At 47.9% G+C, this 60,948-nt stretch overlaps 2 protein-coding genes across 6 annotated transcripts; one reads left to right on the top strand and one right to left on the bottom strand.

Annotated features, from left to right (window-relative positions):
• Positions 1–10,328: 10,328 nt before the first annotated feature.
• On the top strand, positions 10,329–11,306 carry LOC117999230 (olfactory receptor 10AC1-like). Its single transcript, XM_034988171.1, has one exon. The coding sequence runs from the start codon at positions 10,329–10,331 to the stop codon at positions 11,304–11,306; it is 978 nt and encodes a 325-aa protein (XP_034844062.1).
• Positions 11,307–16,765: 5,459 nt separating this feature from the next.
• LOC117999326 (zinc finger protein 300-like) lies at positions 16,766–35,229 on the bottom strand. 5 transcript variants are annotated; one of them, XM_034988322.1, is made up of 7 exons: positions 31,833–35,229; positions 31,047–31,113; positions 28,913–29,086; positions 27,825–27,867; positions 20,813–20,939; positions 20,434–20,529; positions 16,766–18,409 (listed from the first exon to the last, which is right to left on the bottom strand). In XM_034988322.1, exons 3-7 carry the CDS (start codon positions 29,023–29,025, stop codon positions 17,334–17,336), a joined length of 1,455 nt encoding a protein of 484 aa, XP_034844213.1. In that variant the 5' UTR covers positions 29,026–29,086; positions 31,047–31,113; positions 31,833–35,229; the 3' UTR covers positions 16,766–17,333. The 5 variants fall into 5 exon arrangements, with proteins under 5 accessions (XP_034844213.1, XP_034844211.1, XP_034844212.1 ...); XM_034988320.1 differs by lacking the exon at positions 31,047–31,113 and having other exon boundaries at positions 28,913–29,138; XM_034988321.1 differs by lacking the exon at positions 31,047–31,113.
• Between the last annotated feature and the right edge of the window lie 25,719 nt (positions 35,230–60,948).

The raw sequence follows: 60,948 nt of genomic DNA, 5'->3' as shown, positions 1-60,948 counted from the left end.
CCCAGCAGTTGGCAAACCCATGGCCCATTCAACAAATGCAGCCCACCACATGGTTTTGTACCACCTCTGACTTAAGAATGCCTTTGTGTTTTTAAATGGTTGAGAAAAATCAAAGGAAAAATAATATTTCGTGGCACATGAAAATTCTGCCAAGTTCAAATTTCAGTGTCCGTAAATAAAGTGTTACTGGAACGTAACCAGGATCGCTCACTCCCGTGTGGCTGCATCGGGAGTACAATGGCGGACTCAAGCAGGTGCAACAAAGATCAGTTGCAACAGACACGGTGTATATCCATTTTGTAAAAGAGGAAAAGTGACTTCAAACACTGTACTTTTAAGACCTGGTGGAGTGAAGATTATTTTGTTACCGACTTAGATGGCAAAGCATTGTGTTGGCCATAGCAAAACACAGCTTTGCTCGAGAGTGCAGTAGACATTGACCTTACCAGGCTAGACACTCGTCATCCTCTTCCCAGCTCACAGGAGAGCAACAATCAGAGACATTAGAAAGCTTGAAAGAGATGATCTTATCGCATCAGAATTTCTTCACAAAAATAATAATGAGGTTTGGGGCGCCTGGGTGTCTCAGTCAGATAAGCATCCAACTCTTGATTTCCACTCAGGTCATGATCTCAGAGTCCTGGGATCGAGCCCCATGTCGGGCTCCGAGCTCAGTGGGGAGTCTGCTTCAGGATTCTCTCTCTCCCTCTCCCTCTGTCCCTCCTCCTGATCTCTCTCTCTCTCAAATAAATAAATCTTTTTTTTTTTTTAATGAGGCTGAAATGAAACTGAGTTTTTCTGAGTGGCCCATTTATTAGCCAAGCAAGAAAAGCCACCTCCCTAATGGGTTAATTAAATCGTGACAGAGACAGCTGGAAAAAAAAATGTGTAAGAGAAGATAAACATATTCTGAGATGTTTGGCCTTTTGGTGAGAAGAAGAGTCAAGGACATTGAGAGCAACATCAGTAGTCAATTTCAAAACAAGGCAAGTGACTTTGAGTGGTTTACCTTGTCTCTCAGTGAGTTGACAGTTGTTACTGATACCTCGCAGGTTGTTCATTTTTTGAGACGCCAATGCCAAGCTTGAAGTGACTGAAGAATTAGCCTCGACGGATATCAAACAACTACAGGTGAGAATATTTTCAAAGATCAAGTTCAAAAGAGCAAATGAGGCTCACAGTTGACGCTACTGATCAATAACACATGACAGGTTGAAATAGCTTTCAAAAAGTACCTGCTAATAAAGAAGGCAGTTAATAACCACAGACTCTAAATACCTTCTATTTTCACAAGCTTTGTGCATTCGTGAAACGAGGTCTCCTTCTGTTCTACAGATATTTTCGCCAACATCAATGGCCACGCATCGTGGAAGATTCGCTGCTTGATGAATTCTTTCAGCTTTTGTACATTCAGAAATGTTTAAATGTCTCCTTTTTTGAAAGATACTTTCACTGGGTACAGACTTTTTTTCCTTTTTAGTCCTTTAAAGCTGTTCCTCCACCGTCTTCAGGCTTGCTGAAGCAAGAAGTTGGCAATCACTCCTACATCTATTCCTCTGTATAAAATGTGTCTTTTTTATTTAGATTTTTTTATGTTTTCTTTTTGCCCCTGATTTTAAGCTGTTTCATTGTTTTCTTCATGTTTCTTGTGCTCAGAGTTTGCAGAGCTTCTTGGATATATGGATTTGGTTTTCATTTGGGATTTCGGGGATCATTATTTCTTCAAATATTTTTCTCCATCCTCCTCTACTTTTCTCCTTTTCACATTCCAATTACACATTTATTACATTGCTTGACTTTGTCCCACAACTTGCTGATTCTTTTTTTTTTTTCCTATCTGTATTTAATTTTGGATTGTTTCCATTGCGATGTCTTCAAGTTCACCAATTTCTCCTGCATTGTCTCCACATGGTGCATGTTTCATTTGGACCCAGCTGTTCTCTTCTCTAGAAGTTTGACTGTCCCCCCTTTAAAATACTCCCCATCTCTCCTTGGCATGACCAATATTTCTTCTCGCTTCCAGAACATATGGAATACAGTTGTGATAACCCTCCCAGCGTCCTTGTCTACTAACTCTGTCATCTCTGGATTGGTTATGATTGATTTTTCACTTCACTATGGGTCATGTTTTCTTGCTTATATGCATTCCAGATAATTTTTTTATTTTTTATTTTTTAAAATTTTTTAAAGATTTTATTTATTTATTTGACAGAGCGAGACACAGCTAGAGAGGGAACACAAGCAGGGGGAGTGGGAGAGGGAGAAGCAGGCTTCTCGCTGAGCAGGGAGCCCGATGCGGGGCTCAATCCCAGGACCCTGGGATCATGACCCAAGCCAAAGGCAGACACTTGACAACTGAGCCATCCAGGCGCCCCTCCAGATAATTTTTTTAAATCACAGATCACATGTTACAGAAAGATAGTTTGTTATTCTCCATAGTTAATCTCTCAGGGTTTCCTGGTGAATCTACAAGTGAAATCATTTTCTCTGATACCATTCATCAGCCTGGGTAAAGACAGATTATTCTGACCCCCTTGCTGGTTCATAGCTAATCAGTGCCCCCCTCAAAATGTTCAAACAAGATTCACTGTTCCCAGACTATCTGCAGTGTTAATTCCTTTCCCTCTTTTTAAAATTTAAATCCCCCACCCCACCCCCCCTTTTTTTTGCTTATTTAGGACTCAGTCCATGGTTTTGATATCTACTATACACCAGTAAACAGCATGCTGATGGTTAACTATGTGTCTTTACATTTTTCTTTGACACCAGACACAGAAGAATATGTATTTTAGGGTTTGAAAACAAGGAAAACTATATAAGGTGCTAAAAAAATGTATTATTTTCCCTTAGGGAAGAGGGAAGACAACAGTGGGGCAGGGAATGAGGAGGGTCTCTGGAATTCTGGCAATGTTCTGTCTCTTCACTTTGTGAAAATTCAATTGTACCATTATTCTGTGTAGTTTTCTGTAAGTCTGTCGTATATCAATTATAATGCTTATTTTTTAAATGATGACTAACATCTGGTAAAAATAACATTGGATTCCTACCCCACATCTTACGGGGTAAATTGCATATCAATTAAGCACTTAATTGTGTTTTTTTTTTAAAGATTTTATTTATTTATTTGAGAGAGAGAGAGAATGAGAGACAGAGAGCATGAGAGGGAGGAGGGTCAGAGGAAGAAGCAGACTCCCTGCCGAGCAGGAAGCCCGATGCGGGACTCGATCCCGGGACTCCAGGATCATGACCTGAGCCGAAGGCAGTCGCTTAACCAACTGAGCCACCCAGGCGCCCCAAGTACTTAATTGTTAAAAAAGAATCAAACCACAAATGTTTGAGGAGAAAATGTGGAGAAATAATTTTTATTTTAAGAGTGTTTCAAGCATGATGTGCAACCCAGAAGCTACAAAAGAAAATATTGATGAATCTGACTACACTGAAATAAAACAATTCTCCGTGGCAAAACTCGCCATAAACAACATCAGAAGACACATAGTGAGCCAGGAAAAAGAGTTACAATTCCCACTACAGGCAGTTGAATTCCTTTAATATGTATATTAAAAATGGCTTATAATCAATAGAAGCTAAGAGCCACAGGCAAATAGAAAAAATGGGGAAGAAAAAGAATATGAACAAACAGTGCAAAAAATAGAAATGTCTTTTAAAATAGGAAAAGAAGGTCAACTTTACTCACAGAGAAGTACAAGTTAAAATTATGCTGAGACACTGCATTTCTACCAAATCGAGGACAATCTGACAGCACTGTGTTGGTGAAGATGTGGAGGACGAGCAGGTGTTTTAATTTATTCCAGACGGGAGCACTGAGTGCTAGAATAAAGATGCAAAGTAACATGTGAATAAGTAACAAAATAACTAAGACAATTTAAAATGCACAATCCCGGGGTGCCTGGGTGACTCAGTTAAGCATCTGCCTTTGGCTCAGGTCATGATCCCAGGGTTCTGGGATGGAGCCCCACATTGGGCTCCCTGCTGAGCTGGGAACCTGCTTCTCCCTCTCCCTCTGCATCTCCCCTGGCTCGTGCTCCCTCCCTCTCTCTCAAATAAATAAATAAAAAATCTTAAAAAAAAGAAAATAAAATGCACAAACCCATTGACCCTAATTACACACATGCCAAATACCATGTAGGTAAGGAAGGATATTTATTTCAGTATTGGTTGTAATGGCCAAAGATCAGAACCCATCTAAATGCCCTTCAACAGGGACTTGTCCAGTAAGTGATGGCGTCTAGCAGCACCTGGGTGGCTCAGTCAGTTAAGTGTCCGACTCTAGGTTTTGGCTTGGGTCATGATCTCAGTGTCCTGGAATTGAGCCCTGTGTCGGATTTCGCGCTCCGCAGAGAGTCTGCTTGAAGATTCTCTCTCTCCCTCTCCCTCTGTCCTCCCATCCTGCCCCACTCGAGCTCTCTCTCTAAAATAAATAAATAAATCTTTTTTTTAAGTAGCAAATAACACACACATGTGATGCTATCCCGTGTATACTTAGAATATCTCTGTAAGGAGAAATGGATCCGCTAAAGGCTGTTGCCTCTGGGTGGGTTTAGAGGCAGGGTTCTTGGGTCAGACTATTCTTTTACACCCTTTGAATTTTGAACCAGATATTTTTTTTTTAAGATTTTATTTATTTATTTGACAGAGAGAGACACAGCAAGAGAGGGAACACAAGCAGGGGGAATGGGAGAGGGAGAAGCAGGCTTCCCGCGGAGCAGGGAGCCCGATGCGGGGCTTGATCCCAGGACCCTGGGACCATGACCTGAGCCGAAGGCAGACGCTCAACGACTGAGCCACCCAGGCGCCCCGATATTTCATATTTTAAAATGTAAACAAAATTAATGCCTAAAATAGTTAAGAAGACTATGTAGCAAATGGAAAACAGGTGTCATTCAATGTTAAATGGGAACAGCAGGATACGGAATCGTCTGTCTCGAAGTGCTGTGGTCGTCTCTGCAATTGGGCAGTGAGAACTCGAGAAGTCTGTGTTGTTGCATTTTGTTGCTCAGCACTTTGGGGTATTTTCTAGTGATGGTGGTGGGGGGGGAGAAGGTGCCTACCCCCATCCCCTCCACCAATCACCCCATTCTGAGATCCAGGCTGCTGACCACCCCTTAGTTCAAACTTTGGGGAAATGTGGAGTGAGCAGGCATGTTCCCCATCCCAGTTTACCTCCGGCTCCTGCCGGTCCCTCCATCACTGCAGGAAGGTGGTGGCCTCCGTCCCCTTGGCCCAGAAGTTTCCAACTCTCCCAGGACACCCCAGTTCAGATTTCCCAAGTTGTCCTCCCCGCTCGTCCCTCAGCCCCCAGCCTTCTGAGACCGCCGTGCTCCTCAAGCTCCGCAGCTCTGGGCCAAGATCACTTAACAAGACCCTGGGGCTTTAGATGAAGCCAGACCCTTAAGTGGGCCCTGGGAAACCTATTAAGTCACTCTTTGCTTATGGTGAGCGTCCCTGGGAACAGGGGCGGAGATCACGGGAGAAGAGGGGGAACGATGTGGTGCAGCCAGGCTGCCCCCCATTTTCTACCAAGTCCTCCTATAGTCCGCTGCTACTTTATGATTTGTATCCACAGAGGAACTGCTATTTGATCTGGGCTAAGAGTGAGTAGCTTTCCAGGTGGGGAAGGACGCTCTGATGTGGAGAAGGTGTGCGCTGTCAGGGAGAGGTGGGAGACCGGTGGACGTGTGGTGCGGACTGCTGCGTGGCTTGTGCGGAAGGCATGGCCAGGAGATGGGGGGACTGAGAAGGCCCACAGGGTCTGTGTCACGATGGCCGGAACTTGCCCTTCCACCCAGGATTCAGGTCACCCACTCAGCCCAGACTGGATCTCTCCCCTCGCAGGCATCACTGGGGGACGCATATTCCCCCGTCCGGGATAGCAGGGTGAGCAAGGCACCCGGCCAGCCAAGATGCTGAGGATTTAATTCAGGCTGCCATTTAGGGTCTGGTAGCCCCAAGTCTGGCTTGAATGAATGAGTTTTCAGATTTTGGTCTTTTTTCTCCAAGGATGCCACGGAAGGTCAGGTGTGGGTGCCAAGGACTTAGTGCAAAGCCCCTGCTGGAATTCACCAGCTTTATTTATTTATTTTTTTAAGATTTTATTTATTTGACAGAGAGAGAGAGCGAGAGAGGGAACACAAGCAGGGGGAGCGCGAGAGGGAGAAGCAGGCTTCCCGCTGAGCAGGGAGCCCGAAGCAGGGCTCGATCCCAGGACCCTGGGATCATGGCCCAAGCCGAAGGCAGATGCTTCACCAACTGAGCCACCCAGGCGCCCCAGGAATTCACCAGCTTTAAACCCATGTTTTCAGGAGAGAGGAAATCCCACAAGGAGGGGAGTCTCAGGTCCAGAAGCCTGAGGGACATAGGAGACGGTCCTCCGCTATCTCTCTGTCTCTTGTCTGTCTCTCCGTCTCTGTTTCTCTGTCTCTGTCCCTCTCTTCCTTCCTGTCTTTCTCTTTCTCTTTCTCCCTCTCTGTCTCTCTCTGGGTCTCTGTTAGCCCAGAGCCTGATGAACCCCCTGGGGCGGGATGCTCTGCCAAAGGCTGCGTGTCTTCCCTCCCGCTCTGCCCTCAGCAGTTCCCTCTGCCTGTCCCTCGTCGTGTGCCTCATTCTGTTTCTGCACCTCAATCTGCTTCCTTCTCTCTCCTCCAGCCCCCTTTCCGTTTCCCCCTCGCCTGGGTGGGGAAGGACCCACAGACAAGGCAGACAGAAGAGCACGGACTTTGAAATCAGACTGACCTGGGGACCTCTAGCTTAGGGGAGATGCTCTGTGACTCCCCCAAGTCTCAGCTCCCGCATCTGTAAATTAACGGGAACGGTGACGTGCCTGCCTCACAGAGGACTCACAAAGATCCAATAATGCCGCGCATGGGGCACGTTTAGAGCTCGCCATCAGGGCTGGGCGCGTGGCAGTGACTGTCACAGGGGAGTCGTTGCGGTGGTTCGGCTCCCCTCCCCCCCCCCCCCCCCCCGCACCCCTCGGCGTTTGGAGGGAATACGGGGCTGTTGCCAACCAAGGGAAGTTGGAGGCGATATCTGTGTCCCTGGGGCAACTTTCCAGGAGGCCTTGGCGGAAGAGCTGCGGGGAGGCTTTGGAGAAGAGGAAGCGAGGCCAGGCACTTGCAGGCTTCAGGGTCTTGGCCTCAGGGCAGAGAGGCCAGGTGACACTGGTCAGCCCCCTGCCTCCGCCTCCCCGGGCCCCGCCCGTCCCTCTCCTCTCTGCCACTCGCTGTCTGATGTCTCCAGAGATCTTCAGCCAGGGCGGAATGTCACCCACACGCGGGGAGCAGGAAGCACAGGACAGGACGGAGCATGTGCTGATACGTTGGCGATCCGTTCCATACGGTTCCTGCACGTAGGCAGGGCTGTGCCAGGCTCTTTCCGGACTTGCTGCCGGCCCGTCATCACGACCGAGGCGGCTGCTGGTGCCTCAGGAGATTCGAACTCGGAGCTGTCTCTGCTGGTCGGTGAAACAGCTGAGACAGAACAGGTGTACGTGAACCCCAAGGCCCCGTTTGTGCCACTGGGCCGTTCTGGCTCCAAGAGACACAAAGGATGGGCTTCTGCTGGGGAGAGAACTATGACATTACATCCCGGGGCACTCCCGGGGCCCCCCACCGTGCCCTGCACACTGCAAATGGACACACGCACACGCACACAGTGGCAAGGCTGGAAAGAGCTGTTTTGATAGCTACGCTGGTCTGAGGCTCTCCAAAGATCCGTAAGTGGATGCCAACCGTTAGGCCTAGGTTAACGCCTCCCTTACTGATCCAGTGTTCCAGAGTCACCCGATGCCCGTCCAAGTCCCTCATAGGCTCTTGGAACATCAAGATGTCTTTAAAAAACGGCTTACCTTGGGCATGCGAGCATAACCACACACACACAACTTTCGGTAGAACTGTACGGTATCAGAACCTGAAGCAACTCTAAAGGTCGTCTGGTCCAAGTCCCCTCGCGGGGGAGGAACCAGACTGATACGTGGTGGCCCGCTCGCCGTCACACAGCAGATGGTGGGGGACGGGGTTCGCGGTTCACGGGCGGTGGCCAGCGGCGTGGGCTCTGTAGAAATGGCCTCGAGGCACCAGCAGCCTCCTGTGCGGAGAGGGAGCACCAGTTGAAGAGGAGGGAGCAGCTGGGGGGGGAGCTGCACAAGCTGCATCCGCACCAGCCTCAGGGCCGTCCACGCGTGCCTACGCGCGGAGCCCGGCAGGCAGCCGTTCGGCGTGGGCAGCTGAGGCTCCTGGGGAGGTGAGCTTGACTGAGGCTCCTGAGCGGTGCAGTTTTTTTTGTTTTGTTTTGTTTTTTTTTAATGTTTTTTTTTTTTTAATTTATTCATGAGAGTCAGAGAGAGAGAGAGAGGCAGAGGCAGAGGGAGAAGCAGGCTCCCCGCCTAGCAGGGAGCCCGATGCGGGACTCGATCCCAGGACCCCGGGATCATGACCTGAGCCGAAGGCAGACGCTTAACCATCTGAGCCACCCAGGCGCCCCTGAGCGGTGCAGTTTTAAGGCCTGGGGTATGTGAAGAGAACGACGAGGAGAATATGCCTCTTAGTAGAGTGAATGAAGGGGACGGCGGGACCTCTGACGGCGGGGCGGCCAGCCCAGCAGGACTCTGGTAGTCTGGGGGGGCACTGGCCCTGAAGATGACCGAGAGCATGGATCCCATCTCGGGATGAGACTGACACGTGCTGAGGAGCACTTTCGGGGAGGAACCAACAGAAGGTGGGGACAGCTGTCTGTCGCCAAGGGGTGAGGCCTCTCCAGGACCAGAAACTCAGGGACATACAGGGACACAGACAGGAGGCATACCTTTGGGAGAAATGGGGATTAATCCCCTCGCTTACAATAATTCAGCAAACAACAGACATGACTCAAACCTCCCGTTCCCAGAGCCTGAGTTTAGTGGCATTGTCATGACAACGGTGGGATGGGAGGATGACACCTGGGAGGCAGGGGTCGTCACCCACACGTAGCATGTGACGTCAGCCCAGCTCTTCCCTGTAGGGAATGTGGGGACTGCAGGGCGTCCCAGGAAGCCCCCTCCCCCGTGTGCAGGGACAGGTCTGCTCAGGACAGGGGAGTCACGCCCTCCACCTGGAGCCCGTGGTGCCAGCATGCAGGAGACAAAGCCGGAAGTCACACTGAAGGGGACTGGGGACATAACCCCAGGGCAAAGAAGGGAGAGTTGAGCCAAGAATTGTCAGCTGACGTTTGGAGGGTCATTCAGGTGAATGGTGCTGGAGGCAGGAGCGCGACTGGTGTCCGCTGTGATTGCTGGTGGGGGGTGGCGGGGGGAGGAAACTGGAGAGGTGAGAGAACAGGGAAGCACTCCCGGAGGTGGGCGGTGCACCTGCCCAGTCGTCCTGTGGGGTGCAGGAGGGGGGCTCCTCCACAGTGACTTCTGACTCTGGAAATGGGCCTGGGGCTAGCTCCATTCACAGAAGGTCGAGGAAGTTTCCTCGAGAAATGACGCCGTAGTTCGGGACAGGTTGCATTGGAAGTGTGGGCGGGGCGTGTGGGTGGCAGTGCTGAGGGTCTTCAGCTCCGAGAAGGGAGTGGGTCTGTGGGGGGCTGGGGCTGAACGTCGCAGCTTGGGCCTCGGGCGTGTCCACCATAACACGGGGCAGGTGCGCGTCTTCCCCGGGACAGAGCCAGAGAGAATGGGCAGGCCCAGGATGACCATGGGGGTGTCCTGAGTCCAGCTGATGGGAGCGGGAAAACATAAATAAGACAACAGCCAGGGCAGGTGAGGACAGGAGGGCGTGTGGTCTATCCGCAGAGAGCCCCAGGATGCGTGAGTGCAGGGGATAGGACGGGCCTCTGCGGACAGGAGACTCCGGTGCTGCTCCAGCCCCTCACCCGGGGCTTTGTCCCAGGAGCGACCATCTCCATACCCCAGAACCAGCCGCTCGGGCAAGAGCCTATCCCTTCAGAAATCTGACCCCTCAGGCCACTGTCCACTCAGGTGTCCATCCCCACCTTCCTCCCTGAAGGCTGGCCCCTCGGGTGCAGGGGCTGTGGGCTCAGAATGCTGGCCAAACCCGGGGGCTGCGTGGACAGGTGTGCAGAGACATCTGGGTGCCTGGAAGAGCATGGGGCATGGAGGCCAGAGGGAGAGCAGGGGGTGGCTCTAGACATCTGAATTCCTGGGGGACACTGGGCTGGGGGCAACGAGGGGCAGAGAGCGCTGGCTTGGGGAGAAAGCCTGGTGTCTCCGGTGGAAGGGGTGTGGGGACCATCCGTGTGTTTTCTGGGAGGGATGTGTCACCGCGACCTTCCTCTCTGGCCAGTGCGCCTGTCCTCCCACAGGTCCTGACATGAGCCCCTGGCCCGAGTCCAACTGGACCACCCCGCAGGAGTTCGTGATCCTGGGGTTCTCCGGGTGGCCCCAGGGGCTGCAGCAGCTGCTTTTCGCCTTCCTCCTGCCACTCTATCTGGCCACGCTGGCTGGAAACCTGCTCATCCTGGGCCTGGCTGTCGTGGACCCCGCCCTGCACACTCCCATGTACTTCTTTCTGGGGGCACTGTCCACTGTGGAGGTGGCCTACACGCTGGTGCTGACCCCGCGCATGCTCGCCGGCTTCCTGCTGCCGCCGGGGGGCCAGGCGGTGGCCCGATCCACCTGCGCTGCCCAGATGGGCCTCTTCGTGGCGCTGGGAGGCTCCGAGTGCCTGCTGCTGGCCGCTATGGCCCTGGACCGCTACCTGGCCATCTGCCGCCCCCTCCACTACCCCCAGCTCATGACCACGGGGCTCTGCTGGTGCCTTCTCGCCTCCTGCTGTGCTGGGGGCTCTATCCTGGCCTTGGGGCTCACCACGGCCATTTTCCAGCTGCCCTTCTGCCAGGGGGGCTCCATCAACCACGTCTTCTGTGACCTCCCGGCGGTGTTGGTGCTGGCCTGCGGGAACCACCAGCTGCAGGAGCGGGTCCTGCTGGCAGCTTGCCTGTTGCTGCTGGTGCTGCCCCTGGCCCTGATCCTGCTGTCCTACACCAGGGTGCTGGTGGTCATCCTGGGCGCTGGGGGGTGTGCAGGCCGCCGCAAGGCCTTCAACACCATGGCGTCGCACCTCACGGTGGCCGTGCTTCACTACGGCTGCGCCACGGCCATGTACGCCAGGCCCCTGAGTGGCCGCTCCCTCGAGGAGGACAAGCTGGTCTCGCTCATCTACATCAGCCTCACACCGCTGCTCTACCCCACCATCTACACGCTGCAGAATCGGGATGTGCAGCGCGCCCTGCAGCGGGTGGTCAGCGGCAGGATGGCAGGGACCGTCCCCCAGGCTGACGCCAACTAACGGTGTGAGCCAGGTGGTGTCTGTCCTGAAATCGCCCTCACTGAGGGGAACCTCACCATCCAGAGCCATCTGGGGGTCCCCGGGACGGGCTGGACAGAAACCTGAGTATGGTATACCAGGACTCCAAAATCGGACCTCAGCCTAGTTCTTCGGCGTCTGTGGACATTTCAAGCTGAACAGTTCTCGTTGGTGGCCATGCACTGTGGGATGTTCCGCGGCCCTTGTCTCTGCCCAGTAGATGCCAGTAACACACCACCGCTCCCCCGCAGTTGAGATGACCAAAACTGTCACCCGACATGGCCAAACGTCACCTGAGGGGCAAGGTCAGCCCTGGTGGAGAACAGCTGCGCTGAACTCTGGCCACACGGTATCTGCTGAAGAGAAACGAGTCCTCCTATACAAGAAGTTTACGGCTGCGTTATTGATAACAGACAAAAACTGGAAACGAGCCAAATGTTCATGGACATGGGCTAGACACAGAGATGGGGCGCCTGGGTGGCTCCGTTGGTTGGGCGTCTGACACTTGATCTCAGCTCAGTTCATGCCAAGATCGTGAGTTCAAGCCCCACATTGGGCTCCGTACTGGGTGTGGAGCCTGCTTTAAAAAAAGCAGGGGGGGCACCTCAGTGACTCCTTCAGTTAAGCATCCCACTCTTGATTTCGGCTCAGGTCACAGTCTCAGGGTCATGAGATCGAGCCCCCACGTCGGGCTGCACACTGGGTGTGGAGTCTGCTTAAGATTCTCTCCCTCCTGCTCTGCCCTTCCCCCACCCCACTCTCTTTCTCTTAAAAAAAAAAAAAAAAAAAGAATAGACACCAACAACCTGTGGCATATTCGTGTGCGGGAAGTATACACAGCAATGAGGAGGAGAGGTCTTCCTGTTGGCAGACGCAGACACAGACGTAATACTGAGTATGAGAAGCGAGACACCGAATGCCTCCCTCCTCGTAAGGGCAACGACAGGCTCATCTGTGGTGGTTGATACCGTAAGACGGGTCACCTGGGAGAAGGGTCTGTGTGGGCGCGGGCACTGGAGAAGTTCCGTATTCTGATCTGGTTGGGAATGACATGGGTATCCGTGTGTGCAAATCTTCATCCAGATGCTTGCCTTAGATCTGAGCACTTCGCTGTCCCTAAAATAAACCACAGCTGGTTCAACTGTTGCCAAGTAAGGCAGGCCGTCGGGATTGCCGTGCCCTTGCTCATGCTGCTTTATTTCCCTGGTACTCTCTTCCTCTCGTTCCACCTACGAAAACCCGCCTTCCTCCTCTCAATGACAATGGCTGCGACTCCAAAACATAATTTCAGCATCTGCTTCGCTTTCCGCTCACCTACCCACGCCCGCCATGCAACTATACGGTGAGCTCTTTAAAGCCAGACCTCAGACCCTGTTCTTCTAGTTCCAGATCCGTGAACTTGGTAGTTCTTAATAAGAATTTGATGGGAGGAACAAACCATAGACGAGCTCCTGGGTTCTCTGGGGGGTTCACATATGGGCTACAGGCCCAGGGCATAGCATAGCTCTGGAGTCCCACCAAGGGCAAGAATCTGTCAGACCGAGTCCTCCTCTGGGGTCTGTTCTCAGTGTCAGAGCGGGCTGACAACCTCAGCTGGCAAATTCTTGGGCCCAACTTACCAATCAATGCAAGGAGCCTCAGAAGCTGCAGGCTTGTAACTTGGCATCCTAACTGCATTCAGAAAACTCAGCAGACCTGATTGTACCAGGGCCCAAGTCCCAGATTGTGCGGGAGGGAACTCTTCCGAAAAACAGCCCCCCACCCCGTAGAGTCCCATTCAGACACCGGAATTCTGAGGGGCAGAATCAGTGCAGGTGGATCCTGCCCACCTGGCCCCTTGGTGGGGAAATGGCCCACCTACAGGGGCTGCCTCGGAGCCCAGGAAGAAGGGAATATGTGCAGGCCACGCACAGCTTCAAGAATGGGTCACCAGCTGCCTCAGACGACTCGTGACAGGGTCTCCGTCCTTCCAGCCACCCGCCCGCCTGCCCACGCCACCTGCCTTCTCACCTACTGTGTCTCCCTCAGGCCGGTGCTAGGAGGTGAACGGGACGTCCCGATGTGCACAGAAGTTCTGGCTGGAGGCCCTAGATGCGCCACCCCTCCCCGAATCCACCAGGTAGACAGTCTTGTATTCTGAAGGGGCACCCGGTGCTCAGCCGTCTGTGGTTGTGCGTGGGGCTGATTTTGTTCCAGCTGGGCTCTGGAGCTGGGGTTAGGCTCTGGAGGGGCGCCTCCACGAGCAATCCTGCGACGCAGGCTGCACCCCACTGGAGTGGGAGCCACAACCGAGGAGCCATCTGCATTTGACCAGCTCACTGGCCTCCCTGGGGCGAAGGCAGGGGTGTCTGTGGTTGATTTGGGGTCTGAGCTGTCACCGGTTCATCTCAGGCGGGGGCAGGCGCACCTGCATCTGCAGCAGTAGCCCTGGGTCCCTGGGTCCCCGTGAACGGTTAGGCATGGCAGGCCCCTGGCCACATCTCTGGGGGCGGGCAGCAGGTCAGAGCCGGCCGGCCCTCCTAACCACCCCCGTTGCACAAAGGCTTTGAGAACATGGCGAGTCTTGAGACGCATGAAGTTTCGAGTTTTGGGTTCTTTTTTCATTTATTTATTGAGATATAAGTGACACGTAACATGACATGGATTTCAGGTGTACAACACAACTCTATAGATGCGCATACTGTAAAATGATCGCAGGAAGTATAGTTAACGTCATCTCACATTTGCCACATTTCCCCCCTTGTGATGAGAACTTCAAAGATTGACTCTTAGCAGCTTTCAAACACGCGATAGTCTCCATTGTCAGATTCTCTACCATCCCCCATCTGACCCTACAGACTCTTACGGGAAAGATCTGTAGTGGATGTCCCCCCGTGGCCACTTCCCTCTCCGGGGTGTCCCAGTTGGCCTCCCCAGGATAGGAGTGACTTGCAGCAATGTGACAGTGACAGGCGGACCCCCAGGCCCCCAGGGCTGACGCGTCGGCACTCTGCAGGCTGACCAGCCCAGGGCCACGTCTGTGGGCTTTGACTTTAGCAATGAGGTTGCTAACTTGCTCAGGCCTCGTAGGTGGCACTTGGACCACTGACATCAGGCCACTAGATCCCGTGCGACCATGTGCCAAGGGTGGGACCCGCAATATCCCACGGGGTCAAGGGACAAGGTGTACAGCAACGGAGGGAGCGCGGGCCCCGCCGCATCTGCCTTTGCAGGGAGCTGTGCCTCCCCTGAGCGCGAGGGCCCCTATGGCGCCAGGCGGGACTGGGAGTCCCAGGGCCACCTGTGAGCACAGCTCGCAGGGAAGGAGAGTTTCTCTGGCCTGTAAGGGCACGTGGGGCCCGGCAGGGTCACCACTCCTGTCCCGGCCGTTACCCCATGCAGCAGGTCCTCAGAGCCTCGGCCGGGCGGGTGCTCGGAGTGGGGAAGCTCGCTCGAAGTCCAACACTTGCTGGGGGAACTCGCCCTCCGCGGGGCATTAACAGGTGGAAGACAGACCCGCAGGATCTCAAAGCAGCCCCCGTGGCCATCCTCCCAGGTCCAGGAGGACTCTGGTCGCTTCTTTCCCAGCTCACACTTCGGGATGGAAAGGAGCAGCACTCTGCATGATCAGTAGCCACAGAGCAAAGCCAGCGCCCACCGAGGCCAGCAAGCATGGGGCCCCCAGATGGCACGGCTCACCTGTTCCTGTGGCCGTTATGACGTTAAACTAACACTTGTTAAGGTGGTCAGCGGGTTCGACAGCAGGCCACAGGAGAAATGGAAACAGAGACGTTTATTATTCACAGGGCCCCGGGGGGGAGGAGTACACAGCAGGCCTGGAGGGGCCACACGGGATGTCAAGGCAGAAAGCAGACAGAAAGAGACTGGACCTGGGGCAGTGACTTTATCAGGGTCTGTAGGCTAGGACCATGCTGGTCAATGCAAACCAGAAAAAAGCAGGTTTAGGTAAGCGCCATGGGGGTCTTGGCTAAGGAGCGTCAGGCGCTGGCGAGCAGGGGAGTCTGCAACTCGCAAGATGTGGGAGAAGCCACGTGGGGACCCCACATCCGCTGGCGGCTTCACGGCTGCAATCGGGGGGCCAGTGTCAGGGTCGGGTCCCCACAGACCGCTCGGCCAGACAACGCGGGGGCGGAGCAGCTTAGCCAGCTCTCGACAGGTGTGTATCTAAGATGCGAATTTACCGTTTATCCATCTGGGCATACGCTGTGCTGCCTGAATCTGTGAGCTCACGTCTTGTCAAATCCGAGCAGGGTTTTCTTTGAATATGTACTTGTCTTCCTCTAGTCTGCCTTTTAGGAACTCCTGCTTGCTCTTCTCGTTTTAATCTAGATGCTTCTCTGTAGACGGACTCCTAGGAATCTGCTTTGCTCTACTCTGTTCATTTTCTCTGCAGCTGAGTATCGCCTACCGCTGGGCTTTACGCTCAGCATTTTGATGTTCACGTTGCAATGCCTGTATTTCTCTGTGTTCCCCTTTCCAAAGAGACCAGTTATCTGGCTTTGTGCCTTGCTTTCATGTGGTTTTAAGTTTTTGCTTTTAATCATTTGTAGAGGTAGTTATTTTTATAGAATTTTGTGTGTTTCCACGACCCTAAAATCCTGGATGTTATTTTGCTCAAGTGTCTGTTGACTCTCTCGCTGTGGATTGGTCCTTCGTGTTGTGTAGTTTGGGATTATGAAGTCATGTTGGGTTTGTATGTCAGAAGCCTGACAAATGTGGGTTGAGGGTGTCTCCCTCCAAAATGTATTTTGTTTGCTTCTGTCATTTGTTTCAAAGACAGGGAAAATTTCTATACGGACTGGTTAGTTTTAAAACTGGGACAGGAATAGGGGAAATTCCAAATTCTGACTCACACGGGATGCTGGCTAGGGCTCATGAATCATTGGGGGTGAATTTTTCCCCATCAGAGCCCAAAGGAGAGACAGACAAGCTTTCTGCGTGAGATTTTTTGCTAGTCCACCCCCTTTCCCTGTACGTACAGACCTCTGAAATTTCTGAATTTGTAAGTTACTTCCGTACCCACTCTCTGCCTTGTGTGCCCCAAGGCCTCGCCTCGTGTCCTCCTTTGGTCTCGAACACCCAAGCTTCGGGGTAAACCTAGTCAAACCCACCGGGCAGCTACAGCTTCGGCCCTCCAACTGCATCTCTGGCTCTCCGTTCAGCTTACCTCGCTGGCACCTGGAGACTCCACTGGTTTTCTTGCCAGCTGAACTATGCATTTAAAAGAATGTTATCTATTACTGGTCACCATTTCTGGTCGTTTACAGTGGAACGGCTTTCACCTCAGGTGGTCCGCCATTCTGCCATAAAAGGGAGTTCTAACCTTACACAATATGAAACCTAATTATGAGCCAGTTGGTGGAGAGATCCTCAGGAGATGTCATGAAATCGCTGGTTTTCAGATCCAGCAAGTAAACAAAAAATGGAATGGGATGTTGGTATGATGTCTGGAGTCCTGGTTTAATAATAAGCTCTTATTGTTCTGGGTATAGTGTACATCAGAGACAAAAAGGCATAATTTCACGTGAGACATCCTGATAGAGGTCGTTCTGTATATTCCAGTGTGCATGCCTAACAAGCTCACACTTATGTTCAATTACCAACATGGCTTAAAAATAAATCAGATTCTTTCTAGGCAGCATCCTCAGGAACATAACCCCTATAAGCTCCCTGGGATTGCTCTGATGTTTATTAGATCTGTTGTCTTAAAGATTTAATTTATTCACAGACTTCAAAGCTCCATAGCCACAGTTAATGCAGACAGATAGACTTTATAATGAGGCATAGCCTATAAAAATAGATCACTCTAGAGCATCATTAGCCTCCTGTCATGGTTTTAAGAGACAGGCTCTTCCTAATTCTCCAGACTGGTCGAATTTCACCTCGGAATGCATCCCTTGCACACCCATGGCACTGGACTTCCTGCTGAAGGGTTGTCCACACTCACAACATCCAGAGGTGTGACATTCGCGGATGTGCCGTGACTCGGGCCGAAGCCCAGCTCTCCTTTTACCCATACAGCTTCTCCCGGGTGTGGATTCTGTGGTGGCGGATGAGGTTGGCCTTCTGGGAGAAGGTCTTCCCACACTCAGAGCACTCGTAGGGCTTCTTGCCCATGTGAGTTCGCTTGTGTATGATGAGGCAGGAGTTCTGCGAGAAGGCTTTCCCACACTCGCTGCACTTGTACGGCTTCTCGCCCGTGTGAGTCCTCTGGTGCAGGATGAGGTGCGACTTCTGGAAGAAGGCTTTCCCACACTCACCGCAGCCGTAGGGCTTCTCCCCAGTGTGGATGCGGTGGTGGATGATGAGGCACGACTTGCGCGAGAAAGACTTCCCACACTCTTTGCAGCCGTAGGGCTTCTCCCCCGTGTGAGACCGGTGGTGCTCGATGAGGCGGGACTTGTGGGAGAACATCTTCTCGCACTCGGAGCACTTGTAGGGCTTCCCTCCAGCAAGAGCTGCAGCGGGCACCGACAGGCTCGTCTTCTGGGATGGCGTCGTCCTGCCGCGGCCGTCTCCCCCGGGTTTCTCTCTGGGGTGACCTCCCCGGCTAACCCTGCAGCCGAGCCCCTGTGCCCCGTGCGCGGAGGCCTGCTTGCCCCCGTGCACCCCCAGGTGTGTGCTGAGTTCCGATTCGCAGGAGAAGCCTTTCCCACACTGCAGGCACCTGTGGGCTCTCTCGGCGCCACCAGCTCCCCGGTGGGCACTCAGGGCCTGGTTCTGGTGGAGGGCTTTCCTGCAGCGGTCACACTCACGCAGCCGCTTTCCGGAAGGGGGGGTTTCAAGCTTGGAGTAGAGAAACAAGTTCCCCTGTCCGTCACACTCAAATCTCCTTCTCGCAAGGTAGGCATTGGGGCTAACATCCACGTTGCACGGCAGGCTCATTCCACACGAGTCACATGTATGTACTTGCTGTTTTGAAGGAGCAAGGTTTGTGTCCTGACAGACTGTCTTTTCAATTGTTTTACACTCGTGGCGCCCTTTCTTGGTTGGTTCTTGCTTGTCTAGGAATGCAACGTGCCTCAGAAGTTTGTCTTGGTATTCCTGTTGTGTACCTACTGGGCGGTCAACTTGCAAAATTTCTTCTAGGGGAAAAAAAAAAAATGACACAAACTTATTAATCTTTCCAGGATCACGTCACAGAACTAAATGATTTCAGAAACACTCAGGAGGAAGATTAACTTTGTGGTTTCAGACCTCATTGCTGAGAATCAATCATCACAATCATAAGCCTACTACAAATACGTCCTAGTCCCTTAGCTTTTTTTTTTTTTTTTTTAAAGATTTACTTATTTATTTTAGAGAGCAAGTAAGCATGAGTGGGAGAGCCAGAGGGAGAGGGAATCCCAAGCAGACTCCGCACCGAGCACGGAGCCCAACACAGGGCTCGATCTCACAACCCAAGCTGAAATCAAGAGTTGGATGCCCAACCAACTGAGCCACCCAGGCGCCCCATCCCTTGGCATTTGAAAGGAAAAAATGGGATACTAGAAAGAGGGATAAAACATGGACAATAAATATAAGTAGCTTTGCTATTAACGAGTATGACACAGTCAAATGAGAAGAAGGTGAAGACACACAAGTAAAAGGGAGTGAGAGAAAAACTGGAAAGATAGTGGGCATGTTGCTGTCCACGTCACTGTGGTAAACACGCTGAGATTCTTAAATGTCAGATTCGGCATCCCGTGCTTGGATCCTCATTTGCTTTTAGCTTCTTTTACATTTTAAACCACAAACTATACCTGTGTTTCACCTCTCACACCCACAACCAAAGCAGCCAAGGAGCTCCTCGGTTTAGAAATGTTGAAGTTCCTTGAGTCCCATAGCTGAATTCCTAAGGGACAAAATCAAGCCTACTGATCTTCTGCCCTGCCTACACCAGGGTGTTCTGGGTTGGGACCCAGCTAGGGGGTGTTTTAAAGCTCTCCAAGTGATTCTGGTGTGCACCCCTGATTAGTAACAACGTCCCTGAAACAAATGCTTAATAAATGACCCTGGAAGGATAAAAGGTCCTGGAAGGAAGAGGGAGTTAGTCAGTGTCCACGATGTGTGTCCCACAGAATAAGGACAAATAAGATAAACGCTCTTCTCCCCATGGGATTATACTGGGGTGGGAAGAAAGGAGTTTCATTTTTGACCTATTAAGCCAAATGGGGCCATATTACATGTTTTGAAAGAAGAGGCATTTAAAGTCACATAAAAGGGAGAAATTAAGTTTTTGAGGCATTTCACAGTAAAAGAAAAGACAACAAAAATAAAAATGAGGGGCACAAAATAAGTTATTTTAAAATAGGGGCAGGGGCGCCTGGGTGGCTCAGTCATTAAGCATCTGCCTTCGGCTCAGGTCATGATCCCAGCGTCCTGGGATCGAGCCCCGCATCGGGCTCCCTGCTCAGCGGGAAGCCTGCTTCTCCCTCTCCCACTCCCCCTGCTTGTGTTCCCTCTCTCTGTCAAATAAATAAAATCTTTAAAAAAATAAATAAATAAAATAAAATAGGGGCAATCTACAAATCCCCGAAAACATGGGAAAGTCTGGGGGCGCCTGGGTGGCTCAGTCATTAAGCGTCTGCCTTCGGCTTGGGTCATGATCCCAGGGTCCTGGGATCGAGCCCCGCATCGGGCTCTCTGCTCGGCGGGAAGCCTGCTTCACCCTCTTCCATTCCCCCCTGCTTGTGTTCCCTCTCTCGCTGTCTCTCTCTGTCAAAATAAATAAATAAATAAATCTTTGAAAAAAAAAAAAGGGAAAGTCTGTTTCATAACCATGGGAGAAATCAGACTGAAGATTCTAGAGAAAAACTGAACAAGCAAGGTCTCAGATGGGGACAGTCAAGTCAAATAAAAGAATAAATAAAAATAGGTCTTTCTCTAAAACCCAGGGAAAGGAGAGTGATCATGTAGTGATGTGTGATGTGTGTAGGTAGCAAGAGTCATTTGGGGCAACTCAAGGTCTCAGGCCAAACGTCCACAGCTGGTTGCAAAGATCCAAGGCCTGAAACAAAAACCCACCTGAAATTCTGCTCTGTGACCAACTGGATGTCCGCTGCCTCCCCCCCATCCCCCCCGCCCTGCCGCCCGGGGTCCTCCCGGCTGCAAGCTGCTCCTCTCTCACCTGGAAAGCTCCATCTGAGGATTTCTTCCTCCTCCATCCATGGCTCTTGCCCTTGCTCCAACCTGGAGATCACAGCTGGTTTGGTAACTTGACACCCTGTTGATGAGAAATATCCCTGGTTATGAGGATTTATGCCAAGCCACTTGGGCCATCTAAGGAAGCAGAAGGTTCGGGTGGCTCAACGAACATTTACATCTCAGCTGAAGAATGGGTATCTCACTTGGGAGATAAATTCACAAATAATTTGGGTGAGATGAGAGCCAGACTTGTTGACAACTGAAACCCAAGGCCAAACATGCTTAGTCCTTGAGAGGTTTTGCATAACTGAGAAAAGAAAGGAGCTCAGACAGAATCGGGAAACACAGGAAGCTCTCCTCACCCACTGAGACCAGGTGGCTGTAGTTCTCCAGCATCACGTCCCGGTACAGCATCCTCTGTGTGGGGTCCAGCTGCTGCCATTCCTTCCGGGTGAAGCCCACGGCCACGTCTCTGAATGACAGTGACCCCTGGAACAACATGTTCCTGATTAATCTGGAATGCTCGGCACAGAGTACCATGGCAAAGGTGTAGAGGTGGTGGATCTTACCACTTTCGATGTCAGGTTTCCCCATGTTAAGTGATTTAGGAAGCTTAGCATGCCCCTAACTCTGTACTACATTTTATGGAAGAGAAGAAAAAGATCATTAGAATAGATCTCACTTCTGGATCTCTATTTATTCATCCATTCATTCATTCAGTGCGTGAACATCTATAGAAGATTTGGTAGGTTAATGGCATTCCACCTGGTGCTTGGGGTTGAAAGCTGAGCGCAACATTATTCGGGCTCTAAAGGCATTTGGAGTCTGGTGGAGCGAGATAAACATAAGACTTCCATATGGTATGATTACACCAGAGGCTATGACGGAAGTATATTAAGGACAGAACAGACACAAAGACAGCAGTCAAATTCAATGTCCTGATGTCAAGTTAAGCTTCACTGGAGGCTGCCATTGAGCAGAATCGTGAAAGATCAACAGCATGTCCTGATGTCTGAAGGATATTTTCCATCAAGAGGCATAGCATGAGCAAAGGCAAGGAGTCACAAAAAAAATCTGGTAGGAATTGCAAATACTTGGGAATGACAATGTAGAATATAATGTGTGTGTATGTGTGTGAGAGAGTGAGAGAGAATAGAGAGAGCGTGCAGATCACAAGACAAAGGGTTTTTCTCCTATAAGGCAATGGGGACTCCCATCACAGTATTTAAGGAGGGGAGCTACAAGAGATGATGAGATGTAGAAAAAGGTAGGGAATCACTGGGAGAGAGTAAGTAAATAAAATTGGGACACAATTATAATCAATGACATGAGATATGGTCAAAATTAAGGTAGCAACAAAAGGAAAACAGAGAAAGGATTCCACAAATGCAGAACAGGGCTTGGCTCTCTTTCCCCTCCTCCTTCATCTTCTCTCTCTCTGTATGAATTAAGGACTAAAACAAATTAATTTATATTGAATGTAGTAATACTGTAACAGTGTGTAAATCATTTTTAACACAAGTATGGAAGTTAAAAGGCAAAAACGTAAAAATAACTATAATCAGATTTATGGAAACAATATAAAAGTAAAATCTGACCTAAATAACAAAGTATGAATGTGTGAGGAAGTAAAGTGTAGAGTTGCCATATGTGATTGAAGTTATCAGGCTAAAAGAGACGGCTAAAACTATAAAATATTTAGTGCAAGCCTCATGGTAACCACACCAAAAAAATCTATAATAGATACACAAAAATAAAGAGGAAAGAATCAAAACATATCACTACAAGAAATCCTCAAACCACAATAAAGACAAGAGAGGAAGAGAGGAACAAAGAAACTACAGAACAGAAAACGATGAACAAAGTGGCAATAGTAAGCCTTTACCTACTGGCAATTACTTTATTTTTTTATTTTTTTAAGATTTTATTTATTTGCGAGAGAGAAAATGAGAGACAGAGAGCACGAGAGGGAGGAGGGTCAGAGGGAGAAGCAGACTCCCCGCTGAGCAGGGAGCCCGACGCGAGACTTGATCCTGGGACTCCAGGATCATGACCTGAGCCAAAGGCAGTAGCTTAACCAACTGAGCCACCCAGGTGCCCTGGCAATTACTTTAAATGTAAATAAACTCAACTCCGAAATTAAAACACAGAGTGGCTGAAAGGGTAAAAAAAACAAGACCCAATTATATGCTATCCACAAGAGACTCACTTTAGACTTCAGGACACATATTGGGTAAAAGTGAAGGGGTGAAGAAAGACATTCCATGCCATGCAAAGGTAATCAAAAGAGAGCTGGTCTGGCTATACTTGCATCAGACAAAATAGCCTTTAAGTCAAGTACTGTCACAAGAGACAAAGAAAGTCCTTTTATAGTTAAGAAAGGGTCCATTCAACAGGAAGATACAACATTTTTAAATACATATGCACCCAACATCAAAGGCCATAAACATATAAAGCAAACATTGACAAATCACAAGGGAGAAACAGAAAATATTACAATACTAATAAGAGACTTAAATAGCCCACTCTCAATAATGGATAGATTGTCTAGACAGAACATCAACAAGAAAACAGCAGAAATGAGCAACATGACAGACCAAATGGTCTTAAAAGATATTTATGGAACCTTCTACCCAACAGCAGCAGAATACTCACTCTTGTCAAGAGCACACAGAATGTTCTCCAGGATGGATCATAAGCTAGGTCACAAAACAAGTCTTAACAAACTTAAGAAGACTAAAGTCATTCCAAGTATCTTTTCTAATCACAATGAAATGAAACTAGAAATCAATAATAGAAAGGGGAAAACTAAAAAATATTGGAAATTAATATATTCTTAGACATCATTGGGTCACAGTAGAAATCAAAAAGCAAATTATAAAATATTATCTTAAGACAGATGAAAACACAAGAGACCAAAACTTAAGGGATACAGCAAAAGCAGTACTAAGAGGGAATTTTGTAGAAATGAACACCTACATTAAAAAAGAAAAAAGACCTCAAATAAACAATCTAACTTTGCACCTCTAGAAAAAGAACAAACTAAGCCCCAAATTGGCAGAAGGAAATAATAAAGATTAGAGCAGAAATAAATGAAATAGAGAATAGAAAAATAATAGAAAAAAAATAAAGCTAAGAGTTGGTTTTTTGAAATGATAAAATTCACAAACCCTTAGCTAGACTAAGAAAAAAAAAAAGAAGACTGGAATAAATAAAATCAGATGTGAAAGAGGGGACATTACAGTTGATGCCACAAAAATAAAAAAGAACTATGATAAACAATTCAATGCCAACTAATTGGACAACCTAGAAAAAATAAACACAATTCTAAAAAAAAAAAAAAAAAAATACAACCACCAATACTGAATCAAGAAGATACAGAAAGCCTGAGCACACCAGTACACATAAAAAGAATGAAGAAGTAACCAAAAAACTCTTAACAGAAAAGCCCAGGACCTTCATGAGTGAATTCTACCAAAAATTTAAACAATACCAATCCTTCTTAAATTCTTCCCAAAAAACAGAAAAAGAGGGAACACTTCCAAATTCACTCAACGAGGCCAGCATCACTCTGATACCAAAACTAAAGACATCACACAAAAGAAGACTATAGGTCAATAACCCTGATAAACATAGATGCAAAACCCCTCAACAATATATTAGCACATCAAATTCAACAGCACAGTAAAAGGATCAGACACCATGACCAAGTAGGATTTATCCCTGGGATGCAAGGATGGTTCAACACATGAAAATCCATGTGAGACACCACACTGACAGAATAGATAAAGATCACAAAATCAGCTTAAGAGCTGCATAAAAAGCATTTTGCAAACCTCAACACCCTTTCACGATTAAAAGCTCTTAGCAAAAACAGAACTTATCTCAACACGATAAAGGCCATTTATGAAAAGCCCAGAGCTAACATCATACTCTGTGGTGGAAGCTTTCCCTCTAAGACCTGGAACAAGGCAACGGTGCCTGTTCTTGCCTCTCCTATTCAACACAGTACTAGAAGTCCAGCCAGAGCAATCCGGCAAGAGAGAGAAATAAAAGGCATCCAAATCAGGAAGGAAGAAGTAAATGTATCTGTGCTCGAAGATGATGTGATCTTATTGAATGTGGGTCTCATAGAGGTATCTGTGTTCTCATGGCCCTTGCAGCATTCACGGTAACTTAGAGATGGAAACCACCTAAGTGTCCATCAGTGGATGAACAGATGATGTGGTGTATACATACTATGGAATACTGGCCATGAGAGAGAAGGAAATCCCTTCATTTTGGACAACACGGATGAACCTGGAGGACATTATGCTGAATGAAATGAATCAGACACAGGAGGACAGATACTGCATGGCCTCACTTCTATGAGGACTCTAAAATGGCCAAACTCCACAACTAGAGAGTAGCGTGGTGGGTACCAGGGGCTGGGAGGGGCAGGGAAATGGGAAGGTGTTGGTTAGGGGTTCAATGTTTGCTATGGAAGATGGGGAAGTTCTGAAGATCTGCTGTACAGCATAGTGTCTATAGTTAACCACCCTGCATTGTATACTTAGAAATTTGCTAAGAGGGCATATCTTATGTTAAATGCTCCTGCCACAAAAAGAAAAAAATACATACATTTAAAAAGGGGGCTGGAGGAAACTTTTGCAGGTGATGGATTCAAGTCTGTGGTGATGGTTTCATGGATGTACACTTATCTCTAAACTCATCCAGCTGTGCCCCGTTTGCATGTCAATAATACCTCAATAGAGTGGTTTAAAAAACAGAATTTTCTAGTCACCTTTTAAGTAAAAAAGGAAATGAATTAATTTTAATAAGAACTTTTAGTCTAATATATCCAGAGTATTATCATTTCAATATAGAATTATTTTAAAATTACTGATATACTTTTCATTCTTTTTCACACCATATATTTGAAACCTGGTGGGTGTTTTCCACTTTACAGTACATCTCAATTCAGACACTACATTTCCAATTTCACTTTCATGAAATGTCCTATAAAAACAATAAACTTGTCTTTGATGGGGAAGTATTTTACTCTGATTCCGTTTTAAACTTTAAGTGGAGGGGCGCCTGGGTGGCACAGTCAACACAGTTGAGCGTCCAACTCTTAGGTTTCAGCTCAGGTCTCATCTCAGGATCATGGATTCAAGTCCCATGTCGGGCTCCATGCTCCACACTCAGCGTGGAGTCTGCTTGGGTTTCTCTCTTCCACTCTCTCGGATAAATAAATCTTTAAAAAATAATAATAAAATTTAAGTGGAAATGAAAAACTCAGGTCCCCTGCACCACTAGCCACTCTTCAGGTGCTCAGTATCCACCTGGGGCTGCCGGCTGCCATATTCGACGGCAGAGCACTGCTGGGTTCCTCTGCTGGGGCTATGTGTAGGGCAGATAAAAGTACAGTGCAGTTCAATCACTCAGGGTGACTGAACAGGCACTTCTAGGCCTGCCTGTCTGTCCACATTCACATCCCAACTCCATCGCCTGATAGACGTGAGATTCCAGGCAACTTGCTTAGTATCTCCAGCCTCTGTCTGTCCATCTGTAAAGCAGGAGGAGGGGCTAAGAATACCTATCTCACAGGTTCATTCATGAAATAACCTATGGAAAACGCAGAGACCGGCACATAAGCGCTCAACAGGTGGAGCTTTGTAACTTTTATTGCCAGCGTTTCTGCTGCGGGTAGCCCTGAGGAGCAGGTCACAGTGAGGCTTAGTTTCCTGCACAATAACGGCTTCCCCAAAAGGCACAGATGAAACCTCCAGCCCGAGTACGGGTCCGACAGCCTAGAGATGCAGGCAGCTCTCTCCTCTGGGAAGGCCGTGGAGCTGCCACCTCGTTTCCAACCCTCTCATACTGGCCCTATGCCCAGATGGTCCCGGCTTTTTTAGGCACAGACACTCTCATTAAGATAGGTCTCCAAGCCAGAAACCAAGATCCTGAGAACATTTTTCTTCCTGGAGTGAACAGCTGTAACATCCATCCATGATGCCTCGGCTTCCTCCTCGGCAAGCAGGCTCCCTCCAGCACCCCAAGCCCAGACCCTGCCTCTCCGCCCTAGACGTGCACTAAGCTGGGCTAATCTGAATCTCTCCCAAAGACCGTGCAAACGGGCTCTACGAGAGGGGACTTGGTCCCTATCTCTGGCAGGACTCGTAAGTGTGGGGTTGTGGGCCACGCCTACTTCTGGCCACATGGATGACGTCAGTATGAGAGAAGGAAGTTACGGAGGCAGAGGCAAGGGACTGGAAAGACTCCGGGCTGTTTCTGAGTCCCAGCTGCATACCTGCTCCTCCCACGGTCCGGGTACTGCCTAGATTTGGGGTTCACCCTCAACTAGTTCTAGCTGGGTTTCTGGCTCTTGAAATGTGGATTCTGGCCGGCACACTTCCCGTTCATGAGTTCCTTGGCCCCGGGGTAAAGAGAGGGGCCCGTCACAACTAGTTTGAGAATGAAGACAGGCTGGGAGCAGATGACGTCACTGAAATCTGAAGATCACAGTGGCCCCGTAAGAAAGGGGGCCAAGGGCAGATGCCAAAGACTGAAACTGAGCTGTTCGCTCTCCATCTGTGTCAAAACACTACTATGAAAAAGAACTGGCAGAACATGCTACTCGTTCCCTCCTCTGCACAACGCAGTGTTTCCTCTAGGTCAGTCTGACATCACAAGGCTGTTTACATAGAACCGCGGACTCTGATTCCTTAAGCAACCGCGATCACAGATTTCCGCACTGATGTAAGACGCACTGTTTATATGGAAAGAAAAGTCACAGGAGATTTGCCGGTGCGTCTGCTGCGGCATTGTCATTACTGAGGACCCCGCCTGCGAACCTCACATGCCAAGTCCCGTCACGTAAACTCAATACCAAAACCAGCTTTATTTCCTCTGAGAAGTGGACATGCTAGTCCCAAGCAGACAACACCAGTCATACATTGGATGGAACCTGTCTTTTGAAAGGGCCGGCAATGTCAGACCCAAGTTTACAGAGCAGCTCCTAACTCCACCCGCCCGGCCCTTCGCATGGCCTCCTCCTTCTACTCACTTCCCGTCTTCAGTGATCCTGGGTCCTGTGTGCATTGTTTTTACTGGATGCATTCTTAGAAGCATCCCCGAAACCCCCTGGTAAAGCAGAGTGCAGTACAAAGAAATGCCACGGGGCGCCTGGGGGGCACAGTCGGTTCAGTGTCTGCCTCTTGATTTCGGCTCAGGTCGTGATCTCAGGGTCGTGAGATCGAGCCCCACGTGGGGCTCCCCACTCAGCAGGGAGTTTGTTTCTCCCTCTCCCTCTCCCTCTGCCCCTCCTCCTGCTCGTGCTCTCTATCAAATAAATATATCTAAAAAAATAAATAAAAGAAGTGCCGTACTCACCTGGCACATGGTCCTTCTCTGATGGGCCGGGAAAAGCAGACACCTGTGGAAGCAGAGACGGGGTGGGGAGAGGAGAGGACGTGAGAGACCAAGCTCGCCCCCAGCCTCTGAATCATCTGCCACCACCCCCGCCTCCAGGCACAGGGGGAGGACAGGCTTCCCCCAAGGACCCCGCCATCACACAACGACCTCGCCTTGGCGTGTGATGGGGACCCAACCGTGTGAGGGTTCAATCTGGATTTTTCTTTTCTACTTAATCCACATATGTATCTGTGTCTCACTCATCAGCGTGCAATTTACTAAACACTCCCCTCATTCCCCAGAAATTTAATAGAAATTTGTTCTGAAGAAACAGTCATGAGTTTAGGCAAAGAGTTAGCCGCCAAGATATTTATTACATTTTGTTAAAACTCTGAAATAAAACAGAAAATAACTAAATATCCAATGAAGGAGGATGAGTTAAATAAACACACGACCTCCAAAGGGAAACGAACCGTTACGCAGCTAATGAAAATAAAATCATGGAAAACTATTTTAGTGATAACATACTCATCACTGAAAAAAGGTGGCTGAAAACGATTTGATCCCACACACACAGATGCACGCACACACACTCACGCAGAACAATCTCTGAAGTGATGTAAAACAAAAAGCTAGTAGCAGTTAGCTCTGGGCAGTTGGGTCACGACCATTTTCTAAAATACTCTTCGTCCTTAGATGAATTTCCTAACTTTTTCTATGACAAACAGGCACTTCGTATATAAATGTTATTTTTTAAACATCTGTTGTCTACTGAGCTTCTAACCCAAAGCTTGTCACCAGTCCTGCCCCTGGCAGACGTTGAGGACGACTCCCAGGAAAATATAGAAATGGGTTCCTTAAGTCAGAGTCCGTTAAATGGAGTTCGGCCACGGCAGGTGGGGGGCGACGAGGCGGGGCCCTGCGGCCCATCGGGGGCCGGCCGGGTTCTCTGTGCTCCTCCTCCCGGGGCTGTGGTCTGTCCACAGTCACTGTTAGTAACAGCCACCCTGGCTGATCTGTGCTGACCTCTGCCCGGGAAGCAGGCCCGGTCTGGCTCTGCCACTTACCAAATATGGGACAAGATCTGATGGCTTCTCCTGAGCCCTCCTCCTCCTTTCCTCATTTTGCCAGGAACAGGAACACGAAGGTTCAGGAGCAAATTTACTGTGGCTGGAAGCATCAACTGGACCCCACACCTATCTCTCTCCTGAACACACACGAGGTTGGTCTTAGGTATGTTCCTACTCAGGACAGAGACACACGGGAGTTGGGTCCAAGAAGTCTGCAGAGACACTAAAACTCTAGAATTACAGTAACTCCATAAAGAATTCTGAGGGTGTTTTTGTTTTTAATTGGAGACTACCTAAGTGCTTAAAAATAAGAGATTAGTTAATCAATTTTGATACAATTAAAGCATGCCATGCTATGAATCAATTTAAACTACCACACAAGAAATTATCGGACATGGAAATCTCTTCTGGCCATACCAGTAAGTGGGGAAAAGGAAAAAAAGGAGGATACGTAATCCATAAGCACATGATTCACAGATGGGTATCAGGTAGATGGATGGGATGTTCCTAGGTGCCTGGAGTTCTAGCTAAATTCCCAAACACCCCAAATTCTCCGGGGGAGCTGCTAGACCCAACCTAACAGACGCCTCCCTTTGGAGAGGGAACGGCAGAAGGAGAGGTGTCTACTGAAGGTGTATGTGGGGTTCTGCTTCCCTCCCATGCCAAGAGGGGTGGTTACAAGAGAACCAGAGGGAGCCTGCAAAAAGTTGGGGGGATAACCTCGCCCCCCGCAGGCTGGCTGTGTGCCCAGCTGCAGAAATTCTCGGGCACGCGGGGGTTCAGCAGACGGGGCGCGGGTGCTCCAGGGAAAGCTGTGTGCACGCGGGAGCCCCAGCAGCCGAGGACCTCAGAAGTTAGAGGCCGGCAAAGGCCACCATGGTGGCCAGGTGAGGAGAGGGGGCAGGAACGGGAGCCCCCTGCACAGCCTGCGTGTGCTGGAACCAGGATGCGCGAGTTCCTGGCGGCACGTGGAGGGCGGGAAGGTAGGTGGGCATGAACTCTACAGCAAGGACACGGAGAAGCGGGAACACTGAACCAGGAGCTGGGCGCGGGCACCGAGGTCTGCCAGAGAGCCCCTGCCCATGTCACAGGCTCTGCACCCCGAAAGGCCACCAGGTGGCCTCCAGCATGACGGAGGGCGGCCAGCTAGGCAGGTCAAACTACCAAAAGCACCAAGCAAGGAGGCGTCTGCGCTACTTTGCCCTCCTCCCGCCCTGCCCCTGATGGAGAAAGAAGCTGTCCGACGAGGAGAAGGAGGGGTGAAGGAGGAGCAGAGACAGAAGAGATCACCCGCCCTCCATCTGGGGATGAAGACCTGCAGCCCTGCAGCGGGGAGAAGGAGAAGCTCGAAAGTGGACGGGAGCGTGAGCTGTTCACTAGACCAACGGCAACCAGCCGAGGAGAGACTGGTCTTCATCCCAACTTCACGGGACTGAACTGCTTTGGGTTACCGGAGAGCTCATCCTGGCAGGGACGTGTTCTGGGTTGAACTCTGTCTCCCCAAGAAGATAGGTCAGGGATCCTAGCCCTCAGTGTCTCAGAATGTGGCCTAACTCAGAAATAATGTCTTTGCAGATGATCGTGGAGGGGGCCCTGACCCAGTGTGACTGGCGTGCTTGTAAAAAGGGGAAACTGGGGCACAGGGAGAACGTCAAGCAAGATGAAGGCAGGAATGCCAAGGACTGCCGGCAAGCCCCCAGAAGCAGGGGAGAGGCCTGGAGGAGGTGCCCCAACATGGCCTCAGAAGGAACCGGCCCCGCCGGCACCTGAGCTGAGAAAGATCACATCTCTGCACTTCAAGCCGCCCCAGTCTGCAGTACTCTGTCATGGCACCCCGGGGAAATGAGGACAGGAAGGCAGCCCCAACAGCGTGGGTCCAAAACCATGGGCAGAGGGGACACTCTACTCTGTTCCTGTTTGTGTACATCCAATTTCAGCACGTGGAGTGGGTTTTTGTAAAAACATATAAAGAAAAAATTCCATACAAAACACACAAACTGTTAACAACGGGTGACCTCCGCATGGTAGGATCTGTTTGCTCTGACACAGTGTCAATTTCTAATTTTTTTTTAGACAATCAACATGTGCTCACTCTTCAATATTTCATAAAAATATACATATATCATCTTACTGGGTTTTCTCTTCATGACCGCCTATCAGAGTCCTTCCCCTGGAGGAGAGGAAATCCGTGGGAGGGTCTGAAGGGGTGGAAGGTGGGAAGGGACGGGTTTTAGCGATGACCTGAGGCGCACGGGAGGAAGCCCCCGCCTGGCGGACGGGAGCCCTGGGTGCTAGTGCTGGCTTGGCCTCTAGTAAGCTGGGTGGCTCTGAACACCTCTCTCACGCGCATTTTCTTTCGTCTTTAATATGAGAAGGAAAAATGAAATACTCTTAGGTTAAGAAAGCAACTTCTGTGCCTTGACTACACGAGGAGGGTCTAGTCTCACAAGCCGTGGTGTGCGGGGCAGTGGGGGCAGGGGTGGGGGGTGCCGGGATAGAGGGACAGTGAATGCACCTGAGTAGAGAGAGATCGGGGCGGGGGGCCGTCCTCCGAGAGTCATGGGGATCCCTTCCCTCATTCCTGTTTCTCATCCTAAAGCAGGGGATCCCCTCTCCTCCTAGCAAACCTTCCCCTAAACCAAATCCTAGATGATCCCCTGATACGGTGGCATCCCCCAAATTCAGTCAGCAAGTGGGTCCTCGGCTGTTTTAGGACGCTTTTCTGGGGGCTGCCCCGTACTGCGTGGACCTCCAGCTTCAGCCCTAAGCTACGAGGGGGAGCTCAGAGAGGGTGCCCTGCTTCCAAAGTAGATTGCTGCTCCCGGGTCACCTTTCCGAGAATTATCCTATTATCCTATCGGTAGGGTGCCTGGGGCTTGAGGACTGGCAAAGCTCTGCTCTCCTGCTGAGAACTTACCATGGGCTGGAGGCTCAGCTCCTGCTTCCAGGCGGTCTGGGGGTAGAAAGGAGCTGGAATATGCAGGCCGAGCCACCTTGTCCCAGGCTGGTTCTAAGACTTTGCCAAGACACTAAGAACACCTGCAAATAAATGGATGGTATGGTGAGACTCACGTGAGAACATGAGCGGGACATTAACCTCCAACCAGGGGCGGAGAGAGTGGAAACACAAGAAGGAGCCCACACCAACCCACGTGCAGAGCTGAGAGAAACCTCAGCTGACAGCAAGCCAGGAATCAGGAGCCTGGGGCCTCAAACCGCCGGACACAGACGTCTGCTGACCCCCATGAGCCTAGAACAGCTTTTACTGCGAGCCCCCCGCGAAAGAGACCCACTGTCCCACACTTTGATTCTGGCCTTGGGAGACCTGAGTGGAGCCCCAGCCAGTCATGTCCCCCTGGACTGTGCAGAGCTGCGAGGTACCGTGGGTGTCGCTTTAAAGCACTGGATTTGTGGTAATCTGGGATACAGCCCTCCACTGGGGGCTCAGGAGAAGGCTTAGGGCTGGGCGGGAGACCACAGAGAGACTCCCTGGGTAGCGAAGGTCTGGAGGAGCAGAGTGGTTGCCATTGTGGGAAACCCGGGGAAGCCCCATCCTTCCAGAAACTTCTCTCCTGAGGAACAAAGCCTTACACTGCCAAAGGAAAGGGCAATAAAAGCTGTTGCTCAGAGCATGGGTAAGACCTACGGCTCCTGACAGGGAAAGGGGGAAAAAAACCCTCTCCCATGTGAGGGGGCAGGCATGTGTCCTAGGCCACAGCGGGAAGCCCCAGCCCCACGACTCAGACGCACAGGGCCCTCCACCACCAGCCCAGGCAGCCCTGAGGAAGAAGCAGGAGCACCAGTGCGTGGAGAAAGTCACAGCGGGGAACAGTGACCAGCCAGCGGGGACAGTGACCAGCCCACCGAAGCACAGAGCAATGCCAGCGGAACGTGAGGCCAGCAGCCGGGGCCTGACAGTAGGAACCAGAGCAACAGCAAATGCCAGGCCTGTCTACTCCTGACCAGTCTTGCAGCAACCAACCTCCTGCGTCCCAGCCCCGCGCACAGCGACAGGGGAGCAGACGTCTCTACTCCCACACACAATGCCCGGCATTCATTTAAAAAAGAAAAAAAAAAATACGAGACATACAAAAAGCAAGAAAGAACTCCCCATTGCAGAGACAAAGCAAGGGGCAGAAGCCAACTCGATCCTGGGTCTACGCGCACCAGCACACGGACAGGATGCATATGTGGCTCAAACGCACGTGAAACATGCGGGGGGAACCGACAAATCCTCTATCACAGCGAAAAGATTCTGGCACATGTTTTTAGAAACGAAGATTCCAGATACAAAAAAATAAATAGTAAGAGTATACAACATTTGAATAACAATTTAAAAGCTCGACGTATGGGATTGGACAGTAGAATGTACTTGCTAATCAGAGAATGTACATTCTTTTTAAGAACATCTGGGATAGTTATAAAAACTGACCCCAAAAAGCTAAGAATAAACCTCAACAAATTGCACAGATGCCACTTGCCACTCTCTAAACCAAAAAGCAATACAGCTGGAAAATTATAAGAATGCAGAATTATTTATAACAATGACTGCAAAAATATTACATATCAAATCTGTGTCATAGTTACAAACACACACTTTAAAAAAAAAATACAGCCCTAAAATACTTTTTAAAAAAAATTACAGCCCTAAGACACTTGTTAGATAAAAATGGAAAATTAACGACATTCATCGCAGGAGGCTAGTACAGAAAAGAGTAAACCCAAAAGACGTAAAAGAGACCAGTATGAGCAGAGATTTTTTAAAGAGGAAATAAAAAAAAATAATAGAACAGGTTAAAAAAAAATCGTAATACCAATGTATTACCTGAATCTAATCATGGTGAGACATTCGACAAACCTCCATTGAGGAACATTTCACAAAATAACTGGCCTGGACTCCTCAAAATTGCTATTCTATTGAAGACAATGAAAGATTGGGGAGTTGTTCCAGAGGAAAGACGACAAAGGACATGGGGGAAAAAAGCAATGCATGATCTGAGATCTCCTCAAACTAGAAAGGGTCTTCCTTAGACAACGGGTGAAATGTGAGTAAGATCCGTGGAGAGCACAACTGTATCAAAGCTAATTTCCTGGTTTTGATCATTATCCTGTGGCTGTGTGACAGAATGGCCCTGTTTTTGGGAAATGCACACGAAGTACGTACCCACACGCATATGTATGGAGGGGAGAGGAAAAGAGGGAGAAAGCAAGTTGTATATGAAGGAGCCAATGATGGCCTCCGTGGAACCCTAGCAGGCTGAGGCCAGCAGCTCAAAAGACCAGCAGCACCAAACTCCACTATTAACACATGCAGTCATGTCAAAGATAGCCCAAATATAAACAGGTTTTTTAGTCATTTAGACCTGCCCGCTTTGCCTACCTACCCCATGCAACAGTAGCCAGCGTCTGGAAACCATAGATAAAAATACACCATGTGGCCACAGAGACCCCAAGCACCTGTGACCCAGAGAAACCCAGGGGTATCCTTGTCCTCCTCCCTTCCGGGAAGCAGCCCCTGAGCCCCAAACTCTGGATGGTCTCACGCTGCGAGGGACCTCTCCCTAACGTGCATGCTTAAATAAAGCTTGTGTGTGCTCCTGGTCATATGACCATATCTTTTTTTTTAATCGGCCCTGAAATCCCTCAAGCTCCCTACACAAATGTGGTAAAATGTTCATACTGGAGAAATTTAGATGAAAGGTGTTCAGGAATTCTCTGTACTATTCTACCATTGTGACTCTTCTTTATGTACGAAGTTGTGCCCAAATAAAAAATTGCAATCAATTCTTTGAAAAGATTAAAACTAGTAACATAACTGGTTTGTACTTAAAACTAATAAAATAAGTTCAGGCACCACTGATCAAGAAAGCAACAGAAGGCAAAGATGCAATTTTTAAACATGAAAAAAGACAATTTCAGATACACAGAGATGTTTTTAAGTTACAAGATCACTATAGACAATGTAATGCCATAAATCTGAAATTAAACTGGACAATTTCCTAGAAAAATATCAAGTCCTAAAATTGACAAAGCAACAGAAAACTGAAAACAAACAACCACCACCACTAAACATTAATTAAAATGGATCGGTACTCAGAAATCTAACCATCAAGGAAACACCAGGCCCAATCAAAATCTATTCAAGATTTTTGCCATGTGCATAAGCCATAAATGGATTTGGATCTGGAACATATGAAAAAAATACTAAAAATAAATTTTAAAAAGCCAAAGAAATACAGGCAAAGGTAATGAACACACAAAACAATATATTGTTTATGACCACATTCAATCTAGTAAGTAAATAACATGTAAGAATAAAGCAATCTCAGTTGTTACCCAGAGAGGAAGGGAAATGGAACGGGGTGGGGGGGGGGAGATATTAAAAGAGCTCCAGTGGTATTTATAAGGTTTTAGTTCTTTAGAAAATCCGAAGCAAACAAACTTTTAACATCTGCTCAGTCTAAATGGTGACTGTAAAAAGCTTCCTTCTTTTTTCAGTCTGCTGTACCTTGGAGATCTTTTCTAATGTCACTAGTTGAACACACTAAGAAAGAATTATGGTTGTAATAGAAGAAAACCTCCTTCAAGAAGACCCAAATCCAAGTCAAACTGGAAACAACTGATAAGCCTTATCAAGACTTAAAACTAGAGTCCCGGTTTTGCTTCACCCCCTCCCCACCCAGCTCAAGCTTGTCCTGTATCTTGAAAGCCTCAAAGAAAGACAGATCCATCCCCATCTCTGCATCACTGGGCACCCTCACTCACTGTGGCTCCCTCTCTCCTCGCAGAGTGTGGGGAAAGAACCATCTACACTGAACGGTGTCCACCTCCTGCCTTCTTCTGACAGTCTGCAAACGGATGCACTCCCACAGCCCCACCTTCTCTCACCCTTGCCAGCGCGGGAATGGCTTCACAAACCTGAGATACTTTCCCCACGACCTTAGCTCAGTCCCCATCAACTCTACTCACTGCTGGTAATATTCACACCAAAGACAAATTCCACCACACCACTGCCTTGCCTAAAACACTTCAGGCGCTAATGGGACCCAGTCGATACCCCCCAGCCCAGCTTGATATGCTCCCCGAAACCACCTCCAGCCTCACCACACCCCCCATCCAGGCTCTGCCATGGCGCAAAATCCAGCAGTACCCACACGTTTCATGCCTCTTACCTTTGCATAGGCTGTTGTCTACCCCTAACCCTTTTGCCCCTCCCTCACCTATAGAGACCTTATTTCAAGTCTGATATTCAGTCACGCCTCCCCCAGCAGAAGCTGCCCTCCCGCCTGGGTGTGCGTTCATCCAGTAGGGATAACTATCAGAGCACCCACACCTTGGTGGCCCTTATCTGCTCACGGGACCGACACCTCCATAGGGCTCTAGCCAAGGATGGGACCCGGTGCTTCCCCCGTGCCTGACCCAGACACTCCACAAATGTTTGTCGGATGAAGCCCGCACCGCAGATCCATGAAATACCAATCGTTTCACATTCTTCCTTCCTTGCCCTCATAGCTCAGAGCCTACCGTTGGCTGCGATGTGGGGTCTGAAGGAGTGACGGAGGGTCGGACGGGAGGGGGGGCTCTTCCTCAGCAGTCCCTCCTCGGCCACAGGAGGCCGCGCCGCGCCAGGGGAGTTCAGGGACCTGGATGGGGAGAGAAGCTCCGGGTCAAGGGACGGAAACAAATCCACCGTCGGGAAAGAGGGGTGACCATTCGGGGGAGAGCTGGCCCCCAGCTCACCGGGGCCAAGGCTGTCACTGGTCCAGCGCGCTAAGCCCCCTGCGGACCGTGGGCTCCGACGAGGCTCGGCTGCAGGACGACAGAAAAGCAGTGAGACCAGCCTGCCCACGGCTCCCGCCCCAAACCAGACAGGAACCCCGACCCTCCCCAGCAGACGTCAGACGGAGCCGCCCACCGGACCCCCCGAGCACAGCACCCCTCCCAGAGTCCGCCAGCTCCGCAGCCGCGGCTGTGCCACACGTGCCCTCTCTACCGCTCGGGCGGAGGGCATTGCCTGTCCTAGATGCCGCGGGGGCCACAGAACCGGCCAGGTCCGCGCTGCCGACCACCGCGAGTCCAGCCTGGGGTCCGGAAGTGCGCAGACCGCTCTCGGAGACCTCCAGACACAGCCAAGACGCCCCTGGACTGGACGGAACTACAATTCCCGGGAGCCTCCACGCTGAGGGACTTCCGGCCGGTGGTCCAGGCGCTTCCGGCCACGGAGTAGCAGGTGCGGGCGGGCGGGCGGGCGGTGGCCCCCCGGTGGACCCGCGGGCGGAGAGTGAACGCATCCTCTCCCACGTTGTTGCCGGCGGCAGTCGCCCTGGGGGCTTCCCACCGGATCGGATCCGGGCTGTCCCCAGCCCTGCACCATGTTGAGGGGTGAGTTATGGCTGTCCCCCCGTGGCCCCCCGTTGGGACGCCACCCTGGGCTTGTCTGTCTGTACGCCATCTCCCCAGAAGTCTGCTACTACCCGAGGGGCTCCTTGCCGGGCCCTTGGTTTTGTAAAAAGAACCTCCTATCCTTCAGTCCTCGTGACTGGCCCGAAGTAGGTATCGTTATCCCCATTTCACAGATGAGGAATCAGAGGCAGCCTTTCTCAATATTTTCACTCCGGAGGAACCCGTGAAGTAATCCTCAGCTCTCAGGGAGCCCCTGCCTGAATATTATGTCCGCAGCTCAGGGTGGAGTAAGGCAGCCCTGAAGTTATACGTGTGAGATACTGAACATACAAGTGGACAACGGCCAGAGCGCGTACGGAGATGGAACTCTGACCTGCCGCCGCCACAGCCTCCCCAGAAGCCGGCTCCCTTGTCCGCAGGAAACAGCACGGGAAGCCAGATCGCGATCTCCAGCAACCACCCAGGATGCTGAACGATCCCGTCTGTGACAGTCAGCCCCAAACGACCAGGACGGCTTTCCCAATGCTCGTCCTCACTTCTAACCCAGGACCAACCAGAGAAAAAGTCGAATATACACCCCTAACCCGTCACACAGGCTGCCGCACTTCCAGCGAGCCCGCTGGCCTCCAGCCTGCTCCTGCCGCCAGCCTCCGATGAAGGCTCATCGGAAGCCTCCTCCCTCGTCCCCACTGTAAACTTTCCCCTTCCCCTTCCTGCCTTTGAGTTTCTGGCAAAACGCAAAGAACAGTGACTGACTCCTTTGGTACAGCAAGCTCTGAATAAATAGCCCTTGCCTGCTCTCATTTGGTTATTTTCAGAGCTATAATTAATTGTCAGTATTTTTCTGTAGATTCTGTTTATCCTGGCCAGCTAGTCTTTTTGTGTGGTATTCCCGTCATCGTTTGCCATTAAACATTTATTATCCAAAATTCATCAAGTGAAGGTAGAGGAATTTAAAGCTTAAGATGCTTTTTATATGCCTGTAGCATTTATACTGCTAAGGTTATTAAAGCTTAATGCTTTGGGATATCCTGTTATAAAATAGTGCCAATAAATTGTACAGGTTTTACAAGGTTGCTGGAATTGTCTATAGAGTTTGAGTAACCAAGTATGGCATCGGTCTAAAAGAGATATTCTTTAGGATATACGTGTATTGTGTGTGAGAGAGAGGTCAGGGGCAATGAACTTTATCATGTGACTTTTTAAAAAAATCTACTAAAAGGATATAAATTTAAATTTTAACTTAATATATTTGAATAGTAAGCTTCTTATCAATGAATTCATTTTGCATTATTGGGTACAGCCTTTTACTGCTAGATTCAGTTCATGCTCTTTTTTGAAAAAAAAAAAAAAAAAGTAATCCTATTGTTTTGTAACGTGAGGTTGCTTCTCCTTTTGTATCTATTTCCTGTGTCAGGTTTGGGCATCGGGGATTTGAGTCCTTTGCAGATTCTGCAAAGCTTTATAGCTTTTGTTCTAGAGAAAGTTACCAACAGTAGAAATTATCCTGTTAAAAAACATTTAGAAAGATTCATTTGTGAACCTTCTGAGTGTAGAAACTTTTACAGGATAATTCTCTTGGGATTTCATGTCTTTTACTTTGTTCTTCCTGTTAAACTGATTTTGGTAATCTATATTTTTTCCAAATTGTTCTTTAATTCAGTATTTAAGTTTTTTACGAAGTTTTTTTTTTTATTAAGGCTATTACTTTAAATGTCCAGATCTATTTTTAGAGAGTTTTCCCAGAATTAGTATCTCTTTTGTATTGATTAGCGCAACCAGAGATTTATCACTTATTTTTTCCCCCCAAAGACTAGGCTTTAGATTTGTTTATGAATTCAATTTTTTTCTTCTCTGGTGAGAGAGAGAATAAGTCTTACGGTTATCTTCTAATACTTTAAATGTCCAGATCTATTTTTAGAGAGTTTTCCCAGAATTGGTATCTCTTTTGTATTGATTAGCCCAACCAGAGATTTATCACTTGTTTATTGCCCCCCCCCCAAAGACAAGGCTTTAGATTTGTTTATGAATTCAGTTTTTTTTCTTTTCTTCTCTGATGAGAGAGAAAAAGGAAAGTCTTACGGTTATCTTCTAATATTAAGATTACAAGGAAACTACTTTAAAATAAATGGGAGCAGGGGCACCTGGGTGGCTCAATCAGTTCAGCATCTGACTCTTGATTTTGGTTCCAGTCATGATCTCAGAGTCGTGAGACTGAGCCCCACCTGGGACTCTGCACTGAGCACGGAGTCTGCTTGAGATTCTCTCTCTCCCTCTGCCCCACCCTCCCCACCTCAAATAAATAAATAAATAAATAAATAAATAAATAAATAAATAAATAAATAAATAAAATCTTTAACAAAATAAATGGGAGCACTCCATTCAGGAGCATTCCGATGCTAATTACAAAAGAACGAAAAATGGACAGAGCTACATTATTTAGGATGTGGCTAAAACTCCTGTAAATAAAGATGCCAAAACAAGAGTGCCTTAAAAAAATCATAGATGATTTTTTTTTTCCTCATACGCCCCTCTGGGCAGTTCCAAGGGAGTTAGAAAACTGAGCTCCTTCTAGATTACTCCTCTACCCTCCCAAGATGGCCAACCCCACCTCTGTCCCTCACTCAGCAGTTAGAAGGAAAAGGAAGTGCATAGAATGAGCTTTCTTTTAGGGCACAATCCAAAAGAGGAGGCACAAGTCACTTCTGCACACACCCCATTGGGCAGGTCTCAGTCATATGACCCCTCCTATCTACAGAGAAGACTGGGAAATGAAGTCTTTATTCTGGGAGGGGAATGTTCCCAGCTAAAAATTGAGGGTTTATTACTTTAGGAGCGGAGAACAGATATTGGGAGATAATGAGCAGTCTCTGCCCTAGGAGATAAGAGAGCTTGCAGGATGTCATGGAGAATGCCAGCCAAACGAGTGAGGCAGATGGTGATATTAACCATGAGGCTCCCCCCACCTCATCGAGTTAGACTGTAGATAGTGTTGAATTTTATTTATTTTCTCCATTTCACCAGAGGACAAAATTTAATCTTCTAGGGATGGGATTGGAAATGATAAGCAGTAATAACTAGCCAGATATGCTGGATAGAGCTGGAGACAAGGGGATCTAACTGCTCTGATTATAGATTTTCATGTTTTTCAATTTATTTGAAAAATGTATGGTGTAACAAACCAAACAATACAAATAGAGAAAGCTAACACCCCTGCCCCCGTATTCCCAAATAACAAATGTAAATAGCCTAGTACCTATTCTTCCATATAATTCTGCCTCTGTGTAATCATATAAAATCATACAAAGACCATTCACATTTAATATGGTCATTAATATATTTGGGTTTAAATCTCTCATCTTGCTATTTGGTTTCTGTTTGTCCTATTTGCTTTTTATTCTCCTTTCCATATTTCCCTGCCGTTTTTAGATTGAAAAAATATATATATATATATTTTTTAATGATTCCTGCCTTAGACCATCAGGCTGTTAAAACAGAATACCGTAGACAGGGCAGCTTATAAACAGCAATCATTTCTCACAGTTCTGGAGGCTGGGAAGTCCAAGATCAAGGTGGCAGCAGATTCAGTGTCTAGGGAGGACCTGTTCCCAGGTTTATAGACTCAGGACTTCTCACGGTGTCCTCACGTAGTGGGAAGGGGGAGGGAGCTCTCTGGGGTCTCTTTTATAAGAGACAAATTCCACTGATGAGGGCCCCACCCTCAGGACCTCCCCAAGGCCTCACCTCCTAATATAATCACATTTGGGGTTAGATTTCAACATAGGAATTTGGGTAATGGGGATGCGGGGGTGGGGGGGACACATATTCAGCCTATAGTATAGAGGCCACTTTCAGGCAACAGGCTTGAGCAACGGAAACCGAGTAAGGCACAAGGGCCCACAGGGGCCACCGGGCTGAATGCAAACAGGCCCATCAGGTGACCCACCTTGAAAGAGCCATAGGCCCACCAATGGGCTACTTACGAGCGGGCACAGGTACCACAAAAGGGAAATTCTGTGTGTTCCCACACCTCCTCACTCCCCTCTTAACTCTAGCCCCCCATCACGACGTCCTGGCAGACAGCCTCCCCTCTGCTCTCCTGCCCACATTTCCCTTGCAGGGTGTTCAGTAAACTCTTAACTCTTTTGTTCTGCCTCAGGTGAACCCTTCCACCACCCGCACTGCCAGCCCCCACCTGATCATCGCCCCACATATAACAGTTACACTTTATCTCTTCTGTTGGCTCATCAGCTGTAACTCTTTATGTTTTTAGGGGTTGCTTTCGATTCACAGTATGTTTTTTAACTTCTCATGATCTACCTTCCAGTGATATTATAGGACATTCTATCTAGCACTCTCTGGCAATCTGTCCTGAGACCTCTAACCACTTTGGTCTCCCTGGGCTCCTCAACTCAGGGAGTCTACGGGCTTCACCCGGGTTACCCTCTTTGTCCCAAGGATGGGGTAATCATAGGGCTCCCTCACTGATTCCCCACCCTCAGGAAAGACTTCACTGCATCAAATCTCTTTCCAAATATGGAAACTCACCCCCAATGAGAAGGTAGCCCCATGCTTTTGCAAGACAACCGATAACAATCTAACAAACAGCCAATGACAGCACGGTAACACAAAGTAACACAAAGACAATGCTATAAAAAAATCCCAGATTTCAGGAGTTCGTAATTTCTTACCCCTGACTTTAAAAATTCCACCCAGGTGCCCAAATAGATTCTGCCATCCTTCTTTAAAGTCTGCACTATCTTCCATCAAAACTAATGCTTCCTTCAGCATCTCCAAGGTGGATCAATTCTCCCCCAAGGCTATTGTGGTCCCACTTTTCCAAGATCCCAACAAGTCAACTGTATATCTGTAAATACCACAGCAGATTAAGGAGCTCAGAAGTTGCCACCCTATTCTAACAACAAATTAAAAACTGAGCAAACTAAAAAATCAACAGCTCTACTTAGATCCGTCAGAGACATGAGGTCACAGGGCAAGCCACTGGCTCCCAAACTAAAGATACAGACAAGCAGGCAGATTCTGAGAATCACAACTTACCAGAGCAGAAACCTCCACATGAACCAGTCCGGGTTAAGAAAACCTGAACTGTAGTGGATGAATTGCTGGAGGCTCAGTGTGGACAAGTCCAAGAGTCCAAACCTTGGGAGGGGGGGCACACCTTCGTGACTTTTACCTCAGGAGTTTCACCCGGTGCTCACAGTGAAGAGGGGAGGAAAATGGCCTCACGCTTCCTGCAGGGGGAAGGGAAAGGTAACCATTTTGAAATACACCAGAGCTTTCTGTTCTTCTTAACAAGCCTGCCCTCAGGAGAAACTAGTTGACCAGAGCCTAGCCTACTGGGGTTTTATCAGAGCCTAATTGACTCGAGGAAGGGAAGTACTCAGCTCTGGCCCACTCCAGCTATACTATCCCACCCGGTGGGGGAGGCGGACTAAGCAGCATCTCTGAGGCTCATAGTCCAGATGCACAGGCTCGCTAAAAAAACTGAGACCTAATCATTGGACTATAAATGCACCCCCTCCCCAACACCTTCCCACCACATTACTAATGGCCCGTTACAGCAGAGTTTTTACCCAGTGCATCACATCTAGCAATCAAAACAAAATTACAAGGCATACTAAAAGGCAAAAAACAGTTTGAAGAGACTGAACAATCATCAGACCACGAATCAGGTATGGCAGAAACGTTGGCTTATCAGACCAAAAAATTTAAAAAACTGATTAATATGGTAGAGGCTTCAATGGAAAGAGCAAACAATATGTAAGTACAGATGAATAATGTAGGTAGGGTGATGGAAATTCTCAGAATAAAAAGGAAATACTAGAAACCAAAATCACAACTGAAATAAAAAATGTCTTTGATGGGCTTATCAGTAGACTGGACACATCTGAGGACAGAATCCCTGAGCTTGAGGACATCTCAGTAGAAACCTGAAAAAATTTAAAAAGCAAAAAAAAAAAAAAAAGAATGAAAAACCAGAACAGAATATCCAAGAACTATGTATAGAAAAATGATATATATGTCACAGAAATACCAGTAGAAGAGAGAAAGGAAGAGAAGGAATATTTGAAACAAAAATGAGAATTTCCCAAAATTTATGTTACACACCAAACCTCAGATCCAGAAAGCTCAGAAAACACCAAACAGGATAAATGCCCAAACACACAAAAACAAACAAATAAAAAACAAAAAACTGTCTCTGGCCATATCATATTCAAACTTCAGAAAATAAAGATAAAGAAAAAAATCCTGAAAGAAGCCAGAGGAAAAAATCAGCTTACCTGTAGAGGAACAAAGATAAGAATTAGTGTGACTTCTCAGAAACCATGCAAGCAAGAAGAGGATAGAGTAAAATATTTGAAGTGTTTAAAGAAAAACAACCCACCAACTTAGAATCGTGTGACCTGCAAAATTATGCTTCAAAGGTGAAAGAGAAATACTTTCTCAGACAAACAAAACTGATGAATTTGTTGTGAACAGACCCGCCCTGCATGCATATGTCACTGACAATCGCAAATTAACAATGAGGGGCGCCTGGGTGGCTCAGTCGTTAAGCGTCTGCCTTCAGCTCAGGTCATGATCCCAGAGTCCTGGGATCGAGCCCCACATCGGGCTCCCTGCTCCACCGGAACCCTGCTTCTCCCTCTCCCACTCCCCCCGCTTGTGTTCCCTCTCTCGCTGTGTCTCTCTCTGTCAAATAAATAAATATAATTAAAAAAAAAACGAGATACACAATAATCTCACATCTCTGAGAATGGTCAGAATCCAACACCGAGAACACCAAATGCTGGTAGGATGTGGAACAATAGAAGTCTCGTTCACTGCTGGTGGGAATGCAAAATGGTGCAGCCTCTTTGGAAGGCAGGCAATTTCTTATAAAACTGAAGATAGTCCTACCATATGATCCAGCAATCACGCTTCTTTGCCATCTACCCAATGGAGTTGAAAACTTACGTCCATACAAAAACCTGATTTTTATGGCAGCTTTTATTCATAATTGCCAAAACCTGGAAGCAATCAAGATGTTCTTCTGTAGGCGAATGCATATAGAAGCTGTGGTCCATCCAAACAATGGAAAATTATTCAATGCTAAAAGAGAAATGAGCTATCAGGTCATGAAAAGATATGGAAGGACCTTAAATGCATACTACCAAGTGAAAGAAGCCAATCTGAAAAGGCTGCATATGGTATGATTCCAACTCTATGACATTCTGGAGAAGGTGAAACTATGGAGACAGTAAAAGATCAGCACTCGCTAGGGGTTAGGAGGGAAGGAGGGATGAATAGGTGGAGCACAGGGGGTTTTTAAAGCAGTGAAACAATTCTCTATGATACAACAGTGGTAGATAAATGTCATCATACATTCAATCGAACCCGTAGAACGTATAAGGCCAAGCGTGAACCCTAATGTAAGAAATAGACTTTGGGTGACACTGATGTGTCACTGTGACTTCTTCGACTGTCAGGTGTGTAGCACTGTGATAGAGAATGGCGGTAGTCGGGGGGACGACTACTTATAGACTACTACTATATGCATGCGTGGGAACGGGTCATAAATAGGAACTCCCTATGCTTTCCATTCAAGATGCTGTGGGGCGCCTGGGTGGCTCAGTTGGTTAAGCGACTGCCTTCGGCTCAGGTCATGATCCTGGAGTCCCACATCGAGTCCCGCATCGGGCTCCCTGCTCGGCAGGGAGCCTGCTTCTGCCTCTGACCCTCCCCCCTCTCATGTGCTCTCTCTGTCTCAAATAAATAAAATCTTTAAAAAAAAAAAAAAGATGCTGTGAACCTAAAACCACTCTTAAAAAATTTTATCAATTAAAAAAAGAGTTGCGGGACGCCTGAGTGGCTTGGTCGGTGAAGTGCCTGCCTTCGGCTCAGGTCACGATCCCAGGGTCCTAGGATCAAGCCCCGTGTCCAGCTCTCTGCTCAGTGGGGAGCCTGCTTCTCCCTCTCCTGCTCCCCCTACTTGTGCTCTCTCTCCCTCTGTGTGTCAAATAAATAAATAAAATCTTTTAAAAAATAATTTTTAAAAAAAGGTTGACTTTGAGAAAAAAAATAACCACAGCACAAGCCCCTCGCCCACACAATCAAGAAAATGCCAGCAAAGTTACTGTCATCCCAGCAGCTTAAAATCTGAGAGCAGGGGCGCCTGGGTGGTGCAGTCAGTTGAGTGTCGGACTCTTGATTTCTGCTCAGGTCATGATCTCAGAGTCATGAGATCAGTGGGGAGTCTGCTTGAGATTTTCTCCCTCTCCCTCTGCCCCTCCCCCCTCTAAAATAAATAAACAAATCTTTAAAAAATGAAATAAAAATCAAATCTGACATCCATATCCCCTTGCCTAGGTCAGACAGCGTCCCAAGAGCCTGCCCTGCCATGTCACGCACCAGCACTCCTGATTCACATGAACTGATTCCTTACTGAGCACCAGCTGCTGGACCAACTGTCTCCATGCAGGATTTGTTGGATTCTCACTACAACCCTGTGAGCCAGGTATGGTTAGAATCTCTGATTTACAAATGAGGATCCCGAGGTTTAGAGGGAATGAAATGACTTACATTGCAAACTCACATACTTAGAAGCCTTAAAAATTCAGCCTTTCTGAAAAAAAAAAAAAAAAAAAATTCAGCCTTTCTGAATCCAAAGCCAGCACGCTGAAGGATGGTGCTCTATTGTTTACACCTGGATTTTCAGCCTTGACCCAGAGCAGAAGGGGAGGAGAGTAGATAGAGTAGGAGTGAAACAGAAAACTTTCTTGGTTTCTTCTTCATCTAGATACCAATTATCTAGGATTTCTAACCTATAAACTTAAAACTCGTTTGAGGGAAATACCCCTTCGAAAGGTTAATCGTGACCTTATGTGGGAAGCAGCAGGGCTTGGGGGCAACATCTACACACGTCTTTATCAATAATGCTCCTTGAAAAATTAACAAATGTGTAACAGCACCTACTTTCTCCTGCTTAATGTACTTTCCCATATAAGCTAGGCCTTTCCGTCTCTGTTCCGCTTTAACTCATTCTCTGCACCTGAATGACATTGAGTTGCATATGGATTTTATCAAGGAGCACCTGCCTGGTAAAGGCAGGGTGCCTTCAGTTAAATCTGGTGAGTCTCCATCAGAAAGGATAAAGGGGAGATAGCTACCAAAACAGGGATATTTTGCAAAATAATAAGACACTAGTTTATTTTGCACAACTCTACGCAAATAAATTAGAAAACCCGGAACTCTATGCAAAGAAGAGGAAACCTACAAGAAACTTATAGTTTTTTAGAAAAATGCCATTAATCGAAATTGACCCCATTGGAGACAGAAAGCCTGACTAGATCAATTACCAAAGAAGAAACAGAGGAAAATAATTGAAAAGCACCAGCTCCCCATCATTTATTAATAGAGAAATTATACCAAACCTTTAATTAAAAAATTTTTTCTTTAAGTGGGCTCTAGGCCCAACGTGCGGCTCAAACTCACAACCCCAAGATCAAGAGTCACACTCCACTGACTGAGCCAACCAGGCGCCCCTATACCAAACCTTTAAAGATCACATGATTCCAGTTGTTCTCAACCTTTTCCAGAACATAGAAAAAGTAGGAAATTTTCCAAAATATTTCTATGAAGCAAATATGCCATTTATGCCAAATGTTAACAAAGATTACACACAGAAAGAAACTTTCAGACCAACTTTATTTATGAAATATGCAAAAATCTTAAATAAAATACTAGCAAACAGAATCCTATTTTAAAAATAAGACATTGGGAGCACCTGGCTGGCTCAGTCAGCAGAGCATGTGACTCTTGATCTCCAGGTTGTGAGTTTGAGCCCCACGTTGGGGATAGAGATTACTTAAAAATAAGATCTTTTTTTTTTTTTAAGATTTTATTTATTTATTTGACAGAGAAAGACACAGCGAGAGAGGGAACGCAAACGGGGAGTGGGAGAGGGAGAAGCAGACTCCCCGCCGAGCAGGGAGCCCGATGTGGGACTCGATCCCGGGACTCCAGGATCATGACCTGAGCCGAAGGCAGTCGCTTAACCAACTGAGCCACCCAGGCGCCCAAAAAATAAGATCTTTAAAGCTTTTATTTATTTATTTGAGAGAGAGACAGAGATAGCGAAAGAGAGCAAGAGTGGGGAGCAGAAGAGGGAGAAGCAGGCTCCCCACTAAGCAGGGAGCCCGATGCAGGGCTCGACCCCAGGACCCTGGGTTCATGACCTGAGCCAAAGGCAGATGCTTAACCAACTGAGCCACCCAGGTGCCCCCAAAATAAAAGCTTTAAAAACTAAAATAAAAGCAAGACATTGTATCAAGCAGAGTTTCCAACAGGATTGTAAGGATGGTTCAATGTGGGAAGAGTTGTTAGTATATTATAATAATAGGACCAAGGGGAAAATTTGTATGAAGTAGCATTAGAAGTAGCAGAAGGCATTTTTAAAAAGTTAATACCCGTTCATGATAAAAATGCTATATAAAATAGGAATTAATGAATACTTCCTTAACATGATAAAAATAAAATACTGGAAACTTTCCCACTAAGGTAAGGCCACTTTCCCACTCCTTAACACCATGTTGGAGTTATTCACTGTAATGGAACAAGAAAAAGCAAATTAGAGCAAAGAAAGAGATAAAACTACAATTTCAGATCGTGTGACCATATGGAAAAAAACTACAATATAAGAGCATTTGCGGGGGTGCCCAGGTGGCTTAGTCAGTTAAGTGTCTGCTCAGGTCATGATCCAGGTCCTGGGATGGAGCTCCATGTTGGGCTTCCTGCTCAGCGGGGAGTCTGATTCTCCCTCTCCTCCCCACTCGTGCTCTCTCTCACTGTCTCTCTCTCTCAAATAAATAAATAAAATCTTTTTTTAAAAAAAGAGCATTTTGGGGTGCCTGGTTGGCTCAGTTGGCTAAGCGACTGCCTTCGGCTCAGGTCATGATCCTGGAGTTCGGATCGAGTCCCGCATTGGGCTCCCTGCTCGGCGGGGACTCTGCTTCTCCCTCTGACCCTTCTCATGTGCTCTCTCTCATTCTCTCTCTCTCAAATAAATAAATAAAATCTTTAAAAAAAATAAATAAATAAAAATAAAAAGGATTTTGTAAAAGAAGCAAGTCTTAAAACCAGCATGCAAAAATCTATATGCAAAAAACATAAGTCATTGAAAAGATATATTGGAAGAAAAAGGTATAATGGAAGAGATGACCCTATTGGTGATAAAAAAATAAAATAAAATACTTAAGCACAATCTTACAAAGAAATATCTAAAATTCATATAAGAAGCTATAAAAACACTTTTGGAAGGCCAAAGGGGAGCTTGAACAAATGAAAAGTCATGTCACATTCCTGGATAGATCATCATGAAGATGTCAGTCCTCCCTAGGTTAATCTATAAATTTAACAAGATCTCAAAAAAAAGGGGCGCTTGGTGGCTCAGTAGTTAGGCGTCTGCCTTCGGCTCAGGTCACGATCCCGGGGTCCTGGGATCGAGCCCCGCATCGAGCCCTGCATCGGGCTCCCTGCTCAGCAGGAAGCCTGCTTCTCCCTTTCCCATTCCCCCTGCTTGTATTCCCTCTCTTTCTATGTCTTTCTCTGTCAAATAAATAAATAAAATCTTAAAAAAAAAAACATTAGTTTTCTTCCCCTGGAATTAAAAGCAAGTAGATTATAATTTGGGCAAGAAGAAATAAGAACAGCCTGATAGTGCTTGAAATACAGCCACATTCCAAGATATTAAAAAATATATACAGCCTCTGTCATTAAAATGAGACGCTGGCCTAGTCATAGACAGAAGGGCATGGAAACAGAAGGGAAAATCCAGAAGCAGAACCACTACAGATGCAAAACAAAGTACAAGAGGCAACATTTCCAATCAGTAAGGGGGCTGGGGGGGCTTTTCAACGTGTGATGCTGGAACAGCTGGCTGGCCTAATGGAATTAGATATAATTAGATCCATTCCTCACACCATACACTCAATAGATTTCAAATGAATCAGAGATTTCAACGTCAAACAAAAATAAAACCATATGAGTATTAGAAGAAAACATGAGGAAATTTCTCTGTATCTGGGAATGAAGAAAGCTTCCCTATAAATATGACTCAAAATCCAGACACAATAACGGGAAAGATTAGTAAATTTGACCAAATGAAAATAGAAAATAGGGGTGCCTGGGTGGCTCAGTTGGTTGAGCATCTGCCTTCAGCTCAGGTCATGATCTCAGGGTCCTGGGGTTGAGCCCCCTGTCAGGCTCCCTGCTCAGCAGGGAGTCTGCTTCTCTCTCTGCCTCACCCCTCACCCCTGCTCATGCTCACTTACATGCTTTCTCTCAAATAAAATAAATAAAATCTTTAAAAAAAAAAGAAAATACAAAACATTTACAAAGCTTAAAATACCATGGCCAGAGTAGAAAGGCAAATGATGTACCAGGGAAAATATTTGTGATGTAGGTCATAGACAAAGGGTTGCTCTGCCTAATACGGAAGGAGATCCTAAAAATTAGAGAAAAAAAAGACAAAAACCCTACCTAAACATGGGCACTAGATATGAACAGTTCACAGAAAAAAAAGCAAGTTCCCTTCGACATATGAAAAATCGCTCAACCTCATTCGTTATAAGGGAGATGTGAGGGGAGGCCATCTCTCACCTGTTGGATTGGCACAAATCCATGTCTGCCAACACATTCAAAAAATATTTATTAATCACCTTTGGAAGATATTAGGAGACCAAGTCATTATTTTTAGAATGGGTATATATAGGAGGAGAAATTACCTTGTCATTCCTACATAAATAGTATTCTTTGGTAATCAGATAACTGATAAGGGGTAATCTGTAAATTCAGAACGGATCAGACCATACTACTTATCGTTTTGCAATCCCTAATGAACCCTTAGGCAATGATCACCAACCACTGCTGACATCTTTTTTTAAAAAAAAATGAGAAAGCCAGACGTTCTGTTCATCTATATGGTCATAAGCAACATCAGCTGTGAGTAGTTCTGAAAACAAACCAACCAACCCCCCCCCCAAAAAAACCCAAAAAACCTGGCCAAGCCTGTGAATCTAACTACCCACATTACAGGAAAAACAAGGAGCAGCAGAAAAATATGTCGGATGGACCCACGATGAGACAATCCACAAAATCCAGGCTGTGGGAAATTCCACAGTTTCTTTAACACTTACATTCACTTCTCCATTCCTCTCCTCCTCCGAATTTTTATTATTGTGCTTTTCCTTTCACAGTTTTGTAAACTGAGGCTCAGAGAGCTTCGGCACCGAACACTTGGGAGATGTTGGAGAAACAAAAGAATGACTTGGCCCAATCGTACAAGATCAGAAGTGGCAAAGCTAGAATGCGACCCAACCACCTTGTTCTAAAATGCTCCCGCCTGACACACACAGACACACAACCTGACTTATTTCTTGATTCCCCCCCAAAACGGAAGCCACGGAGGCCCCGAGTGCCTGACAGCTATGAGCATTTGACACTGAGCCCACTGTTTACAGGTTGGGCAGTCTCCAGCCTCCTCTGCTGCAGAGCTGCTCCTCATCTTGCCACAGACACCTGCAGGGTGCTTTGCGCCCTCATGGGGGCCCTGAGCTTCGGTAGCCCCATTGTGCACCTGAGTTAAATGGCAGCCCAGAGAGTTTAGTGTTTGGTGAATTAGTGACCAGATGGGGACTAGAACTGTGCTCCCTAACTCCTACTCCAACACTATACCCTCCCCACGGACACCTTTCCCCATGGTCTGGAAGGTTCTGACACCTTCTGGAGCACTCGAGCCTTCTGGGTCCCGCCGCCAGCTAGCACGATACCAGCAGGCCCCTGTGAAATGGCAGTCACCAACTCATACCCCGGCCCTCGCTTTCTGAAGACACCAGCAACCAGGCCATCCATGTTTCCAGCTGTCACCAGGGGACCACCCAGATCAACCAGCAGGTGGGAAATTTCATTGCCTGCAAAACCTCCCACAGAGCTGATTTTCCTTTCTCTCTCTTGGCACCTGAGGCCCCAAGCTTATTTTGTCCCCTGGCTAATATCTGTGACAAAGCAAGCCCTGAGAAAGAGGGTGAAGATGGCCTTGATTACCTCAGCAACAGAACATGCTGTGCATGTGAATCATATAATCCCATCCCCATGGCAACAGAGAATCACAGAATCACGATCCTTTGGGGCCCAGTGACAATAACACCCACTTTAGTCCAAACCATTAGATGAAAACAGAAACACAAACAACTCCCCCCCCCCAAAAAAATCATGTCATTTACTGTTCAGATAGCCTTCATATCCTTGTCCTTATTCTTTGTTTGGATTGTTTTTAATGAAGTGTTGATTCAGAGAGGATAAGCCTCTGAGTGTCCATTTTGGCGGCTGATTTGGGGGCTGATTTCAAACCCGAAGCTTTGTCCCGCAGTCTGAGGAACAAAGGAGCGTGGTTTGATTGATGGAGACAGACCAAGTATGCAAGAGAAGAATGAGATATGCTGATACCAAAGACCACAGAGCCGAGGCAAGAATTTCTCATTCATTTGTCTCTTGATGCATCTTCCTATGGAAGATGGGATCATCCCGCCTCCAAGGTTGGCATGCAAGGAATGACCTTCCCTTTTATCAGCTGGAGGCGCAGATGGTAATGGGAAAATACGTCTCTGCCGTCAGAACACCTTGGACTCCTGGCCTCACAGCAACTCCCCGGGTCAGGGGATGATTCAGTATGAAATGTAAACGTGGGATCTAGGGAGGTATGACACCTCTTCCAGGTATCTGCTCTGCCTCATCCATGTGTCTGGGCCTCATTCAGCACTCTGGAGCAGGGCAATGTCTCCCAGCCCTCCAGAGGAGCCCACTGTCAGCTGAGATTCACAGAGCAGGGAGCATGGGAGGTTGCCAGTCGAAGGATGAATGCGTCCCCTCCAGGCACACAGGCAGGCGAGTGCCAGGAGGGAGGGACAGGGTCTTATTTGCCGCCGCACCCCCAGTGGTTAGCCCGATTCCTGGCATATATTAGGCGTTGGAAAAATTTTTTTCATGTGGCAGGAGCGTGGGGACAGGTTGGTTTCCAGTCTTCCTGCTCCTAAAGAACTGAACAAAACCAACGAGGATGATGGGGCGGGGGAGGACCCACCAACTCTGCCGCACTAGATCCCCACAAACTTCTGTATTTACATAAAGGAGGACAAACTGCCTAACACCAGAGGGACAGGACTCTGCTTTCAGTCTGGCACACGAGCAGCTTGGAAGGTGCCACCCCATCCTAACAAGTAAAAAGCTGAACAAACTGAAAACAACTTTCCTTAGACCCATGAGGTCGTAGGGTAAGCCACTGCCCCCCAGATCAGACAGACACACAGGCGAATAGAGAAAGAATCAAGCTCACCACAGCAGAAACCCACAAGCAGGGATGTTGGAATTTAAAAAGACAATGATTCATATGCTTAAGGTTTCTAATGGATGAGGTAGACAGCTTGTATTACTCAAGGCAGTGCAGTATTGCTGAATAAAAGACAAGTTATTTTACATTTTTATCTCCTACTGTTAAGGAAGAGGCTGAGCATTTGATAGGCCTCTCCAGATTTGGGAGACAACGCACGTCACCCATGAGAATAGTGCTATAATTTGTTTTGTTTTGTTTTGTTTTTTAAAGATTTTATTTATTCATTTGAGAGAGAGAATGAGAGACAGAGAGCACGAGAGGGAAGAGGGTCAGAGGGAGAAGCAGACCCCCCGCTGAGCAGTGAGCCCGACGTGGGACTCGATCCCAGGACTCCGGGATCATGACCTGAGCCGAAGGCAGTCGCTTAACCAACTGAGCCACCCAGGCGCCCCTATAATTTGTTTTTTAGGTGACTCAGAAGGCCGACACTTACGAACGCTGCCTGAGTAAGAGAGAGAGCTCCGTCGCAGGTCCAGGCTGGGGTCCAAAGGCCCTACTGCCTGAGCCTTTGACCTATACGACAGGTCCTAGCCCGTGGTGCTCTGTGTACCCATGGTGGGCTCCATGATGCTAGGGATAGCAATGGTGTGTGGAGTCTCTGGCAAGCCCCGATGGAAAAGCCGCAGCTCAGATACCTGGGGTTCTAGAACAAAGCTCTGCTGCCCTCAGCACATTCATAATTCGAAGGCAGCTCTTTCCATGCTACCAGCTCCGAGCAGAGACTAAGCCCTTGACCGTGGGGCATCAAGTGAGTAGAAGACCAGAGCTGCCGATCATGAGTTGTGCATGACCAGACCCACCAAGTAATAAAACTGAGTGGGCACAGCCAGAGTCCATTCTGGGATGGAAATGGTATTTTCTGGATTAGGCCTGAGCAGGTTCACAGCGCAAAAATAAGGAAGCCAGACTGACTCCCATGTCCCCTACCTTTGTTGCAACAATGCCTGTCGCCCAACTCACATCTATGGCCTATTTGGGGGATCACCTACAACCAGATGATGGAGGGTGAAACGCTAAGCCTGGTTCACTGTTGGTGCCATCTGGAAAAAGGACCACCGCCCCATTGCTGTGTTGTTCAGGGGTGACCCTGGGATCAGGCGGTGACGGGAACTCCTCCAAGTGAGCGGCATTTCGAGCAGTGCATTTGCTGGTAATGGGGTGTGCAAGGAGCAGTGACCTGAGGTTAGCACTTACACGGACCCCTGGGAAATAGCAAGTGGCTTGTCTGGTCAAACAGGAGCCTGAGGGAAGTGAGCTAATTTTATGTTATATGACTATTCCCTTAATTAAAAAAAAAAAAAAAAAAAAAGGATGGGTCTGCAAACCAAGAAGGGACTGGGGACCCGCTTGGGGGTTTGTGCTTTCTGTCCCAACGGTTTTAGGCTCTGCTGGATTCTAGGTCCTGGGAGCTGGGGAATGGCGATGTTTATAACAGGGTACATAGTGGGGATCCACTTAACCAAAAGATATGTCTGCCACCTGGTCATTTGGGGCTCCGTATGCCAACAGACCACCAGGCAAAGAAAGATCTTCTCCTCTGGCAGGGACACTAGACCCTGATGATCCTAAGAGACACAGTTGCTGATGTGTGTTGGGAGCAGGAAAGAGCGTGTGCGGAACTCCACGGATGCATGGGATCGCCTCTTTGGGTTTCTGCACCTAGTGATAATCAGGAAGCAGTAATAACAAAGGCCCAACAAGGGCGTGGTAACCAGGGGCTCAGACCTCTCAGGAAGGAGCGAAGGAGGGAAGGAGAATTACCCTACCCAGCAATCAACGTCCACCAACAGCCGTGCTGGCTAGAGATGAGGGATGGGGTGGAAGAAGAGCTAGGCCACAAATGTTGGAACACCAATTGCAGTCATAGAGATTGTAGCCTAGCCCAATAATCCCGTGTTAAGCCCCTTTTTTTTTTTTTTTGTTGAGATCATGACCAGCTAGCTACCACTTGGAAGAATGAGTGACAGGATCGAGTGTGAACTGAAGGAGGAGCTGTCTGTGCTTCACCGGGGACACATCGGCATCCACTTTTACACTCCAAAGCCTGCGAACCGTAAACAACCTGCAACTCTGCCTCCCAGCCAGGCCGTTCTTCTGGATGCTGGAGGGAGCACAGCCGGACTAGGCACGGCGAAAGCAGAGGTGCTGGAGAGAAAATGCCCCTGGAAGCAGCCAGTGTGCAAAGACAGGCGGTAAACTGGTGAATAAAAGTCCCAGTCTCTTCATCCTTTGGGTGAGCTAACTTTGAGATGCATTCTGCCTCGTCTCCCGGAAGTCCCTGATGAGATGAAGCTCCAGCTAGCTTGATAACACAGCCTTTAGCTTCCTCTCCTGCCCCACCTCCCCACTCCCCAGTAGGTATTACTGAAGATCACATCCCAGGGGCACCTGGGTGGCTCAGTCGGTTAAGTGTCCGACTCTTGATTTGGGCTGGGGTTGTGATCTCTGGGTCGTAGAATTGAGCCCCGAGTCAGGCTCTGTGCTGGGCGTGGAGCCTGCTTAAGATTTTCTCTGTCCCTCTCCTCTGCCCCTCCCCCATCCAAAAAAAAAGGCACCTTCTCAAAGCAGAAGGGTAGGGAGTGATAGTGGGCCCTTCTAGAAATCTGTGGGGGAGGGAGTCTACGCAGGGTATCCCAATACAGCCTTTCCATTGATGTGAATAGGTCTCCTGAGCGCCATGGGAAAGTAAGGTCAGACGACAGGCAGGCGGGAACAGAGAGGAGCACTGGAAAGGCTGGTGTGGGAAGTGCGACAGAGTGGTGATGGAGGACAAATGAGGACTCGCGGAGTGCCCCTGAGCACACAGCGCAGTGAGAGACCATGAGTCGCAGTTGACCTCCACCCACACTGTTGGGACAGCTCTCTCTGCAGCCACGGGAGAGGTTCCAGGCTTTTCTTAGAGGCTGGATGTGTTCAGTTCGTAGCTGTGCAAAGTCAGGCCGTGCAGCCTCATGATTCCAGAAAGCTCCTGGAGTGCAGTGCTCATGGAGACTGAGCCAGCACTCCAGGTTTGAGGAGCAGCTGTGGATGGGGGGGAGGGGGGCAGGAGGTGAGGACGGAGGCGGAAGTTCACAGGGGCAACCAGGGCTTATCCCAGCATATTAGGAACATGGCCTGAAACAGCAGGAATCGTTTAAGACTCCAGAAGAATAGAAGATTCCAAAATACCCACTATCTTGGCCGTGGGCTGCTGGATCCAGCTCACGCCAGCTTGCAGGGGATGGCTTTTACTCTTTTTTTTCTAAGATTTTATTTATTTGTCAGAATGAGAGAGAGAGAAAGAGCACAAGCAGGGGGAGCGGCAGGCAGAGGGAGAAGCTGACTCCCCACTGAGCAAGGAGCTTGACATGGGACTCGATCCCAGGACCCTGGGATCATGACCTGAGCAGAAGGCAGATGCTTAACTGACTGAGCTACCCAGGCATCCAATGGTGTTTACATTTTTAAGAATTTTGCAAGTCAGTCGGCAACAAGTTGGTGGTTGAGATCATCCATGGAGGAAGGATTTACCCATGGAAATCATCAAACAATGCAAGTCATGCCTTTGTTTTTTCCCCTCTGGAGAGCAGGTTGTAAAACATTTCCCAGCAAACCGCTGTGCTCTGGTGCAAAGTTGGCCCTGGGGAAAAGAGGAAGTGTGAACGTGTCAGGAAAAGGTCCACAGCTGATCCTAGCTGGAGAAAGCACCTCGTGTCATGTGCCTATCACAGCTGGGGAGAGCCCAGAACACATGGAGGGTGACGACCAGGGGGGGCACACATTTATGCCTGCCGCACACTAGCTCCCATGGTCTAGCCAGCCCTGCCGGAAGAGTTTGAGAGTAAGCATCGAGAAGCAATTAAACACAATGGGGTGTGCCTCCTCTAAGGGAAACCCTAGAGATCCCTGAGAAAAAGGGCATGCATGCATGCTCACAGAACAACTTTTGCTTGCAAAAAAAAAAAAAAAAAAAAAAGTTGCAGCCTTGGGCATTACCAAGCTTGGCCCATCCCTACAACACGAGTCTGCCAGAAAATTTAAGAAATCAGTCCTCTGCTATAGTGTTGATACTGACCCTGAATCTTCTTGGGTCGGATGACTTAATTCTAACTCCGTCATTGGCATTGGGACCACAGACTCCCCTTACCCCCACCAATCTTGTTGATTTCATGAGCAATATCCAAGAAGAATCCTCCAACTCTGACCTTGGGGGTGAACACATTTCTCCCTTAACCCTGGGCTAGCATCCCAGCCAACTCATCCTTGGACCACCAAGACAGGCAAGGGATGGTGCTGTCACAGGGAGAGGCATTCAGTCATTCTTCCAGGAATCTGGTTCCAGAGTTCAAGCTCCCCTCCCTGACAACGTTTTTTAACATTCTTTTTTTTTTTAAAGATTTTATTTATTTATTTGAGAGAGAGAGAGAATGAGAGACAGAGAGCATGAGAGGGGATAGGGTCAGAGGGAGAAGCAGGCTCCCCGCTGAGCCGGGAGCCCAATGTGGGACTCAATCCCAGGACTCCAGGATCATGACCTGAGCCGAAGGCAGTCGCTTAACCAACTGAGCCACCCAGGCGCCCCCTGACAACGTTTTTTAAAATGACCGCTGAGCAGTGTCACTTCTGTGGCATTCTGCTGGTCTCCAGGCCAGCCCAGATCCAGGGGCAAAATCACACCGCAAATTGCATGGACACGCGATTCATGGGGCGGGGAGGGGGTGGTCGTTATTCTAACAACCTACTACAGTCCTTGGTTTCCATTTCCATAGCTGAGACCACTCTGAGAGAAATTCCCCTGGTTCTAGGACCTTCGATTTGGCTCAGGACCTGGTGTTGTCCTCAACTCCCGCTCTGGCTGAGCAGTCAGCCGGCTGGACCCAGAACTGAATGATGGCCTTTTCCCCAAGTAACTGAAAAAAAAAAAAAAACAAAGTTAACTGGAAATAAGTCCTTTTTGCAGTTAAAATTTTACCTTCAGAAAATGTGGTACAGCACGATTTCTCAAACATACTTGCTTCCTAAGCCCTTCACACAAATTTTGAGACCCCAAAGCCCTATCGTGTTTACTGTATTAGGAATTGAAACTGAGAGTTCTTTAAATGTTGACTTATTAATTCACTTAGGAATAACAATGATGAACTCATTACAAAGTAACAAAAAATAATAATGAACTCATTATAGAGTAACATAAATTTTTATTGCTACAGAAGATAACTGTATTTTCCAAAACAACCCCGCTCCCCTAAAAAAGTATTAGTGAGAAGAATGGCATTGTTTTTGCATTTTCTCAAATCTCTTTAATGTCAGATTTCGTAGGAAGAAGCTGTATTCTCATATCTGCTTCTGCATGCAGTCTGTTGCAATATGTTGTTTTAGTTGAAGTGTGTGAAGAAATTATGGCCTTATATATATGTGTGTGTCTGTGTGTGATTGGAGAGGAAAGGAGTATTTTAACAGCTGTGTCAATTGTGTATATTCTTTGGGATCTTACTAAAACTTGACAAGTGGTAGTTTCTTTCTTTTTTTTTTTTTTTTTAAGATTTTATTTATTTATTTGCCAGAGAGAGATAGCGAGAGAGGGAACACAAGCAAGGGGAGTGGAAGAGGGAGAAGCAGAGAAGGAACACAAGCAAGGGGAGTGAAGCAGAGAGCCGGCGTGAGGCTCGATCCCAGGACCCTGGGATCATGACCCGAGCCAAAGGCAGACGCTTAACGACTGAGCCACCCAGGCACACCGACAAGTGGTAGTTTTTGTTTTGTTTTGTTTTGTTATTTATTCATTTGAGACACAGAGATACAGAGAGAGAGAGAGAGAGAGAAAGCATGAGCAGGGAGAGAGGCAGAGGGAGAGGGAGAAGCAGGCTCCCCGCTGAGCCAGGAGCCCGATGTGGGGCTCGATCCCAGGACCCTGAGATCATGACCCGAGCTGAAGGCAGACGTTCAACCATCTGAGCCACCTAGGCGCCCCGACAAGTGGTAGTTTCTTAAAGGTTAATTGCAGATCAGCTGGCTGGCTCAGTCGGTAGAGCATATGACTCTTGTTCTTGGGATCATGAGTTCAAGCCCCATGTTGGGAGTAGAGGTTACTTAAAAAAAAAAAAAAAGAAAGGCTAACTGCAACAAGTAATCTAAAACCATATCCACATGCATAAATCTTTTGGTTTATCTCACATTTTGCAATAGATCTTTTACATATGCATGATTTTGTCATATCAGGCTTTGCTCATTTAGAAAATATTTGTTCACTGAGTTATGCAGCTTTTCCAAATGTTGACACATTTCATAAAATATAAGAGAATCACATTCGCTAATATCGCCACCCTCTCATCAAAACATTTTTTAAGTATTGGGAAACTGTCAAGCTCACAGTGGCAGATATAAATGTCCTAAAATTCTAATTTTCTCGTGAAAGCTCAAGCTTTATCGCTGGCAATAAATACATGGTTATTTTCTTTCGTTCATTTTCGAGAAAATGTCTGCCAAGTACTTGAGTCTGAAGAATCATAGTTTGTCAGCCAGTCGTTCTTAAAAGATGGTGTCCCATTAAAAAAAAAAAGGTGACCAGTGCGGCTCGTGACCCAAATGATTGTGCCAAGGCTTTTCCTCAAGACAACCACTGTGTTCTGTGCAAACTTCCCAACTCCCCATTCATGGTATGAAAAAGGCATATGGGGGCGCCTGGGTGGCTCAGATGGTTAAGCGTCTGCCTTCAACTCAGGTCATGATCCCAGGGTCCTGGGATCGAGCCCCACATTGGGCTCCCTGCTCGGTGGGAAGCCTGCTTCTCCCTCTCCCTCTGCCTCTCTCCCTGCTCATGCTTTCCCTCTCTCTCTCTGTATCTCTGTGTCTCAAATGAATAAATAAAATCTTAAAAAAAAAAAAAAAAGACATACGTACTCAAGGGTCCAGATTTAATGAAATCTATACTTTTACTGCTTTTAATAAAGTACATTCTTAAGTGAGACTGGATTTTTTTTTTCCCTTGCAAGCGTGTGGCTGTGAATAATACAGCAACTCTGGCATCGTTTGGTGCCATTGTCTTCATTCGTGCTAAGACGCCCACAGTCTTACCCATCATTGCTTTTGCACCATTAGCAAAAGTGGACAATGATGCCAGGTGTTATGATGAAAGAAGTTTTGACCTCAGAGGCTCCCTGAAGGGGGTCTTGGGAAACCCCGGGGCTCTCCAGACCGCACTTTGGAGAACCAGTCTCCAACAGGGAGAAAGACTTACGCCTGCATAGGAAGGAACCTCACGATTGTAATGTTGAGGGAAAGAGGCCAGGCACAAAAGGGTATGTACGAGGGCGCCTGGGTGGCTCAGTCGTTAAGCGTCTGCCTTCGGCTCAGGTCATGATCCCAGGGTCCTGGGATCGAGTCCCGCATCGGGCTCCCTGCTTGGCAGGAAGCCTGCTTCTCGCTCTCCCTCCCCGCCTGCTTGTGTTCCTTCTCTCACCATCTCTCTCTGTCAAATAAATAAATAAAATCTTTAAAAAAAAAAAAAAGAGTATGTACGATATGATTCTGTACATATGTAGGAAATAAAGCTTCCAAAACCCTAGAGAACTTGGTCCATGGCTTTAGACGTCAGGATGACCACTACCCTTTGCAGTGGTAGGTACTGCTGGAAGAGAGCATGACGGGGCTTCTGGAGCGCTGGTGAAGCCCTTTTTCTTGTTTTGGATGCCATGTATAGAAGTGTGTTCACTCTGTGAAAATTCATCAAGCTCATGATGTGTGCACTTTCCTATATGTATATCATCCTCGAATTAAGAGGTGTTTCTAACATGGTTTCCAGCAGTCCCAAGCGTAAAAAGCTCCCCCCAGCCGAAAACCACCACCACCACCACCAACAACAAAAAACCCTGAAAGATGTCCCTAAATGAAAACAAAACAAAACTGTCTCCGGCAGTAATCATGGCCAAATATGTGCAAAATAATGTGTTCATGCAGATATCTTTCACTCCTTAGGTAGCACTTCCTACGTGCCAAATGGGCAGGAGAGAAATGCCCTCTGGAGAGGAAGGACTCTTCTGGACCCTATCTGGAATGTTCACATAATGTTAGGCAGGGACATCTTCTTAACATTAGCATTAGAGCTTTAGTAAGAAAAAATTCAGGACGTTGAAGTATGTCAGCTGCTTTTGTGCACCTTTTCTGAAGGTCCTTCAAGAAAGAGACAAGCTGAAGCTAAAAATGACTCACG

This window comes from Mirounga leonina, unplaced genomic scaffold (genome assembly GCF_011800145.1).
Source record: "Mirounga leonina isolate KUSES-001 unplaced genomic scaffold, KU_Mleo_1.0 Mir_454, whole genome shotgun sequence".
Taxonomy (NCBI): domain Eukaryota; kingdom Metazoa; phylum Chordata; class Mammalia; order Carnivora; family Phocidae; genus Mirounga; species Mirounga leonina.
The sequence above is the reverse complement of the archived record's forward strand: the minus strand, read 5'-3'. Positions and strand labels throughout refer to the sequence as shown.

Coding starts and splice junctions, on each gene's coding strand:
- LOC117999230 (XM_034988171.1), top strand. CDS start 10,329: ATGAGCCCCTGGCCCGAGTCCAACTGGACCACCCCGCAGGAGTTCGTG.
- LOC117999326 (XM_034988322.1), bottom strand. CDS start 29,025: ATGCTTCCAGCCACAGTAAATTTGCTCCTGAACCTTCGTGTTCCTGTT. Junction 27,868..28,912: donor CAGATCTTGTCCCATATTTG/GTAAGTGGCAGA, acceptor CTGCTTCCACAG/GTGTCTGCTTTTCCCGGCCC. Junction 20,530..20,812: donor CAGCCACCTGGTCTCAGTGG/GTGAGGAGAGCT, acceptor TCTCATCAACAG/GGTGTCAAGTTACCAAACCA.